The sequence below is a fragment of the Capsicum annuum genome, chromosome 1 (genome assembly GCF_002878395.1).
Source record: "Capsicum annuum cultivar UCD-10X-F1 chromosome 1, UCD10Xv1.1, whole genome shotgun sequence".
Taxonomy (NCBI): Eukaryota; Viridiplantae; Streptophyta; class Magnoliopsida; order Solanales; family Solanaceae; genus Capsicum; species Capsicum annuum.
Window position 1 is genome coordinate 223,369,112 of NC_061111.1, and position 72,089 is coordinate 223,441,200.

Consider the following 72,089-nt stretch of genomic DNA (forward strand, 5'->3'; position numbering starts at 1 on the left):
GAAGGTTGCGACTTTAGAAACTTCTGCTCGTACTTTGTAAACGCAAAATTAAAAAATTAAAGTGCACATTATGAAATTAAATATATTGAATATTTGAGAATTGATAATTAAAATTTGAGAGAGAATGAGATTTGAGTAAGAGAAAAATTATGTGAAAAATGATTTGAAGGTGTAGGGTATTTATAGAATTTTTTTTGGGATTAAAAATAATTTTTAAAGTAATTTTTTTTTTAAAAGAAATGGGCCCAAACTAACCGTTTGGACCCAAAAACAGCTATATAGCCGTTAGACCAACAACTAGTTTGGTCCAAAACCCAAAATTTCTTTTTTTTAAAAAAATAGATTTGGGCCGGGTCGGTTAACCGGGGGGTCTGGACCGGGCTTGGTCCCGGCCGGGTTAATCGGGACCAAATTAAAAAAATAACTGGCCCGGGACCCGGAACCCTAAAGTCCTAGGGCTTATCGGGCCGGGTCATATCGGGCTGGGTCCTTTAAGTGACCCGGCCCACTTGACAGACTTATAGTGGATATAATTTTTTGCTTTATTTTTTATAGTCATTTTCTACTATGACTAGGAATACACTGAGTTTGTTGTTGTATTTTCTACAATATAAATAACATATTTTCTCATTTTTTGAGGACACTTTTCTAATTCCCTTGTATTTTCTTAGACACAAAAGAAAAGAAGAGTCTTTATCCTCCTTTTTACTCTCTCACATATACTTTCTCGAATACTAAAGAAAAAGTCTTGAACGACAAAAGATATCCTCTCCTCTTAAAAAATATTAACTTCTTCTGCTTTGAATATGGTGGTTCACTCGTTTTTATTTCTCGCTCTAACTTTCTATTTTTACTTCGCTTTAAAAAGGTATGTTCTTTCTTGAATTCTTTAGTTGTTGAACGTTACAACTCTAACCTCATTTACTTATGACAATGATAAATATATATGCTTGATGTGGTATGTATAATTCATCATTGTCTATGTTGGCTTGGTTCAAATATTGTAATGTTTGTTATATGCTTTTTGTATAAATAAATTTATTGGTCGCGAAAATGTTTATAAGGCTAATATGGGAAAAGTGTTTCTTTGGTTTGGATTCTGCTAATCCGTTCTTTTTTGTGCTTTGGCTATGTTAACATGTTCTTAATGGAAAGTTAGTCGATTCGGGGGTTTGAAGAGTTGCCTTGGATAGTGAAAATCTCATTACCAAATTCATGTGCTCATATGTTGATGTCTATCTCTTTTTATTGTTTCGATCTCTAATAATTCATTGTACAAACATTTGATATACATAGTGAAAGTTATGGGTACCGTTTATAGGGGTTGAAAAATTACTTGCTATGTGCCTTATTTTTTATTCTTTGCTCTCAACTTTTACTTCTTTTGGCTTATGCAACAACTTTTAAAAAAATGCATTATGCATTTTTTAATTCATTTTTTGGTTTAAAATCATTGTTCAATTTCTTTTCTTCAACTTGAATTGGACAATGTCTTTTAAGCTTATTAATTACTACATAATACTATCTACTAACCTATAGTTAGCGGAAAAATAAAAGAAATTATGAGGTTTCACTCTCATGTTTTTTAAATTAAGCCAACGTGACCTCGAGAGTATCACTTACCAAAGTTTTTTGAAAAATGGAGATTGTGTGTATCTATACGTAAATATTCTTACGTTTTTATATTTTAAAATTCAAAATTTTCAATTGTCTTTAAAATTATAATATTACTATTTTATAACTTACGACTGACCTTATATTTAAAAATTTTGCTAAGGTCAAATGAGCGTGATTATCAATATCACGATATCATTCATATAAAGAAACAAACATTTTTTAAAGAAATAAAAATTCTCCTCATTTTATTCAAATCTTGAAAATTATTACTCTATTAAAATAATTTATTTACGGTGTTATTTTTTTAATTTTTTTGGGTAGTTCAATTTAATTTAAGTTATTAATTAGCCGATTTTTCTATATATTCATCTCAATTTTTTCTTCTCGCTTATTTATTATCCTTCGCATCAATTTTCATGTTCTTACTTTAATTAACATGTTTACATGTTTAAATACTCTCATCTAGTTTCATATTAATTTAGTTAAATGTGATTTTCATAAATTTTATTTATCTATTAAAAATAACTTTTATTACTTAGTTATTTAAATAGTGATTAAGTACAATCAAGTCTCTTTTTCACTTACTTTAAACAATAGTATTTAAATGTGCATGTTAACCTTTTTTTTATGATCTAGATAATAATAATTAAAAATAATTAAGTTACATGTCTTGTTTATCTCTATTTTCATCATTTAATTATTATTAAGTTCATAAAAAATTAGCAACTTTTGTTGATCACGTAGAATTCCCACATAAAATATAAATTTGGCTGAGAACCACATTTGTGGACCTCAAAAGATGCCTAACATCTTCGTTTCGAGGTAATTTGATCCTTTACCTAAATTTCTGATGACGTAGATTAATTAATTGGTTCATAATTAACCTAGAATGGTTCCCTAATGCACCTTAATTCGTTAGGTGGCAGCTCTTCTCTCTTAAATAATTTCAAAAAGAGTTGTCATGTCGAATTTCACTTTTCGCGAGAAAAATAGGATGTGACAATATGACGATTTTGCTGGGGATACTTAGGTTCTAACCACTACGATTTTTGTTTTATGTGGGATTCTACGATTTTCTCTATTTTATTTTATTTTGATGTTTGTTTCACCTTAATTACCCTATTCATTTTTTCCTTTATTATTTGTTTTCAACATCATAATTTATTTGCTACTTGTTGGTCCTCTCCCTTTCCCTTTATGTGTTTCATATATATCCCTTCATGTCTATCCCCTTCCCTCTTCTCCCTTTTGTTTGGCTATGTATTTTAATATTTATTTACTTTTCATACTTATAAATATATTATTGTATTTTTTTGCTATGTGGTATGCATTATTTGTTACTACTTTCTATAACTGTCATGCCGCTCATATTTTCTTCCACTTGAAAACCTCCTTTTATTTTTTTAAGAATGATTGTATGGTTGCACAAATGTTCATTCCTAAAACACCCTTGGAGAAATGCCTCATGAATTGATCGATCAGTGGTGTTCCAACAATCATGAGCTTTTCCACTCTCAAATTGTCCGCTTGAGGGAACTGTGTCACGTAACCACTCTTATTTCTAGAGCCTAACCATTTATCCCTTTACTAAAGAATAAGCATCCCAAAGCCTAGGATGTTGTGCTAGAAAACATGACCCTAAGTTCTAAGGAATTTCATAATCCCAAAAAAAGAATGCCTCACTACTTAGGTGCATTTTGAGAGATAAATATGCTTGAATGTTGTCATTTGCTCTTTGGGAGTGGGATAAGCCAGCACTTTGTTTTGCAGGTTCAATGACACTCCAACTTTATGAATTTGACAAACAAGGTAAATAATGTCCTTGCATGAGAAATGTGGAAGTAACATTGGTATTATCATATCTCCTGACCAGCCATCATCACCTCGACAAAGCTCTAGAGGCCTATAAGGAAGAGAGGCAAGAAGAAGATGTTTTTAGAATTTAATTTAGTATTCTTTATGATTTTCTTGTATTTTTCTTTCTTTCAATTTATAAGACAATTTAGTTCAATGAAATTTTAATTTTTGGCATTTATTATTTATGAGCAAATAACATTATTTTATGGCATACTTATCTCCCAAACAAATATGTGCCTACCTCTGGCTCAAAAGAGGCTCCCAAAATAGGAACGTCAAACTACGTGCTTATTGTGTGCTCTTTTGTTAACTTGTTTGTGTTAGTAATGTACTAAATTTTAATTTTTCTTGTTTTTTTCTTTTTTTTGTTGTTATTAGTTTCCCTGTTCCAAAAGGTTAATTTGTGCACTCTAGCCTACCACACTCAATCGAAAAGGGCTCGTCCTTTCCTCCCCCTCTACCTGCAAGTCCAAAAAGGTAAAGAAGTAATGAGAGATTGTCACAATTTTATGGACAAAGACAACACTAGATCAGAAAGAGAGAGTATTGCTGGACAGAATGAGATGATGCTAAAAATGGAACAGAAAATTTTAGAGGAACAAGGAGAGTTGGCATAGGTGCGCAACTTAGCCAAACTTTCTCTTAATTTGAATACTCCCAACCTGCAGGTCGATAGTTATACCATCCCAAAATTCCAAACTCCTCCTAATCATCTAGTGCCTCTCTCTCAACCTTACATTCCTTTAAACATCCAAAATCTACCAAACCCCATCCAAAATACCCAAAACATCCCAAATCCTATATATATGCCTGCCCAACATACCTAAGATCTTAAAAACTCCACTTATCTATCTCCACAAAAGTCTTCAAATCCAAACGTGTACCATCATCATGCGTCTGGTAGCCATAATTTGAACCCCATACATGTTGAAACCCTCCCAACTACCTACACTCGTGTCATAACTTGAACTAGGACCTAGTCGTGATGGATATCTGAAGACTATCATGAGCCGGAGATCACCCCCTTAGCCTAACATCTAGAGCACAATAAAGATAAACAGCGAAAGCTAACTAAATTGTAATAAGAAGGATAGATAGTCAAAAGTAACTAAGAGTCAAAAATCTAAATATCCAACCCACACTTGTCCACATAAGCCTCTAAATACCAAAGTACCAAACTAAGTCAGGACATGCTTCCGGCCATGACAAAAGAAAGCTAACAGTTTCCAAAATGTGAAAAGAAACCTAATGAAATGGTAAATCTTTTCGGATGATGGAGGCTCACCCCATCACAACAACTCAACCGATATCCTCACCATCTAACATTGCACAAGAGTAACAAAAGAACCTTAAGACCTTATATCATGAAATGATGAAACGTCCAGGGATGATCAATGGGATAAACACTGAGATGTAACTCAGAAAAGGTGATAAAATAATGCCATGTCCAAAATTAGTCAAAATCACATGCACAGATTTATATATACATATATAGGATGTCGGGATAGGGAAAAGGTTCATGAACATAAGATATTAAAAATATTATCCTAAATTATGTAGCTCTACCTATCCTAACGGCACCCACGTGCTATATGGATTCAGCTTTCCCTACTGAAAAGGCCCCAACATGTGTTAGCTGCACGAATCGAGGAAATCTAAAGAAGAGACAGAGACACCAAGGCTCTAGAAATCCCCAAAATATAATATGTAAACTAAGTACACGGTCATATAGATGAGCTACACAACCCTCTTTATGCCCAAATTAAAACATTTGCACATAATCTCAACCGTTAACCTAGGAGTCATTTACCACTTGGTATCGTCATACTAATTATGCTTTCAAGCTAATATAATCATGCCAAACCAATACACTTAATCAATTGACTCCTAAGTTCCATTTTTAAATTAAACCCATGGCCACCAAGGCTTTTCAAATCCATTTTTATCCGTTTATCCATTAATGTAAAGCAATAATTTCAAAAATGGGTTAAACAATGCAATATCTATATTTAAAACCAAAGCTATGAAAAGTGGGTTGAGGTTAATACCATTTTCCAAACCAAAATCCATAAATTTGGGGAACGTTCCAATTACCATAAAAGTGCACCCATTCCATCCCCAAAACCATTTATCAATGCAAAAATGACATATTCAAAGCATGGGAAAATATTTTCAATAGTAAACAACCAAAAGCCCTCAACCCATTTTCAAACCCACAACTAAATCACATGAGCAATGAATAAAACATATGCCATACTACAAAATTCAAGTTAGGGATGAGAGACATGTCTGAAACACCAAAGAGTTTGTAGAGAAATCACGAATTAGAGCCTAGGTGTTTAATCCCTTGAAAACCCTAACTTTCTCTTGTTTTGGGGAGTTTAAGAGGAGAGAGTAATATTTTTTTATTTGATGACTGATGGAAAAGAGGCTATTTGATGTGTTTTAAGTCGTGGGATAGTAGTTGGATGGGAGGAAATGACCAACATAACTTCACTTAAAATGTGCAGAAATATTGGGCCTAGTCGCTATGACACAGGTAACAACTCGTGAGGTCTGACGATGAGTCATTGCCTAGACTCCTTTTTGGGGGATCAAATTTCTGACCTCTCACTGCTATGGTCACGAGTTACTCACCATGACTCGTGATCTGTCCTAACGACTCATGATGAGGAGTCATGATCAAGGTAAAAACCCTGGGCAACCTTACTGCTGAATTAATAAGTCCCACTCAACTCGTGACGAGTGATAATGACTCATCACCTGAGTCATACCCAAGGTAGTGTTCAACTCTCCTCCAAAAATTCAGAGCCTAGGAACTAGGGGCATTACATTATCCCTCTTAGGCATTCGTCCCCAAATGAGGAGTTAGGGCACGAAAACAAGATGGAATGCAAATAGAATCCAAGGATAATCAAAATGCCACAAGAATGAGATTGAAAACTACTTAAAAAAGGCCAAAAAACGACAGCCAAAAGCGATGGCCAACGTCGTTTTTTGGGCCAAAAATTACGAAAAAAGCGACACTATCACTTGCATTGCAAAAGGCCCATTTTTTTTGAAAACGACAACGTACATTATATTTTTAGGATAGACAACGTCGCATTTTGAAAGTTTTTTTTTAGTTATTTTATAAAAAGAGATGTTGTGCATCGTTTTTTATTCTTCATGTGAAGAATAAATAATGAACAAAAAATGACGAACATCATCATTTTGTTGAAGAAAAATAAATATTTTTTTTTCAGAAAAAAAGAACATTGTTCGTCGCTTTCTGAAAATAATAATTCTTTTCTCCAGTAAAAGCGACATTGTTCATCATTTTTGTTCTTTATGATGAAGACGAAAATTGATGGATAGCGTCACATTTTTGAAAATTTATTTTTAAAAATTTCAGAAAAGCGATGGATAAAAGGGACCCTGTCCGTTGCTTTTTTTGTATTTTTTAATGCAAAAATCTGCATTATCTGCATCCCATCTACAAATAAAAATGTAATTCAATATATACAACCTCATGCAACACACATTTCTAAAATAATCCTAAATTTAAACAATCCTAAAGTTTTTTCATTAGAGTCTATTGGCGTCCTAGATTTCTTCTTAGCAGTTGACTTCGAACTCTTATCAGGATGAGGTTGATCACTGTCACCACCGGATGTCATCTGTATGCAAGTTTACATCAAAACATATAAAAATCAAGTCATTAGTTCATATTTCATGTGACTACACTTAACTATTTCCAAGTTACTGGTACACATTTCAAAACACTACACTTAACTATTTTCAACTCTCTAATTCACATTTCAAGTCATAAATTCACATTTCAAGTGACAACACTAAACCAATTTCATGTCATGAATTCACATTTTCAAGTGATTACACTTTACTAATTTCAAAACCCAAGTTAACCTTTCAAGTAACTAAACTAAACCATTTTCAAGTCACTAATTCAATTCTCAAGTGACTACACTTGATAAATTTTGAAGTCACTAGTACACATTTTAAAACACTACACTTAACAATTTTCAAGTCATGAATTCACATTTTAAGTGACAACGCTAAACTATTTTCAAGTCATGAATTCACATTTCAAGTGACAACACTAAACCAATTTCAAGTCAGGAATTCACACTTTCAAGTGATTACACTTTACTAATTTCAAAACACAAGTTCACCTTTTAAGTAACTACACTAAACCATTTTCAAGTCACTAATTCACTTCTCAAGTGACTACACTTGATCAATTTGAAGTGACTAGTACACGTTTCAAAACACTACACTTAACCATTTTCAACTCTCTAATTCACTTCTCAAGTGACTAAACTTAAGCATTTTCAAGTCATGAATTCACATTTTCAAGTGATTACACTTTACAAATTTCAAAACACAAGTTTACCTTTCAAGAAACTACATAAACTATTTTCAAGTCACTAATTCACTTCTCAAGTGATTACACTTGATCAATTTGAAGTCACTAGTACACATTTCAAAACACTACACTTAACCATTTTCAATTCTCTAGTTCACTTTTCAAGTGACTAAACTTAGCCATTTTCAAGTCATGAATTCACATTTCAAGTGACAACACTAAACCAATTTCAAGTCATGAATTCACATTTTCAAGTGATTACACTATACTAATTTCAAAACACATGTTTACCTTTCAAGTAACTACACTAAATCATTTTCAAGTCACTAATTCACTTCTCAAGTGACTACACTTGATTAATTTGAAGTCACTAGTATACATTTCAAAACACTACACTTAACTATTTTCAACTCTCTAATTCACTTCTCAATTGACTAAACTTAACCATTTTCAAGTCATGAATTCACATTTCAAGTGACAACACTAAATCAATTTCAAGTCATGAATTCACACTTTCAAGTGATTACACTTTACTAATTTCAAAACACAAGTTTACCTTTTAAGTAACTACACTAAACCATTTTCAAGTCACTAATTCACTTCTCAAGTGACTACATTTGATCAATTTAAAGTCACTAGTACACATCACTACACTTAACTATTTTCAACTCTCTAATTCACTTCTCAATTGACTAAACTTAACCATTTTTAAGTCATTAATTCACATTTCAAGTGACAACACTAAACCAATTTCAAGTCATGAATTCATACTTTCAAGCGATTATACTTTACTAATTTCAAAACACATGTTTACCTTTCAAGTAACTACACTAAACCATTTTCAAGTCACTAATTCACTTCTCAAGTGACTGCACTTGATTAATTTGAAGTCACTAGTACACATTTCAAAATACTACACTTAACCATTTTCAACTCTCTAATTCACTTCTTAATTGACTAAACTTAACTATTTTCAAGTTATGAATTCACATTTCAAATGACAACACTAAACCAATTTCAAGTCATGAATTCACATCTAAATTCTAGTAGGATTTATACAACAACATAGAGTCATCCTATAATATTAGCTACTTCCTCCTAACAACAATATATATAAAATATCTCCTAATCATTCAAAGAAAAACTTTTACAATAATAGGATAATATTAAGCCCAAGGATTCCAATAACCTTTCCTTGAGCTCATCGCAATTATACACACACAATTATCAAATAAAACATGGATTTAAGAAGGGGAAAAAATAGGCAATTGCCTTGCCTTTGCTTTTTTTTTTTTTAAAAAAATATCCTCTTAACTTTTACCTCTTAAAGATCTTGATTCATTAACACAAAAATAATTCACAAGGAAAATACACGAGGGAGTACTCAACAACTGTTCACATTCCCCAATATTCACAGTACCAACAAACAATTTGGTCAACACAAAATGGAAATATGAAAATATTCAACCATAATATGCATAAGAAAATTGAAAAAAAGTAGTACTTCTAAAAATTAAAAAAAAATGAAAGCATATTTTGAAGAATATAGAAGATACCTAGTTGAATATGTTGATGATGAAAGTTTGGAGAGAAGTGAAAATAGGAATTTCAGTGATTTTTGAGTAAGAAGTGGAAGGTTCATTGGTTGTTGAAGGCTGGAGGAGGGAGTCTATCGGTGGCAATGGTAGTGGTGTGGACGACTGTTTGGTTGTCGGCGACTGTTGTGATGGTCGGTGGCGTGGTACGGACTATGAAGGGTGTCGCTGGCGATAGCGGCCACTACAAGAAAAATGTCTATTTAAGACAATATTTAGGGATGAGTTTATAATTTAGTCTCTAATAGTATATCTATTGAGACGAGATTATATTCCGGTCCTTAATTGTGTATTTTTTTGTGAAAGTATAAAATATGCTCCTAATATTTTTTAAATTCGTCCCTATTAGTAATAGATCCTTGAGCAGAAAATTAATATTTTAATAAAAAAATTCATACGTATTTTTCTACTAAAAATAATACATAGGCGCCAAAACGCCAATTTTTTTTCCTTTTCTAAAATCTAATTAAAAGAAAAGTTATATTAGTTCTCTTGAAAATATACTAGCAGCTTAAACGTTTTCTTATTCATACAATGATTTTCTCTAATTATTTTTGCACTGTTAAAGAAATTCTCTTAATTACACGATTTGCTTTGCATATGTGCGTGCTTTCCCTTTGATTTTGCCCCATAATCTTGGGTTTTCAAGTTGTGCAGGTAAGTTTTATCTTAATTTTGGTTTGTTTGGATGCAAAATTTTACCCGTATTGATCTTTTCAATTTCGTTCTATTGCTTTCTCAATTTTTTCTATTTTTCGTTCATCCAATAATCTCTATGCTTTCTCAATTTTGTCTATTTTTATTTTATTTATATTGCTTGTTTGATTCAAATTCTTTTTTTGCTCAATTTCGTTTGTTTGATTTCACTAATCTCTATTTTCACTCAATTTCTCCTAATGACTTTTATCGGAATGTTGACCAAAATACTGATGTGGATGTAGCTGTATTTAAAACCGCTGGAAACGATATGTTTATATGTATAGTGAGGTGTTGTGCTTGGAAAAGTATAAGATGTAATTTTTCTGGGTAGCTAGCGCGGGATGTTGTTGAAGGTCTTCTCGGTGTTACTTTTGCATAGCTTATAATGATCCTTCAATCTTGGTCATGACAACAAGTTGCCATTCCAATAGTTTAGGCTTCTGGATTCTTGACACGTTTGAAAAATTTGTATCGCTGAGCATCGTGCTTGTTTGTCCAGAAGTACTACCTTTTTTTCCTTGTTTTTCTCGTATAGCTTACTGTTTGAGGCCTGCTAGTGAGAATAGAGTTCAGCAACTGCATTTTCTTTTTGTGCTTCTGCTTTCTTCTGACTCTTGAATAGTGTGCAGATTTAGCATCTTTCTACCTCTTGTATAATTTTGAGTTTGCATCTTGAACCTGTGTTAATTAAAAGGTCATTGTGATTTAATGTTCATTGTCATTCCTATATACATAATCCCCATGATCTTTAAATATAAACTCAGATGATACAAGTCACTAGTTTGTTTTATTATCTACTAGAATTTCTTGGCTGATCGGTTTCTGGTTCATCTGTTCAGATGAAGATATTTGTTTGTGAAAACTAATTAATAAAAGAATAATGAAAGTGAAACATAATTTAATATAAGTATCACGCAAGCTAGCTTACAAGTTCGTGTATCTGCTTATGCAAAAGGAACTACTCTACTTAGCAGATTGGGGGTATAAGGAACTACTATTTTTTTTCATTGTAGACTATAGGGTATTGTCATAAGAAGATGCATTGTAACAATGATTGTTTATACTTGCCGTCTAATGAGTTCAAGGAGTTTTTTTATCTGTAATTGTGTTTGAGTGAACCCAAGCTTGATCTGTGATGAAGAACTATGAAAAAAGTAATTAAAATCGGCGTAAGGTGATTCTTTTTTACCTAGCACCTCTGTCCTCCTTGCTCGATTCCAAATCTTATATACATAGATGAGTTAAGTACCATCATTGAGATCAAAGAGGTAATTATTATCCATTCCCATATCCTGCTCCCATGGGAAACTGGTGTATCTGTTCATAAGAAAGTCAAAATTATTAGTTGTTTTGTACTCATAAAAATTAGGCTTCAGCTCTGTTCTGTTAAGGAATTTGTAGAGGTATTTGCTTTTTCTGTTAATATAATGTTAAAGATTTTGAAATGAGAACAACTAGATGCATGCAGGTTAGTTTTGTCTTTTGCTAGATTGTATATCTTGAAAAAAAAGGAATGACAAATCTGCATGAACCACTTAATTAAGTACTAAAATGGGAATCCTATTAGTTAACGTTTATGAACCAGTTAACTGTATAATTAAGGCACTGACACACTTATCATATCACAAGTAAGCAATCATGTTTTACCTAGTTTTTTGTTTGATATCCATATAAAAATGTCATTCCCAGATTTTTTGTGAACGTCTCATATCAAGTAACTCCCCCTACCAAACAAGGTACTTGCTGCCATTTCTGTTTATATTGATGTTAGTATAAGCCATACATAATTTTTCCTTCAAGCACTTCTTTACACACTCCTCGAGATACAACATTCCCCAGTAAGTTGAATTATCAGGCAATTTCTGTTCAGTATTCTTCACAAACACTTCTTTATCAGTATAATTAAGTGGTGTGATTCTTCTACATCCTTTGGTAAAATCCTTCTTATTTCACTGATCTCATGAAGTAGCTGTGAAACCATCAGTACACCAATAGTATCTATCTTCACTAATAGAAACTCTATCAGTACCACAAGTCCTATAATGGTCACATATATCTTTATGTAGTATCTTCACTACAACACAGTGATTGGTAGCTTTATTTCATTTCAGGAACTCTATCTTTCCCTCTAGATTTAGTGTGAGTTTCAAACTCAAGTTATTCTTGGCTTTGAATATGAAATAAAATGCATCAGCATTGGAATTAAATATTGGTCTCAAGTAGTCATTTTCGTTGAGGGAATCATCGCCATTGAACTTTTTTTTATCCTAAGGATCCCATCTTGAAACTTTTTGTTGTTTTTTCTCAAGAACTAGTTGGGGTGACTGACCTGAGTCACCTGAGTATAACCTGAACAAATAATCACCTAGAGTTGGATCAACACTTCCCCTCCAGACCTCATGGATCGGTCAATACCAGTTATCTGGTCCCAACCAAGCTTCATTCCTTGTAATAATGTGTCGACAGGGTAAGATAACCTTTACCACAGGTACTCACCAGCCAACAGATTTCTAGAATCTCCAAGCACAAGATTACCTAAATCCAAGAGCTTCAGAACTGGTATGGAACAATCTGGTTTGGATTATAAATTGATAAGGTTGTTCCTATAAAATTTTGGAGAAAAATTCATCCTTTTTGTTAAACTTAAGAATTGCACCAAGTCCAGCTGGATTCCTTCTATTGCGAACCATTCTATACTGGGTCCTTCATTCTTGTACCGCAATAATAGGTACTGGTTCCCATATAGTTCATTTGGACCAAAAAATCCTAATTGAAATCTTTGGTTCGACGAAACAAAAGTCTCGTCGTACTAGAGGACTTGATTTGGAAACACGGTATCATTAGCAGCAACGACACCAACATATGCAATTATAGATATAAATAGTAGCCAATAAAGTATAACGACCATTTCTTTCTTGCCCAAATAGGTGATTATTAAGGCAATCAATGTTTCAATTTAAGCCCAACTTTTTGCTTAGGCTTAAGTTACAGAGCTTAGTGAACACTAAAGAAGAAATTGGCAAAACTTGAAACTACATAACTTAATGAATACTAAAGAAGAAATTGATAGTTTAGTTTCATTTGAGGCAACTATACTAATGTACAAAGAATTAATGCACTATTCTAGACTTATTTTAAAGGTATTGGAGGGGTAGAAATAGAATGAAACAGCATGATTATCAATGGTAGAAAGAGTAGCTGTTGTATCCATTGGCATGCTCTATTACTTCTCAGCCTTGGGATATTTTAATTTGGATTGGGCTTTAATGGTAGAAAGAGTAGCTGTGGTGTTATTTGAAGAAAATATGGTAGATTCTCACCCTATAAATGGAATAGTACATGATAACATACCTATTCCTTTGGTAAGCATGGTTGTAGCATCATTGGCTTTTGCTTAGTTGAATGTTCTCATCTCCCGAAAGTATGCTGTAATGTCATCCTTTTATTGATAAAATTGGTAGTGCAAGGTGGTGATTTCTAATTTATCTTCTTTTGATTCTCTTATGTGTATCCTCAAGTGGTTTAATCATTCCTAAGTGTGTCAACTAAAAAAGACAACACAGCTTCACTTCTTGTGTGGGTGTCATTTGTTTCTACAACTTGTTAATAAAAGGAAACTTTTTTTGTAAAGACGTGCGTTATTGTTTTTATAGGTTATTAGTTGTTAGCTAATTCTTCTACTGAGGTCCTTAATGATAACTTTATCAGGTAGGTTACTAGTGATGCTGATAAGCATCCTTGCACATAATTTTTTATCATTTAATTTTTCTCAATCTAATATTTTATGTATTTTACAAGGTTATGGAACCTAGTAAGCAAGGGATGTAACTTATTAATGACCAGGATAGTGAAATCTACAAAAATAGGGTGAATTTTTTTTTTGAATTATGCTTTTTGAAAAACAGGAGAAGAACGTAAAATACGATGTCCATGTAACAAATGTTGCAATACTACTTTAGGAACTCGTACAAAAATTGAGACACTTTTACAAGTACATGAAATACTTCAGAATTATACTTTCTGGTTTCACCATGGAGAACGCTTGGGTGAACCGTTAACTGAATCCGAATCTAAAGATGAATATGATGATGAAGTGGAAAAATATGAGAGTGGAGATAAAGTAGAAGAATTATTGAGATATTTGTATCCTAATATTGATGGTGGACCTATGCACACTAATTGTGTTGAGGGGGAGCCAAATGTTATAGCACAACAATTTTAAAAACTATTGAACGATTTTGAGCGGCCACTGTATCAAAATTCAAAAATGTCAAAGCTTTCCACTTTGATTAAATTGCTTCTCATCAAAAGTATGGGCCATTGGAGTAATGCATCATTTACAATATTATTGAAAATGTTGTAAGAAGAGTTGTTTCCTGATGGTGCCGATTTGCCAAACTCACATTATGAGGCAAAGAAAATAATTCGCAAACTCAGACTTTCTTACAATAAGATAGATGCTTGCACTAATGATTGCATATTATACTGGAAGGAAGATAGCTCACTCAATTCTTGGAAAGTTTATGGTATGTCTAGATGGAAAATAGATACCCATAGTGGAGAAATAAGGAACAAAAAAGGTAAAAAGATAGCAACAAAGAGTTTACGCTAGTTTTCCTCAAAGCCTAAACTTCAAAGGTTGTTTATGTATTCAAAGACATCTACTCTAATGACATGACATAAGGATAAAAGAGTTGATGATGGGATAATGAGGCACCCAACCGATTCAATGGCATGGAATTTACTTGATGAACATTATCCTTCACTTGCTGCCGAGCCCCTTAATGTTAGACTTGGACTTTCTATTGATGGATTTCAGCCATTTCAAAATTCAAAAACCTCACATAGCATTTGGCCTGTGGTTCTTATTCCTTATAATTTACCATCTTAGTTGTGTATGAAACAAGATAACTTTATTTTGTCAATGCTTATTCCTGGTCCAAATGGTCCATAAGATGCAATTGATATATATCTTCAGCCTTTGATTGAGGAATTGAATGAGTTATGGAAAATAGGTGTTGATACCTATGATGCATTAACTAAACAAAATTTTATGTTGCATGCATCTTTGTTATAGATCATCAATGACTTTCCAGCATATAAAAATTTATCTAGATGGAGTACCAAAGGAAAATTGGTATGTCAAAGATACTTCCTCAATTCGATTGGCTAACAATAAGTAGTAGTGTTTTATGGGTCATCGGTGTTACATTCCTCTTAGTCACAAATGGAGATATGAGAAGAAGCGCTTTCATGATACAGAAGAGAAAAATCTACCACCAAAAAATCATTCTAGTACAGAGATACTTAATCAAGTACAATATCTTAAAGGTCAATAATTATCAAGAGATCCAAAGAAAAGGAAGAGCATATCACATAAAGTTCAAACAGATAGCTGGAACAAGAAAAGTATCTTTTTTAAACTTCCATAATGGGAGTATCTCTTATTGCGACATAATTTGGATATTATGCATATTGAAAAAATATATGTGAGGATTGTATGGGGACATTTATGAATGTCAAATGAAAGACCAAGGATACAATTAACACTCGATTAGACTTGCAAGAGATGAACATTAGGCCTGAATTTTACCTCATCCAAAAGGGGGAGAAAGTTGAAATTCTAACTGCATGCTACACATTGCCTCCTGAAGATAAGCACAAATTTTGTCTTTTCTTAAAGAATCTGAAAGTGCCTAATGGTTTTTCATCTAATATATCTCAATGTGTGAACTTAAAAGATAACAAGATATCTGGGTTGAAAAGTCATGATTGTCATATTCTTCTACAACATCTACTCCCTCTTGCACTTCGTGGTATGTTGTCCAAAGAAGTGTATGAGCCACTTATTGAGTTATCTTATTTTCTTAGTGTGCTTGTATCCAAGGAGTTGAGAATAGATGATTTGGAACATATTGAAGTGCAAATTCCCATAACACTTTGCAAGTTAGAAAAGGTCTTTCCTCCTTCATTTTTTGATGTCATGGTGCACTTGCCTATTCATTTAGCTACTAAAGCTAAGATTACCGAGCCTATTCATTATAGGTGGATGTATCCTGTGGAACGATGGTTGTATTTTTTAAAATCTCTCATTGGTAATAAGGCATGCCCTGAAGGTTCTATTGCAGAGGGCTACATTGCGAATGAGTGTATGACCTTGTGTTCAAAGTACTTCCATAGAATTGACACAAAATTCAACCGACCGGAAAGAAATTATGATGGGGGTTTAAAAGAATCTGATGGAGGTTTATCTGTATTTTATCAACCTGGAAAAACTTTGAGAGCTAAAGATCTATGTGTGATTGATACCGATGAATTGGAACAAGCACATATCTACATATTAAAGAATTGTGATGAATTCTTACCGTATATAAAGTATGGGAAGAACTCATTTAGTCTCATTTTTCTTATTTCCTTCATGGTAATTTCCTTTTGATATGAGATTTATGATTCACTTTAATTTTGTAGAGAATTTGCGCAAACTCATAAGGATACTATCAGACACTTGTCTGATGCAAAATGGAACCAACAATTTATTAAATGGTTAAAAGATAGGGTAAGTAATATATAACCATCAAATTTAAAATTTTAGTATTGTATTACTCATTCTAAAGTATTCAGTGCAATCTTATTCATAGGTCGCACAATTGCATAAAAGAGATGATCGTCGGATCATGGAAGATTTGCTCTCATTTTCACGCGGTCCTACCAAATATTCGACACATTGCAATAGTTATATTGTTAATGGATATAGATTTCATGTAGAAGATTATGATAAAAAGTTAAGAACTCAGAATTGTGGTGTTGTTGTAGTTGGGGATAATGGTACTCCTGGTGATAACGTTGATTACTATGGAGTTTTAACAGAGGTTATTGAGTTGCAATTTGTATCAAATAAAAGAGTGATCTTATTTTGATGCAAGTGGTTTGATGTGTATGATGAAATAAATGGAGTCAAAAAAGATGAGTACGACTTCGTGAGTGTTAATCCAGGTAGATTTTTGAAAACAAATGAGTCATTTGTTTTAGCGAACCAAGCATCTCAAGTTTTTTATATCAATGATAATTCCAACAAAAGTTGGCAAGTAGTGAGGAAGACTCAACCTCGTGATTTGTATGAGACATTGGAAAAAGTGGATGATAGTATTGAAATGGATAATGATGATGTAGAGTTAGAAAGTACGGCACAAAAAAAGAAAAAGAACTAATGAGGTAATGTTTTGGTTATCTAAAATAATAATTATAGTGTTAGACATTCTTATGACATGCATGATGATTTCCTGTATTACTATATCGTCCCACATTTTTTTCATATTCTTTTTTTCAGTTTTATTTCTTTTACAAGTTCAAGATGAAACAATTAAAGGTTGAAAATGTGGTCGGATCTACTGAAAAGAGTACTATGTATACATTTATTATGACTGGTGTTATAGGAAAAGGACGAGGGAGAGGGCTTAGATATTTGGCTGATAAAGATAATATGTCAACTAAGAGTCTATTTCCTCAATCTAGTAATGTTGTCAAGCAATACCTCCAATATGTTGAAACAGGTACGATATTTTATATACTGATTGAAATCAGGTTGCTATTGATATTCTAGGTTGTGAACTAAAGTTGTCTTCAACGATCACACATGTGGCAAATTTATGAGCCATATATTTATATGATTTAATTTGTTTGTCTAGGTTCTATAGGGATGGGTCGAGGACAAGGGCTTAAATACTCCATCATGTCTTTTAGTCAAGGAATGGAAACCATTGGTAAGAAATACACTCAAGAATTTGAAACATGTAAGTACTTGTTCAAATATGTTGTGTTTTTCCAAACTATGTATTTAGTGAACTTTAATGACATGTTTTTTGCTTTCAGGTTCTATGGGAAAGGGACTAGAGCAAAAACCTATATCTTTGAGCTCCTCTTTAGGGTTTTTATGAAAAAAAAGATGGAATTTTTAAAAAATAGAATTTTTAAAAAATAGCACCCTCTGTGCTAACCAACATGTGCGAACTCCATTTAAAATAACAAGTTCAAGTTCTACCATGCCTTCTAGTCAAGAAATGCGAAGAATTGATAAATATTCCTTGATTCTTGAGAAAGAGGATATGCAAGCCAATATTTCATTGCCTCCGTCTGTTGATCAAGTCACGCAACATTCTCAAAATGTTGAAAAAGGTATATTTTGAATTCTTTTGTTTTTAATTTGTTGAACTAAATTTGATAGTTGTAATCAGTTAGCAAAAACATCTAGTGCATCCTCAAGGGATTGTATAGTTTTATCCGCTATCTTTAGTTTGTTGGTACGGAAAGAGAATTTCTCTTTGATTTTCTGTAGCTCAGACTCAGCAACATCGTTACCAAGCAAAGCTTCTTTTTTCTCATTCTTCAGTACTGCTCTAGTTGATCCCTTTGATCCTTCATGGAAACAAGATTAGCCTCCAGTTGAGGGATACGGTCCATCTCAATTGAGAGCTTATCATCTGCAAGCCACTTAACTTTCTGAACTGTATCTGTTGACTAAAATTGCTCACTTCCAATGTCCTTGGATAATATTTCTTCACATTTTAAAGTATCATCTTCTTTTGAATGAGAGCTTCCTGCAGTGAAGCAGCTAAATTTTACTTCTCCCCAGTAGATCCTTGGTTTGTTCTGCAGATTCAAGACTGTTAGACTTTTCTTGCAACTCAATTTAGTTCCTCTCCAGTTCACTAGCTTTATCAGACAGTGACTGGTTCAAAGAATCACACTGCTGAACTAACACATTTCCTTTTGTCACAGCCAAGCTAAGCTTCTCTTTTGTATTAACATACCTTTTTCTCTCCTATTTAATTTCAGCATTCAGCTTTGTAATTTCAGAATTTGCATTCTTAACCATTAATTTATGTTTATTAAGTTCCTAAAAAAAATTTCCATTTTCATCACTTAAATAGTTCAAATGTTGGTTTAGATTCTCCTATCTTGTTCTAAATTCAGCCAAGTGCTCCATTGATCAATCCTTCCAGTTGACTATCCTGTGAATTATTGGTCTCTTCTACATACTGCAAAGTTTCAAGACCTTCTATGATGTTAGGGCAATCAAAAACATGTCCTTCCTTCCCAAATTCTCTATCATTCTTGTATCTCTTGTATCATTCTCTATGTACACTGCTGCAACAACTTAAACCCTGCCACTTAGATCAGTAACATCCACCTGCAAAGACTTTGTCCAAGACAAGCTCTAAGGATATTTACTTATAAGACTAACTGTGAGCTTTCAAGTTACTAAAAAATAATTTGAACTAATATGAAAATGATCAGGAAATAGTAAAGGTTTTAACTATAGAAGACCAACCAAGACTTTTCTTGAGATGCAAATTCTAGGATAGCAAATATGACCTTAAATCCTATTCTGCCAATACTTTACCTCAATATTTAGACACTAATTAATTAGTGTACAGTAAGGATGTCACTTATCTACAAGAGACATCTATTTATCTATACTAACTGGGATCTCATGCTTATATAATGTACATTTTACCCTCCCCATACCCCACTTTGTGGGAATACACTAGGTATATTATTGTTGTTGTAATTTATGTATTTCATGAATTTTTATGATATGATTTTTGGTTCCAGGTGTTATAGGAAAGGGACTAGATTATAATACCCTTGCCTTTTTTATAGCTTGAAATGATCTCAAGGATGTTCGAAATTGCTTTGAAATACGAATTCATTTTTTTTCACATGTGGTATTTTTAAGATTTTTACTTTCCATCACGTGGAAAATTTAATAAGCATTCCATCGATATAAAATTCTCCTAAATCCGATAACCGGGTAAGAAGTTGTGACTATTTTAAGTTCGCACCGTAAAAACAGCGCCATATTGGTCAGTGGCGCGCCGCGCCAAAAGCTAAAATTTCAATTGTCCTTTTTTAATGTCTCAGCTTGATTTTCTCGACGTCGCACCAAATTTCCAGGTTATAAAAGAAGGGGCAACGCGATGGCTCCACGTTGCGCCATCCCTCAATTTCCCAATTATCAAAATCCAGTAACACGGTGCGATAGCGCCATGTCGCGCCAAGGGTCCAATTCGGGAAATTTTTACTAAAATTAATTGACGTGTCCAGGGTTAAAAGGGTAAACTTTTCACCCCTATTTAAGCCCTTTTACACGTGATTCAGCCACTTTTCACCCAAAATATACTAGTTTCTCTCAAGTTTCTCTCAAGAACAAGCTAGGGTTTTCATAGAAGATCCAATTTCAAGAAAGTTTCACTGTCAATCTTCACAAAATCATGAACTAACGTATGCGTTGTGTTCATTAATGGATTCCTTCCATCCATGAAGCTTAAGAACCTTGTTTTATCTATAAATAATGGTATTTAAGTTGTGGATTATTTGTAATCATGTTGTTTACATTGATTGATTTCAAAGTTAGAACCTCTGTGTGTTTATCATGATATTATGTTACCATGCAAGATAAAATCCATGAATTTAGTTGCGTATGATGTGTAAATTGATGAATTCACCTATGACCTAAGTTGTGCATGCAAGGTGGTTGATAAAATGCTTGGAATAGTAGAAATCATGCTTTATAGCTCAAGATATAAGCTAAATGTGACATGCTTGTCATCCTCCTATGTTTAAATGGTTTCTATGCTATCATTGTGAAATATGTATGTTGTTGGAATGGCCATGATATTAGAATATGAGATTATGATATGATTATCAACATTCTCATCCATGTTAGATATATGATAACCCTGTACTTTGTGAAATTCATAAATTATTAAATTATGTATTGTTGATGTGGGTCTTGTACCCTATAAAGTCATGCTTCATCAGTTTCCTTCTATCAAGTCCTGGGGGTACTTGTACCTGAAACATTAGCTGTGTGCCTAAAGCCATGTCATGTTTTCACGATACTCTCAGTCAAGCTATGATCCTTAGACTTCAGACAGTCTTATGACTCAGGAAATCTCTATGATCTCATGAACTCAGGCAGTTGTCAGATATCAGTAGTATTTCTTCAGTCAATGGAATTTAATAACTTAGTCCATGTTTAGTTTAGTAAATCATATTCAGTGTCTATTCAGATGGGAGTAGAAATTAGCACCGAGTGAACTCAAGGATGGGAACTCACCTGTTATATGAGGGTGTGATTCTTAGAAGCAATCCTTTCATTCCAGAACTATGTAGCCAGCATAGTTTGAGACATCATAGCCTTTATATAAGGGTAGATGAGGTGGCTTAACCTACTATATGAGGGTTCCCACCGTTCTCATTAGAGTTACCTGTTATATTAGGGTTACTCACAGTTTGTCCTTACCAGTGGTGCAGTATTGACACCCTTCCAATCAGAGCACATATTGGACCCCAGCTCGGCTATTGTGGCACATTTGGGGCACATCGGTTAGATGACTACTTCCCACAGTTTTAGTATCAGTCTCAGTATAAGAACTCAAATAGTTCTTCAGATTTCAGGACTGTCAGATACAGTTAACTTTGTTTAGTACGGAACTTAGATAGTTCCATTAAATTTAGAACTGTCAGATGCAATCAACCCAGGACTGTCAGATACAGTCACTCATGTTATCAGTCATATCAGTTATCAGTATGCCATGTTATCAGTATTTAGATTCAGTAATCATGTATTCACGGTATCAGTGTCAGTTATTATGTCTCATGCATGTATTCTCATGCTCATGATAGTTAGGCATTTATTAGTATTGTTCATGTATATGAACCCCATCCATTTAGCCTACCTCACATGCATGCCAGTACATTTAATCGTACTGATGCATTCGCGCTATGGTGTCTTATACCATAGGTTCAGAGACACGAGCTCCAGATCAGTAGTAGATCCAGTTCCAGCCATCAGAGTTAGAAGTGAGTCCTCATCCTTTGAGGACATGGTGATTTCTCTATTATCTCATTAATTAGTTTATTAGTTGGGGTTAGTTAGAGATATGTCCCATCAACTCCTTACTCATTTAGATAGTCATGTTTAGAGGCTTTCCAGACTATCATATTTCAGACTTTAGTATTTTCTGTTTTATTTTGGGTATGGTATTACCCCACACAGATATTATATTATTCAGATTATGTTTAGTTTTAAACCTTACGGCCTTTCAGTTCATGTTTCTGCATTATTCAGTATTTTATGTAGTATACAGGTACAGATATCAGTCATGGGTTAGCTTGTGGTCCTTCAGAGTCATGAGCATCGTCTAGCATTCGGGGTACCAGATTTACGGCATTACAAACTTAGTATCAAAGCTAGGTTCCATAGGTCCTAGGAAGTCTAAAAGCCGCATCTAGTAGAGTCTTGTACATGGGTGTGTTGCACGTCATATTTATGTGCAGGAGGCAATAAGATATTTTAGGGCGGTTTCCCTTTTTTTAGTCTTCATATCATGCTAGTGAGCATAATTTCAAGTCAACCTCTCAGTCTAATCCACTTCTTTTTCTTATTTCAGAACATGCCTCCAAGAGAAGAACCCAACCTATCCAAGAAGATCCCTTGGACGAATATGTTTCTCATGCGGAGTTCAGCACCGCATTTACTACTCTTGCTCAGTTAGTCACTGCTCAGAATAAATGAACAACTGTCATTCTGACTAACCCAGTGGCTAATTCCGCTATAGCCAAGATTTGGGACTTCACCCGAATGAATACTCCAACCTTTCTCAGGTTTAAGATAGATGAGGACCCTCAGGAATTCCTAAATCAAATGCAGAAGGTGATAGACATCATGGGGCTGATTACTGTTGAGAGTGCTGAGCTAGCTGCATATCTATTATAGGATGTTGCTCACACTTGGTTCAAGCAGTGAAAGTCATAAGGGGTAGATGATGAGGGTAAATTGAGTAGAAGGAGTTTGTATCTGCTTTCCTCGATAGATTCTTTCCCCTAGAGCTTAGGAAAGCTAAGGTGTTAGAATGCATCAACCTCAGGAAGGGAAATATGATAGTGAAAGAGTATTCTTTTAAGTTTACTCAATTAGCCATATATGCCCCTCATGTGGTTGGAGATAGCAACGAAATAATGAGTAAGTTCATTTTAGGGGTGAATGATAGCGTGGTTAATGAGTGCAGATCTGCCATGATGAATAGTGACATGACTTTAGCCAGGCTTATGACTCATGTTCAGATTTAGGAGCAAAAGATTAAGATGAGGGAGAAACAGAATAAGAGGGCGAAGATAGGTAGTTTCAACTTGACTCAGCCTAAGTCAGAAGGAGGAAACTGTTCTCAGTTTCGTCCTAAGTAATCAGTTTTAGCTCCTTCTATAGCCATTTCTCCAGTTCCTAAGTTCAGAGAGGGTAAAAAAGATAGAGTACCAGGCTCTAAGTCCCAGGGTAGTTTTAACAGTGCCCGCACCTACCCTCTTTGCCAGATTTATGGCAAATACCATCAGGGTATTTGTAGAGTTGGCAGTGGTTTTTATTTTGAATCTGGTAAGCCAGGACACAGATTTAGATACTGTCTCTGCTACGTCCTCAAGGTTAATAGAATCGCTCTTCAGCTCAGTCCGGTCACCCAAATCAGCAAGGTGCCACATCTGGTGCTACTAGTGGGAATGACCAAATTGTCGCTATGCTCTTCATTCCTAATAGGATCAGAAAAATTCTCCTAATGTGGTTACTGGTATGTTACAGATCTTTCATATACATGTTTATGCTTTGCTAGATCCAAGAGCTTCTTTGTCTTTTGTTACTCCTTAAATAGAAGTTAATTTTGGAGTCAGTCTCGAAATTCTAGTAGATCCATTTTCAGTCTCTACCCCAGTGGGTAAAACCATCATAGCCCATCGGGTATACAGGAACTGTCCGGTTATGATATTTTAGAAAGTCACTTCAGCAAACTTAGTTGAATTAGAGATGACTGACTTCAATGTCATTCTCGGCATGGATTGGCTTCATTCCTGCTATTATGTCACAGTTAACTACAGAAATAGAATAGTCCAGTTTTGGTTCCTAAATGAACTCATCCTAGAGTGGAAGGGTAGTGTATCCACTTTCAAAGATCAGCTTGTTTCCTACCTTCGGGCAAGGAAATTAATATCTAAGGGATGTGTCTATCATCTTGTTCATGTTAAGGATTCCCATTTCGAGACTCCCAGTCTTGAATTAGTCATAGTAGTAAATGAATATTCATATGTCTTTCCTGAAGATCTTCCAGGAATTCCTCCTGAAAAAAAATAGGCTTCGGTATTGATCTTTTTCAGATACTCAGCCTATCTCTATTCTGCCATACAGAATAGCACCAGCAAAACTCAAAAAACTAAAAGAACAGTTAAAGGATCTCTTAGATAAGGGATTAATCAGAACCAACATTTCCCCGTGGGACATACCAGTCTTATTCATGCGCAAGAAAGACAGTTCTCTCAGAATGTGCATTGATTACCGTCAAATCAATAAGGTCATGGTCAAAAGCAAGTATACTTTTCCCAGAATCAATGACTTGTTTGACCAACTTCAGGATGCCAATTATTTCTCTAAGATAGATCTCAAATCCAGCTATCATCAGCTCAGAGTTAGGGAATGTGAAATTTTGAAAATAGCTTTCCGAACTCTGTATGGTCACTTTGAATTTCTAGTCATGTCATTTGGTCTTACCAATTCCCTAGCCGCTTTTATGGACTTGATGAACTGTGTGTTTAAGCTATACTTGGACATGTTCATCATAGTCTTCATAGATGATATTCTGGTCTATTCCCGTAGTGAGCGTGATTATGCAGACCATCTTAGGATAGTACTTCAAACTCTCAGAGATCATCAGCTATTCACCAAATTTAGTAAGTGAGAGTTTTGGCTAAGGTCAGTAGAATTCCTTGGTCACATCATTTCCGGTGATGGCATTAGAGTAGATCCTCAAAAGACTGAAGCAGTAAGAAACAGGACTCACCTTGTCTCTCCATTAGATATTAGGAGTTTCTTGGGTTTGGATGGCTATTATAGATGGTTTGTTGAGGTATTTTCTTCTATTGCATCTCCTATGTCTAGATTGACTCAGAAAAAAGTCAAGTTTCAGTGGTTAGATCCTTACGAGAAGAGTTTTCAGGAGTTGAAGACTTGATTCACCTCAGCTCCAGTTCTAGTGTTACTAGATGGTTTAGATGAGTTCGTAGTGTATTACGATGCATCCAGAATGGGCTTAGGTTATGTACTTATGCAGCATGGTAAGGTCATAGCCTACACCTCCAGATAGAAAAAGAATTATCCTACTCATGATCTTGAGTTAGCAGTCGTAGTCTTTGCCTTAAAGATTTGGAGGTCTTATCTCTACGGAGTTCATGTAGATGTCTTCATAGATCATAAGATCCTTCAGTATGTCTTTTCTCAAAAAGATCTCAATCTTCATTAGAGAAGGTGGTTAGATCTCTTAAAAAATTATGACATGAGTGTCTTTTATCATCTGAGCAAGGCCAACATAGTGGTTGACGCCCTCAATAGACTATCTATGGGTATTGTTTCTCATGTTGAGGATATTAAGAAGATATTAGCTCAGGAAGTTCATCAGCTTATCAGACTAGAAGTTCGCTTGGTCGACTGTTCAGAGGGTGGTGTATGCGCTTAGATTAACTCAGAATCATCTCTAGTTTCTAAGGTAAAAGAAAAGCAAGATAGAGATCCCAGTCTTGTCAAGTTGAAAGAGTCAGTCCAGAATCAGAAAGTAGAGGTTTTCTCCCAAGAAGGAGATAGTTTTATTCGTTATCAGGGTCGTCTCTGTGTTCCAGGTGTAGATGAATTAAGGCAGAAAATTCTTATAGAAGAGCATGGTGCGCACTACTCTATTCATCCAGAGACCACTAAGATGTACTGCAACTTGCGGGAGATCTATTGGTGGAGTGGGATGAAGAGAGATATTGCAGAGTTTGTGGCTAAGTGCTCTACATATCAGCAGGTTAAGATAAAGTATCAGAAGCCTAGTGGTCCTATGGAGGAGTTTATTATTCCTACTTAGAAGTGGGAAGAAGTGAACATAGACTTCGTGATGGGTTTTCCTTGAACTCATAATTAGTATGATTCAGTCTAGGTTATTGTAGACAAAATGACCAAATTAGCTCATTTTCTTCCAGTTCATACCTATTATTCAGTCAAGGATTATGCCAAACTCCACATCAAGGAGTTGGTTAGATTGCACGGTGTTTCATTATCCATTATCTCAGACAGAGGTACCCAGTTCATCTCTCACTTCTGGAAAGTGTTCCAAAAAGGTCTTGGTACCCAAGATCCTCTTAGTACAACCTTTCATCCTCAGATAGATGGTCAAGCAGAAAGGACTATTCAAACTTTAGAAGATATGCTAAGGGCGTGTGCAACCTTTGATTGAGTTTGCATACAATAATAGCTATCATTCCAGTATTCAGATGGCTTCATTCAAAGATGTCTATGGTAGGAGATGTAGATCTCCAATTGGTTGATTCGAAGTTAGTGAGGCCTCAGTCATAGGGCCTAACTTGGTATTTGACGCCTTAGAAAAAGTCAAGTTGATTAGAGAGAGACTCTGGGTTGCTCACAGCCGATAGAAGTCTTATGCAGATGTTTGTAGAAGGGATCTCGAGTTTGAGATTAATGATTATGTATACCTCAAGATCTCTCCCAAGAAAGGAGTGAAGAGATTCGAAAAGAAGGGAAAGGTCCCTTCAAGATTCTCAGTCGCTTCGGCAAGGTAGCTTATCAGCTTGAATTGCCTTCAAATCTAGCCTTAGTTTATCCAGTCTTCCATGTCTCCTTGCTCAAGAAGTGTATAGGTGACCCAACAGTTGTAGTCCCTATTCAGAGCATCGACGTTTAGAATAGCCTCTCTTATGAAGAGATTCCAGTCGAAATCCTAGACTATCAGACTCATAGATTGAGGAACAAAAAAGTCCCTCTAGTTAAATTTCCTTGGTGAAATTAGTCTTTCGAGGGAGATACTTGGGAAGTATAAGCAGATATACGTACCAAGTAGCCTCACCTCCTCTCCACCAACTCAGATCAAGCTTAAGGTAATAGTTCTCCTTAATCTTACTCAATTTCATATTCAGTGTTCATCACAAACTTGGTATCAAGTACCATTGCATATTCAGTCATGTATTCATGTATCAGTTCAGTTATATAACCATGCATCAGATATGCAGTCTCATTATAAGAACCTTGGTTCCTCAGAACGCTCAGTTATGCATTCATGAATCAGTTATGCATACATCAGATATGCATGTTCAGTATTGTATTATATGTTCAGTCTTTCAGTGATGTCAGTTATGAGATCATGTTCCAGTTATTCATTTTCAGTATGTACAAAAGTTTATGTTCTTCCCCTTACCCCCAGTCTCATTCGAAGACGAATGTTCTCAAGTGGAGATATTGTAATACTCGTGTCTTTTCCCTAGCTTGAAATCATCTCAAGGATGTTTGAACTTGCTTTGAAATACAAATCAATTTTTTTGTACATGTGGTATTTTAAGATTCTTACTTTCCAACACCTGGAAAATTTAATAAGCATTCCATCGGTATAAAATTCACCTAAATCTGATAATCGGGTAATAAGTTATGACTATTTTAAGTTTCCATCGTAAAACAGCACCACATTAGTCAGTGGCGCACTGTGCCACAAGCTAAAATAGCAATGGTCCTTTTTCAGTGTCTCAGCGCGATTTCCTCTGCGTCGCACCAAAGTTCCAGTTCACAAAAAAAGGGGCAATGCGATGGCTCTGCGTCGCGCCATCCCTTAATTTCCCAATTGTCAAAATCCAGTGACACGGTGCGATTACGCCATGTCATACCAAGGGTCCAATTTGGGAAATTTTTATTGAAATTAAATGATGCGTCCAGGGTTAAAAGGGTCAAATTCCCACTCCTATTTAAGCCCTTTTACACGTGATTCCACCATTTTCACCCAAAATATACTAGTTTCTCTCAAGAACAAGCTAGGGTTTTAATAGAAGATCCAATTTCAAGAAAGTTTCACCGTCAATCTTCACAAAATCATGAACTAAGGTATGCTTTGTGTTCATTGATGGATTCCTTCCATCCATGAAGCTCAAGAACTTTGTTTTATCTATAAATCATGGTATTTATGTTCTGGGTTATTTGTAATCTTGTTGTTGACATTGATTTATTTCAAAGTTGGAATCTTTGTGTGTTTATCATGATATTATGTTACCACGTAAGATAAAATCCATGAATTTAGTTGCTTATGGTGTGTAATTTGATGAATTCACTTATGCCCTAAGTTTTGCATGCAAGGTGGTTGATAAAATGCTTAAAAGAGTAGAAATCATGCTTTATAGCTCAAGACATAAGCTAAATATGACATACTTGTCATCCTCCTATGTTAAATGATTTCCATGCTATCCTTGTTAAATGTGTATGTTGTCGGAATGGCCATGATATTAGAATATGAGCTTATGATATGATTAGCAACATTCTCGTCCATGTTAGATAGTATGATAACCCTATACTTCGTGAAATCTATAACTTATTAAATTATGTATTGTTGATGTGGGTCTTGTACTCGATAAAGTCATGCTTTGTCAGTTTTCGTTTATCGAGTCTTGGGGGTACTTGTACCCAAAACATTAGTTGTGTGCCTAGAGCCATGTCATATTTTCACGATACTCTCAGTCAAGCTAATATCCTTAGACTTCAGACAGTCTTATGACTCAGAAAATTCCATCAGTCAACGGAATTCAATAACTCAGTCCATGTTCAGTTTAGTAAATCATGTTTAGTGTCTATTTAGATGGGAGTAGAAATTAGCACCAAGTGAACCCAAGAATGAGAACTCACCTATTATATGAGGGTGATTCTTAGAAGCAATCCTTGCATTCCAGAACTATATAGCCAGCATAGGTTGAGACATCATAGCCTGCTATATGAGGGTAGATGAGGTGGCTTAACCTGCTATTTGAGGGTTCCCACTATTCTCATTAGAGCTACCTGTTATATTAGAGTCACTCACAGTTTGTCCTTACCAGTGGCGCGGTATTTACACCCTTCCAATCAGGGCACAAATTGGACCCCAACTCAGCTATTATGGCATATTTGGGGCATGTCGGTTAGATGACTACTTCCCATAGTTTCAGTCTCAGTCTCAGAAAAAGAACTCAGATAGTTCTTCAAATTTTAGGACTATCAGATACAGTCAACTCAGTTTAGTATGAAACTCAGATAATTCTATCAGATTCAGGATTGTCAGATACAGTCAACCCAGGGCTGTCCGATACAGTCACTCATGTTATTAGTTATATCAGTTATCAGTATTCCATGTTATCAGTATTCAGATTCAGTAGTCATGTATTCATGGTATCAGTGTCAGTTATTATGTCTCATGCATGTATTCTTACGTTGATGATAGTTAGTCAGTTATTAGTATTGTTCATGGATATGAACCCCATGCATTTAGCCTACTTCACATGCATAATAGTACATTTAGTCGTATTGATGCATTTGAGCTATGGTGTATTATACCATAGGTTTCAGAGACACGAGCTCCAGATTAGCAGTAAATTCTAGTTTCAGCCGTTACAGTTAGAAGTGAGTCCTCATCCTTCGAAGACATGATGATTTCTCTATTATCTCATTAATTAGTTTATTAGTTGGGGTTAGTTGGGGACATTTCCCATCAACTCCTTACTTATTCAGACAGTCATGTTTAGAGGCTTTCCAGACTATCATGTTTCAGACTTCAGTATTTTTAATTTTGTTTTGGATATTCTATTACCCCACACAGATGTTATATTATTCAAATTATGTTCAGTTTTGAACCTTACGGCCTTTCAGTTTATGTTTCCACATTATTCAGTATTTTATATAGTATACATGTACATATATCAGTCATGGGTTAGCTTGTGGTCCTTCGGGGTCATGAGCACCGTGTAGCATTTTGGGTACTAGATTCGGGGTGTTACATCCTTTTTAGGGGTTTCTGGAAATAAGTGGAATCTTTCAGCAAGAGCATCCTGAATGCTAACCAACATGTGCGAACTCCATCTAAAGTCACAAGTTCAATTTCTACCATGCATTCTAGTCAAGTAATGCAAAGAATGGATAAAGATCCCTTGGTTCTTGAGAAATAGAATACGCAAGCTAATATTTCATTGCCTTCATCTATTGATCAAGTCATGGAACACTCTCAAAATATTGAAAAAAGGTATATTTTGAATTCATATATTATTAATTTGTTAAACTAAATTTGATTATTATAGTATTTACCAAATTGTACAACTGTAGGTTCATCTAATCGTGAAAAGGTGAAAAGAGTTCGAGGTTGCAATAAGTGCAAAGAAGCTGCTTCACTTGAAATCAGAGAAAACTGAAATTAACCTTTTACAATAATTGAACAGTTCAAAAAAAATGACAAACTATTTTTGAGGCATTTGGGAAAAATTATTCATGATTCCAGTATCTGTCCGCTGGGAGTATCGTCAAGGAGTGATTTAGCCAAGAAAAATTGAATCACATGTGGGCAACTGTTGAGGTAAATAACATAGCTACATCTGATTTAGATTCTTTTTTTACTATAAAAGCTCTACTTTTTTTATTAAATCTGAGCTCATAATAGTGTTCATTCTGGTCCTTTCTTGGTAAAAATGTTAGATAGTATTTGCAATGCATTAACTTATCACATATTTTGATTATTGTAGGATAAATTTGACGGTGTTGAACTGAGTGATTATCGTGAACATATTTTGAGATGGATGAATGAGTTATGGAACAAATGGAGAGGATACTTATATAGAGCATATGTGAATAATAAGTCACTTCAACAAGCTCTGAAGAACAAGCCAAATGGAATAGACAAGAAAGAATGGGAGTGGTTGGTAAAAGAACATCTTTCTTCTGAAGCTTTTCAGGTATGCAAATACTTTCTTATCTGAAATCTAGCAAGGCAACAAGAAAATTTAGGCAACACCCTGGTTTCGAGATGGATTTTCTTGTGGAGATTTATGCAAATCCCTTTTGTTTTATAACTTTTATTTGAATTATTAAAAGTTAGCTTATTATTTTACAAATATAGGAGAAAAGCAAAAGGAATACAGTGAATCGAGCTAAGTTGACGCAAGATTATTCGAGATATTATTTTTGAAAAGGTATTATCATAAAGTTATTTTCCTATAAAAAAATTTATGAAATGTTTTTTGACATGTTGGTCTTTGATGTAAAAGGGGAGGGGGGAGATGGCAATCCACCAGATTTGGGGACTATTTACTATAAGAGTCAAAAGAAAGATAACAAGCATAACAAGCTCATTGAACCTGAAGTAATTCAAAAATATGTGCGTTTGGTAAATTTAATATGTATATTAATTACTTAAAACTATATGGAATAATGATAGAAAAGATTTCTTTCTATATTTTGCAGGCTCGAATAGAAGAAATAGTGAATACAGAGCCATATTTATCTAGCATAGAGATTGTTAAAAAGTTTTTTGGACCTCAAAATTATAGCCATGTAATTTCCTTTAGGGGTGGAGTAAAGGCGAAAGACTTAAAATGTGGCACTTCCTCCAAGGCTGAATTATTGTCCACACTACGTTCTACTCAAGAGGAAAACAAATACTTGAATGAGGAAAAAAAGTCATTGAATGATCGCCTGTCTACCTTAGAAGATGAGATGAAAGAAATTAGAAAAATGAAAGAATTCTTTGCTACTCAACAACAAGAAGTCAGGGCTACAACATCGCCAATTTCAAATGAATGACCATTGCCTTATGATCTCCAAGTTAGTAACCATATACCTTCTCACTCCCCTCTGTATATTTATTGTATTGATTTGAGAATTTTGAAATGCATGAACTGTAGCAAGTGGTTGGTGTCTGAATGAGAAACCAACGCTTGATTATATTGATTGCTGATATAATCAATCTTGTCTCGATACACTTGCAACCTTTTTTCTCTTATCTAGATACAATATACCTCCCAATGATTTCCCAAACATAAAAGAGAAAGTTGACTGCTGATACCTTATATTGATTATGTACATGCTTTAAAAGGTAATAATATATACAAGATTTCAGATAAATTCATCACTAGCATCAACTTCTTCACAAAATAATTACTGTAACAAAGTCATTACTGTTAGTGCCACAAGCAATAGGCAATAGCTTTTAGGGTGATGATATTACAGGGTTCTCTCTTCAGCCTATATGTACTACCTATTCTATCAGATATCTGCACCATCTCTGAGATACAATGTTTATGATCGATCGGGCTAGCATGTTGTTGGGTCTCTCTACTTTAAGCTACCTTTATAACCAGTGACACAACCATATGTATCCAAGGTATTTCTCCTGACAGCCTTCATTGAAAAATTACCATGTAGATAAGTAAAAAAATTCCATCATATATATATCTTATTTACTAAATCCCCTTATTTTTTTATGTCTACTTTATCATATTTTGACACCCCTTGATACAAAATCCTAGTTCTGCCATTGCTTACTACCTGAGCTCTTAGCTGAGTAACATATAGGAATTAGTTAAGGTGCGCGTAGCTTGGCCCAAACACCGCGGTTGTCAAAATAAAAAAAGATTTCTGATTGAATTGATCTATGTACTTTTGCAATGACATACTCTTTTTTTGAGTCTCTTTCGGGTTTTGTGGTTTTTTTTATTTACGGATATGTGACTGTTTACTTGTAATTTATCAAAAAGGTAGTTACCAAGTTTAGGTGTTGCATTTATTTGTCTGTCTTCTATTCTTATTCTCCACATTAGGGAAGTGGGCAATTTGAGTTTCACATGTTCATAGGGTTCTTCACTTTTTTCTATTGAATTCATCAAGTTATAAGGATTTATATAGCCAACCTCAACTTGTTTGGGATTAAGTAGTACTCATATTTAATGTTGTTATTTATCTTAAGTTACTTACTTTTTATTTTTATCCCTCTTATTTCTTTTTCTGCTTTTTTTCTTTTCTTTCTCGTGTTCTCTGATGACAAATTAACTCAAATATACAGTTCATGCTATTTATGATTTGCTAGTATTTGGGATACTGTTTGACTTGAATTATGAAATTATACCAGTAATTTATTTTCCACTTTCCAACTTCGGCTGGCATAACATTGTTTTGTTCCATTAATTTAGTTTCCAGTTCCCACTGGAATAACTTTTATCATTGAACTAGTGATACTTTTAGTAATTGCTTTTAAAGCTAATGCAATAGCTTATGCTTTAATGGCGTCAAATTGAGTATCGATCACATTGTTTAGTTTGAGAATTAGGTGACTTGTAAATCCATAGAATGTCAGTTTCAGTGAAACAATATGCTGCTGGTTTCCTGTTCGACATGTTTTTCTTGCTGGTTTCCTGTTCGACATGTTTTTCTTTTTGTTTGAAACTTCTCTTGCAAATTTCAATTGATTATTTTTCTTGCCTAATAGATCCAGTGTATTTCTTGATTTTGTATGGACTAGTTGCATAACCCCTTTTTTCTCTTTTGGTGTGTTGCTTTGTTCATTTTGTCAAATCAGAAGTTGGAGGAGCTTCTATTGGTACTTTGCCTATTAGAATTCTCTATTCATCTTGGTTTCTGATGTATATACTTGAAACTATGCTCTTGTTGGCTGAAAGATTGAATCTTTTGGCATAGTTTTTGCTCAGAGCACCCACATATATAGTGAATAGAACGTACTGTTATTAGTAGATATACTAGCTAGATGATGTAAACCTTATGTTTTGATTTTGTATCGACTTCACAAATTATTTTTCTCCTAAAGTGATGTACTAATTTTCTGCTTTACTATTGCAGGAGTTTCTTGATTTAGGTGAAGCAGTAGGCACTGAAAGTGGAGGACTTTAATTTTTTTTGGCCGTATGATAGAAGTTGGTGATTTGAACTAAAAGTCAAGGACTTAAACAGTAGAAATAGGAGTTACTTGATTATATTTTTGCCATGTATTCAAATTTTATGGAAAATTTGATATCATACTTAGCTTGATCGGGATGGTAACTATGTTTTTTGTGAAATAAATATTGAAATTAATATCATGGGATGTTAACTTAGTTTTTTGGTCTCTAATTATATCATGTTTTTGTATCGAGATTCTCGATAGCGATTTGATATAAATTGGTGAAATTTATTATTTTATGATATATATATTAGCCTCATTTGTAGTCAATTAGAGACTAGAAATATCGCTCGTCTTTAAAGATTGATCTAGGACTAGAATATTTCTCATCTTTAAAAGTTGATCTACAACCAGGATTTCGCTCGTCCTTAAATGTTCATCTAGGAAAAGAATTTTGCTCGTCCCTAAAAGATAATTTAGGACCAGGTAGTTAGTCTATTTGAGACGAGATATATCATCGCTAAAAGATAATTATGACCAAGTGGTTAGTCTATTTGGGACGAGATAAAACATCACTAAAATATAGTTATAACCAGGTAGTTAGTCTATTTGGGACGAGATATATTGTCGCTAAAAGATGAATAGGACCAGGTAGTTAGTTTATTTGAGACGAGATATATTGTCACAAAAGGATAATTAGGACAAGGTAGTTAGTCTATTTAGGACGAGATATATCGTCACAAAAGGATAATTAGGACCGGATTTTTGGCCGTATCAAAAGTTTTATAAGGACCGGCTTTATTGCGTCATCGCTATTGAGCTTTAGCGACGGAACTTGTTAGGAGGGGACGCGACCAATTTTTTCCCATCCCAAAAGACCAATTGGGACGAGATTTAAACTTTTTGGGACCAGATTTCCCTTCCTTATAGGCTATTTTTCTTGTAGTGGCCGGCTATGAAAGTAGTCAGAGTTGAGAGAAAGAAAGAGAGGAGATGCAACTGAAATTATTGAGAGTGAGTTCAGGTTTTTGGTATTTGGGTGTTCTTTATATGAAAAATGAGATTTAATCTCAACCGTCAATCTCAGGAGATCGACGACTTTGATTAAAATTGAAAAGGGAATTGAAAATTGATTTAAAAAATAAACCAAATTGAATTCAAAAATAGGTTAAAATTGACATCAATTAGATATAAGATTGGTTAGAATTTAAACAAAATTGAAACGATAATTGAATGGACTTAAACTGCAGTTAAATATAACAATAAATTCATAATAATAATAAATAAATAAATATTATGAAAATTGTTATTCTTACATATAAATTACGTATGTCACATAGAAAATATTATATAAAAATAAGAAAATGCTTTATTTCACCCTTGAACTATACCCAAAAGGACTAAGACACACCTCAACTTAAAGGGGGGCTATTACCCCTTGAACAAATTAAAAGTGTAATTTTGACACCCTTAATGCCTATGTGGCACATACGTGACACAACACACTGAAAGGTCCATGTAGGCACACGTGTGTGCCAAGTATGTACCACGTAGGCGTTAAGGGTATCAAAATTACACTTTTAATTTGCTTGGGGGGGTAATAGGATCCCCGTTAAGTTGAGGTGTGTCTCAGCCGTTTTGGGTATAGTTCAAGGATGAAATAGGGTATTTTCTCTATAAAAATTATTGATAATAAATTTGACATAAATTGGGAATAAATGTAATAATAATAATAATAATAATAATAACAGTAATAATAATAATAAAAAAAATCAATCAATCAAGGTGGCATCTTTTTATTGTTTTCTCTGTAAGATTTTGAGAAAATGAATACAATAACTAACCGGATTTAGTCCTACAAGTTGGAGTCTGTGGAATGTACAGTGTACGTAGATCTTACTGCTAAGGTAGATAGGTTGTTTTCAATAGATCCCCGGTTCAAGAAAAATAGTCTAAAGTAGTCCAATTTTAAGAAACAAAATACTGAAAATTGATTTAATATTGACTGTTGATCAAATATGATGAACGATTGAGATTAAAATTGAGGAGATGAGTCAATTGGGATTAGAAATTGGGTTAAAAAAAGATTGAATTGGGGATTTTGATTGAGTCCAATTAACCTCAATTGAGACAAATTGATTATAAATGGCTAGAATTTAAATAACGTACGAAAATTGAATTGAATTAGGTTGATATTTAATAAGTATAGTAACTATATAAAATTAAAACTAAAAATAAATAAAATTATTATTTTCAAATTAATTATAAATAAATTATGTAAATAAAATTAATAATTTTAATCGCATAATAATGTCAATGCATTTCGTATTCTACAAATAATTTTTTGTTAATTAATTTTTGAATACGATATTAAATATATATATTTCGTAATACAACGTATTAATCTTATGAATTATCTATTAATTAACTTCATTATTATAACTTTCATAGTGTATTATTACCTTGATCATATGATGTTAACGTATTATTAAAAATATTTGGATAGATAGATTCAGTCAACTAGCTTTTGACTACTATCTACATAACTACACAAGAGATACATATACATACATACGCACATATATATATATATATATACATATATATACACACATATATATATATATATTATATATATCTATACATATATATATATATATATATTTGATTGACTATATGTACTATATACATCACATATACGAGTATATTACCTCGTAATACAACATATTTCATATACACTCTGATGAATTATCATTTAATTTAGCTTATATTATTATATTATAACTTCAACTGTATATTATTACCTTGATCAATATATCGTATGATATCAATGTATATAATATATAATTGAATACATTTAATTTTTTAAATTATAAAAATAATTTATTTAGTAGCAAATTAAAAATATCAAATATCGACGGACAGTGTCGCTTTCACAATGTTAATTTTTATTTATTTTTAACAAAAGCGACACTGTCCATCGCTTTTTGTAAAAAATATAGAAAAAATAAAAATAATTAAATGTTGTGACGGATTGCGTGGTTTTTCTAGAAATAATAATTTCTTTTTAAAAAAATACTGACGTTGTCTGTTGATTTTATTAAAAATAAATAAAAATAAAAATTAAATTTAAAAATATACGGACAACATCATTTTTATCATAAATTTAATTTTTATTTATTTTTAGCAAAAGCAACATTGTCCGTCGATTTTTGTAAAAAATACAAGAAAAATAAAAATAATTAAAAATTGCGATAAATAGCTTCACTTTTCTAGAATTAATATTTTAAAAATAAAAAATTATAGCAACGCTGTCCGTTGATTTTAATAAAAATAAAAATTAAATTTTAAAATTACCGGACAACGTCACTTTTTAAAAGGTAATTATTATTATTTTTAAATAAATAGCGACACTATCCATCATATTTATTAAAAAAATTTTAAATTATTTATTAATTAGTTGGCACAATAATCCGCGGAAAAAGTGATGGATATTATGATGTTGACCATCAATTTAAATAAAAAATAAATAGAAATAAAAATTAAATTAAAAAAGTGATGAATAGTGTCGCTTTTCTCGTCGCTATTTAAAAGCGAGACAGTTCGTCGCTTTTTTATGCATCACTTTTTGGCCTTTTTTTAGTAGTGTAATTACAAGAGACTTAGCCATTTTAAGACCCCCAAGATTTTGAACATTTTAATTTTTTCCTTGCCGAGTTTGAAACATAGATTTATGAGTTGAAGTATGTTTAAGGATATTAAAAGGGTCATCCGAGAGAGTTTCAGAATTTTTGGAAGGGGTTCAGGGTGTTTTTGGACCACGGAGGCATAATACCTCCGCAATTTGGGCATGTCACAGAGGCTGGACCTCTGTAAGACACATCGTGTCATGGAGGTTAGCCTCCACGATACACGTTGTGTCACAAAGGCTAGTCTCCACGATAGCCTCCGTGCCATGAAGGCTGTGTTTTCCTGCAAAATTATTAATGCCCAAGGGGGGATTTTGGTCTTCTCCTCCTCTCCCTAATTATCCAAATCACGAATTAAAGTCCAAGAGGGGTATTATTTGCCCATTCCTCATCAATTAACAACGTGAAATTATCCCTCTTCCCTAGAACACAAAATTTCAAGCTTCTTCTCAAGAATTCAACCATTCAAGGTCCCAATTCCAAGTTCTCTTCAAGAATTCAAGCAACTCAAGTATGTGGGGTATTTATCAATGGGTTCCTTCCATCTATTGAGTCCCAAGAATCCTTTGTATTTTATGTATAAACCCTTTTCCCCTTTTTTATGAAATTTAAATGTTAAGTACGAATTTACTCAATCTTCTCTTTATAGTTTTGAATTCAAGCCATGCCAATATGTTTACCCATGTGAATGATGTTATTACATGCTTTAAATTTCAATCACCCATATCATGCTCAGTTGAAACCATATTAATTTACTAATTTATGAATTAAACTATGTAAGCATGTTGTCCTCGTAAGTTTAACATATTCCCATACTCAAAATCATGGATTTCATCAGTTAGGGGTATATTTTATGTTTTGGGTCTATAAATCATGAATTTCCTTACAGTGTTGTTAAATGATGTCATTATATTTAAAGTAATATTCAGTGTTGCAGGGTTATGAATACCCGATACCTATCTGTTTTTACATGTTTCTTTTTTCGAGCAATAAGTTAGTCAGTTCATAGTTTTATTATATACTCAGTTGGTCATGATTATGTCGAGTATTATCAGTTGTGATGTCCAGTTGACTTTAATTAGTACTAGTGTTAGTTCAGTTGGGAGTAGGATTTAGCATCGAGTGAACCCAGGGATGGGGGATCACTTGCCAGTCGAGGGTGTGACCTTTAGTAGCAGTCCCTGAGTTCCAGAACTACATAGCCAGCGTAGGTTTTGAGAGGTATTCCTTCCAGTTGAGGGTTGACACTTTCTTAAGGGCACCTGCCATTAAAAGGTGACACCCTAGTCTTTCGGGACACCAGCTTAGTAGATCCACAAAGCCAATGTAGGTACCCATGGTAAGGTAATGACACCCTTCAAACTAGGGTTATAGGTTGGACCCCAATTAGCTCAGATTGGGGCATGCCGGTTACATAATAGTTCCCACAGTTTCAGTTCAATATCTAGATTATATCAGCTCAAGTTTGCATGACCAAGTATTCAGTTCATCAGTTATTCAGTCAGTCAGTTTTACGGATTATTTCAGTTTATGTTTTACTTGGTCTTGCATTGGTTTTACATGTTCATGAATTCATGTTCAGTATCCATATGCATTTCAATTAGTCCCTATCTCATGTACCAATACATTCAAAGTACTGACCGCCTACACTCTTTTGTGCTATATTGATTTCACAATATAGGTTTGGATGCTCAGTTCCCCGATCGCCTTTAGTCAGCTCAATACTACTCAGCAGCAGTTGTGGTGAGTCCTCATCCATCGAGGGTAAGTATTTCTAGTTATTTTCATTATTTTCTTTAGTTCAGTTAGTCGAATTTAGTTTAAGGCTTGTCCTATCAACTCCTCATGTCTTAGAGGTTTTCAGATATTTAGATATTCAGACAGTTAGACTTGATTTTCAGTTGTATTAGTAGTTCAGACAAGTTAGGTATTGTTTCAGTATTCCACCTTAATAGTATTTTTATCAGTTTAGCTTCTGCATATGATGCTTGCATTATTATTTTATTTAGTGCTCACAGCAAGTACCAGATCATGGATTAGCTTGGGGTCACTTGTTGCCTTAAGCACCGTGTTATAACTAGGGAGTAGCCTCAGATCGTGACACCTTTATATCTTCCTAAGCTTCTCAAGTAGCTTCTTCCACCTTTTGATTCCTCTAAAGTATCTTTACCAAAGCTATATCCTTACACTACCAAAAAATAGTATTTAACAAGGGATTTATAGAAACAAGTCACCTTCTGTCGCTAATTAACGATGGGTTAGCAACAAAATAAAATTTTCATCGCTAAATAAATAAAAATAATATCAGTTGTTGAATTAATGATGGATTAGCGATAGAAAGTAAAATTTGTTGCTATATTTTGGTGCAAAATATTGGCGCCTTTATTTTGGTGATAAAATTAGCGACATAAAAGGGAGGGAATTTTTTTACATGGTGGAGATGGATATAGCAACGAAACTTTTGTCACTAGAATTATTTTACCTTTTTAAAAAATATGTTAGAAATTATTGTAATGGAAAGTGGCGTTTGGAGGTATTTATTCTTTAATTATTAAGAAATAATTAGCAAGGGATATAATTTCCGTTGCTGAATCCGTCACCCCACCAATTAAATATTAGGGCAACTCTTTTATTTCTTTTTTTCCAAAATATTGTCTAATCCACCTCTTTTCAAAATCGACCCTTTCCTTTTTCGCTCAATTGAGAAAAGGGAATCTCTCAATCACTTGCAATCTCTCAGTTACTTGGTTTTCGATTCTAAATTGGAGATACGATTTTAAATCTCCTAATGTGAGTTGGTGAGTTGTTTGGTCTCTTTCACTATCTTAATGTTAACTTAAAAATAACTTGTAAATGATAATGTTAGAGTTGTTTGGCCTCTTTTATTACTATTAAAAAGTTTGATTATTGTATTAAAAAGTCTGATTATTGATTTTTTAATCAGAATGGGAATCGAATTTTGGGTCCAATTCCCATATCTGAACAACAGAGGTAACTAGAAGAAGGCTAAGGAAGAAGGACATGGTGATTATTATGGTGTTAATCATTGTTTGGTTAGGCGTACAATTTAATTTTTTTCTCAAAATTTCTGTTTGTGGGTTTTTTGTATTTTCTATTGTGTGTTCTTTCATCTCAAATTTCTTTAACATAATTTCTCTTTGTGGGTTTAATTTTTACTTTCTGTGTAGACTGATTAGGTAAGGTTCCAATTTGATCTTTTGCATGTTCAAAAAAGTAGAAAACATCAAGTCATTTGGGTCTTTTTTGTTTATTGTTTATGGTATGGTGATCTAATTTTGCGTTAAAGTTATAAACTTTATTTGTTTTTGTTGCCAACAAGGTTGTAACTTATTTTCTTATTTTTTTAATATTCAGATTTTGGGTTGTTTGCTGAAATTTGATGATTTTGGTATATTTACAAATTACACGCTTAGCATTTTGTAGCTAATGGAGTTTTAGCTTATTTGTTTGTTTCTTATTTTTTCCCTATTGATTTTATGTTTAAGATGAGCCTGTTATGTTCAGGTTTTGGGTTAGTTGTTGCAATTAGGTGATTTTTGTGCATCTATTATTTTCTTGGTTAATGATTGGAATCAAACCACTGAGAGTGTATTGGCAACAATCTCTCCACCTTGTAGGGGTAAGGTCTGTGTAATAGGAAAAAGGAAAAACAAAAAAGGACAGTGTTTAGTTAGAGAGATAGAGAAACGGTTACTGCCTACCGGAGTTGTTCATTTCCAACTGCAAATCCAAAATGCAATACCACTAGTGTATTATCATCATAACTCACTACACTCTTACTATCCCTAATCGATGCTCCCAGGTATCTATCTTCTTCCCTTGGTATCTCTATTATTTTAATAAAACCTATTATTAAAATGAATGGTTTATATCTTATGTTAATCCAAACTTAAGGGTCTATTTAGCTCTCATACAGAAATGTCTATCTAGTGTTTAGAAAAACGGTAAGCACAAAGGATCTACAAGTTAGTTTTGATGGTTATTATTAACAGCCAATACAGTCTTAAAATAGACAAACAACTATATGCATCATCTCATATTATAGCCATTAATTTGTTAGTTGTGGAAAAAAAATATGCCCATTTGTAACTATAGTGTTAGGGTACTCTGTTGTTTGCCCATGCTCTGCCAAAATTTCTTGATGTATGAAACCTCCGATAGTGACAATAATAAGATCCTTTTTCCTTTTTTTTATTGCAAAAGTTGTAAGAGAAATTGGTATTTCCACCATTTGTGGGACGACACTGGATTTGTTGTTGTTTTAATTGTTGAAATTAAATAGAGAAGTTTTTTTGCTAATTTATTTATTTGATTTTCATTCAATTTTTAAATTTGTTGATGTTTCATATATGGACATAATTGAGGTATCTTGGCTTTTTCTTTATGATACCATGATTTTGGTATTTTTGCTAGCCTGCTACAATATTGTGAAATGTGGATCCAGGGTTTCTTTCTCTTGGTGTCAATATAGGAATAGGAGCTTGTCTGAATGAATGCCTTTTTCCCTTGTCGAATCAGCGAAGTTATTAGCCACTGTGAATTATTTGATGGATAGTGACTAATTCCATTGTTGGAGTAGCTGACCATGTCTCACTGTTAGACTATTAAGTGTTTATGAGTTCATTTTGGACTGTTTATGCACCATTGCTACTGTTTTGGGGTGTTTTGTGTCTAATTTTGCATATCGTTTGTGTCACAGGAATTCGACTTCAAAGTTGGGTAGAGTTATGTATTGTGGCTTTGTTTTGATAAACTTATTTTTTAAAAAATTGTCCTCGTTAGAGATGACATTATAAGATGTTCTAATTAAGTTGTTGAAAGCTTTTGCCTCATGCCTTATGCTTGTAAATGCATCTATTGCTACTACTATCCCAACTGTAATACATTATAATTTTTTTAAAATTTTTTATGACTGCAAATGCAGGAATAGTTGCAGGAGAAAAAGTTGCTTAGTAAGTTTGACAAAGTGTTCCAGAAGCTTTTCTTGACAAATTTGACTTTGAAACTCTCAGTAAGTTTTCTTCTCAGTGTTAAGTTATGATAGTATTCTTTATTTGCAACTTTCAATTAGTTTTTCAATTATGATTTCGAGCTAAAGTTGTTGAAATTTTGTTTGGGGAAGAAAAAATGCATGTATGTGATAATTTTTGTAAGATAATACTTGAATTAATTAACTTATAGTAGCACTACTAATCTTGGTTATAGTAATATACACTAGTGTCTATTTCTTGCAAAAAGTATAAAGTGAATTGAAAGTTATGTTTGATGAGTTGTTTGATGGACTTTTCTTGTTGAAATTTATGAGTTGCTGCTCTAAAGTTCTTGTTATTGAAAATTTAAGACAGGAACTTAAGGTGATTAAATTTAGAAGTTTCAGCTTTGTTTTTAATTAAATTTTTGCTAATCCTTATTAAGAAGGGCAATGAATGATATGTTATGTATGTAATTTTTTGTTTATTTAGCAAAAAGTGACTAATATATTCTCTTTTCTTGTAAAATAGAAAGATATAAAGATATTTAATTTTTTCTTCTCTTTAGTGATAATCCTGGATGTATGAATTGTTAAAAAGTAAAACTCTAATTGTGTTGTTTATGTCAACATTAATAGGAATATGAATAATCTAGAGTGTCGATGGATGTATGATAGGTTGGATGGCTGAGAGGCTATACACTCTATATTCGTTATTGGTGTGAATAGCTTTATCCTATTTGGATATTCTCAACAAAATTGCATGAGTGGTAACAACATTAGAAGTCCATGTAGAAAATATCACAACATTAAATAAAAGGATGTTGAAACTGTTAGATATTACCTTCTTCATGATGGATTTGATAAGGACTATTTTTTTTGGAAATATCAAGGGAAAAAGATGTGATCGATGAAATTTCTTCTGATAATGTTTTGAACAATGGTGCTCAACTTGATTTTTGATATGATAATCCATATCGACAAATGATTTTGGATGTTGCTAGTCCCAACTTTGACCATGGTTCGAGTTAGCAACCTTACAACAATATTGAACCCGAGTCATCTCATCCGTATGAACCTTCAATTGAGAAGGAACATGATACTTTAAAGGAGGAGGAGCCTAATTTAGAGGCTCAAAAATTTTATGATTTATTGCGAGCTGCTGATGCAAAATTGTATTCCGGTTCTTCCCTCTCTCAACTTGCAATAGTATCTCGAATGTTAAATATTAAAAGAGAGAATACTATATCACAGATGTTTATAGACACGTGATTTTGGTCCTCTCTGAGTTTTAACCTATTTTTCGGCATTAAATATTTATCTTTTGTGCAATATTTATTTTAGCTCTTATTTTATTTTTGGTAGGTTTCATTAAAAAAATGTGTAGAAAAGAGTTAAAAATAGAGTTACATTTTAGAATATGTTTTATTTTTATTTATTTTTTGTAAATAATAAGAATTTTTTTTCAAAAAAAATATATTTTTCTTTTAATCTTGATTTTAACAAATAAGCTAGTAATTTTATTATTTTCTTAATTATATTTTATTTTTGACCTAGTTATAAATTTTTCTTATATTTTCTTAAGTATTAGAGTTAATTAATAATAGTTTTTCATTATTGTTTATTTTATTTTGTAAAATAAAATTTAGAATGTTATGAAATATAAATAAAGAACAACAAGAATAAATAGAGAGAGAAGAGGGGGACTTCTTTATTTCTCTTGTGGGATGAGAGATAATCTTGATTGAGAATGCAATGAATAAAACCCCTCTATTTATATGGGAAAATACTTCTAGTTTCTGACTAAAATACAGATACTTCAAATCCTGATAGATATCAACTAGATCTTATTAAATCTTGATAGACATTCACTATAATGTAAATACATTTATAACACTCCCCCTTGAATGTCTAGATAGATAATGTGTCTCGTTAAAACCTTACTAGTAGGAAAAAATCTAGTGAAGGAAAAAGAGTACACATCTCTAACAATATGCATATAGGCTGCCTCATTAAAAACTTTACAAGGAAAACCCAGTTAGACAAAACCTCGTAAGGGAAAAAGAGTACAATGTATATCAACTCCCCATAATGAGAATATCCTTGAGCCTTTGCATCTCAATCTTGTGCAACATCTTCTTGAAAGTTGCAATTGGAGAAGATTTGGTGAATAAATCAGCCATATTGTCACTTGAACGAATCTATTGCACATTAATATCATTATTATTTTGTAGCTCATGTACGAAGAAAAGCTTTGGCAAAATGTGATTCGTTCTATCTCCTTTTATGACTCCTTCCTTAAGATGTGCTATTCATGTTGCATTATCTCTGTATAAAATTATGGGTAGATTGTCATAGTTCACACCACATTTTTCTCAAATGAGATGTATCATGGACCTCAACCATACACATTCTTGGCTTGCTTCATGAATAGCTATTATCTCAGAATGATTCGATGAAATGGCTATGATAGACTACTTTGTATAACTCCAAGATATGACAGTACCACATATATAAACATATAGCCTGTTTGAGACTGAGCTTTATATGAGTCAGATAAGTACCCACATCAGCATGCCAATAAGATCGGGACTGGAATCTTTAGAATAAAACAAAATCACGTGTTTTATTCAACTCTGATGTCTCCTAGTAGGATCATAAATATATCTTGCTAACAAATTGACCAAAAAGGCTATATCGGGCCTTGTAGTATTTGTAAGATACATGAGTGCACCACTTGCACTAAGATATGGTACTTCATAACTAATCTAATTCGGTATATTTCTTATTTCAGCAAATAATCAATTGCTTTGAAAACTCTCCAAGAGTTTCAATAATTTTCAAGCTATAAGCTTATATAATATAAGGATTATCAATAAGTTTCCCAGAAAATTTTATATTTTGAATCCTTAAAGAAGTTTTCATATATATTTTGTCAAGTGACAATATTCAACATTTCATGTGTGACATCTTCAAGTGTCTGGACTGCAAATCAAATAAATTTTACGCTTACCAAGATGCATCCTTTTATGTCACTTGATAAATATTTTCACGTTAGCATGCTTAAATTAACGTAGAATTCAAATCCTCATAATATTTCACAATATTGTGCCAATATTGTATCAAAGATATCGTCAACGATTTCTTATTTTGTATCGGTTCACAATGCGACATAACATTTTAAGATCTCATCACTTCTTTATTTTTAGGTGCCTGAACCTCTCATAAGGTTTCATGAAGTGTTATGTTGTAGGCTCTTCAAGAGCACATTACCTTCTTATTATGATTATTTGCTCCTTATTCGTTTCAAGAATTATTTCATTTAGAATAGATTGGTCTATCATGCTTTACTTATGCGTAGACTTTGTCCTTTTAGGACACAAAATAAGATCACTTGCAGCTTAATATGAGATACTTTCGACATTTGAATTGAATTATATTTTGAATGAGGATGTATGATAATTCCTAACATATCTCATAGTTGCTTGTAATCTCTCCCTTGTGTTGGGAAAACTAACATACATCCTCCATCTTCTTTGAGGAATTCATCTTTGTGCATCATGGTATATTCATTAATCATATACCGCACATCAAAACTATTAGATGGCAACGTATGATTTTTGACTCAGAATCAACTTTGAGAGAGAAGAAATAGTCATAATTTATTGGTCTAATGCATACAAGTGCTATTGTATGAAACATATCATATTTTCGACCAACACATGAAGCTTTGTTCTCATTAGTAATGGTTTAGCTATTTATCGAAGACATTCAATGCCTGACCATCATCATCAAGATGAATTGTCTTGATTACACTGTCTGAAGTTATGCTCTTGACTTAATTTTATTGAAATAAGCAACTGTATGAATGTCAAACGGCAAGTTGACAATGAATGTACATGTGATCATCTTATGTCAATACATCTTAATAGATCATATGACTGGTGAACAGGCCCATATTCACCTTTTATACTTTTCAGATTTAAGGAATTTCATTCCAACATTAGTTGGTCCAACCAACTTATCACGAGAACAAGCGACATAAACAATTCCCAAAGAATCTTCTAGTTCTTTAATACATGTCTAATATTCAATATGCACATCTTCGAGATGTCACAATCGTTCATATCAATTTATGAACTTTTATTCTAGTAAATCCTAAGTTTACCATGACATGTACAATGAATAAAACCCCTCTATTTATAGGGAAAAATACTCTTAGTTTCTGACTAAAAGACAGATACTTCAAATCCTGATAGATATCAACTAGATCTTATTAGATCTTGATAGACATTCACTATAATGTAAATACATTTATAATATAGAAAATATAACTAATAAAAGAAAAAGAAAAATTATCATAAAAACTACCCAACCCCATGTTTCTGCAACCCCCCACTTTCCTCAACTGCCCCCATTATTCCACAACTGCACACATGCATTCATATACTCCCTCCGTTTAAAAAAGAATGATCTACTTTTCTTTTTAGTCTATTTAAAAAAGAATGATCTCTTTTCCTTTTTGACAATACTTTAATTTCAACTTTCCACATAATATGTTTAGGACCTCAAGATTAAAGGACATTTTGGTACATTTGACACAACTTTAATTTAAGGTCACTAGATTCAAAAGTCTTCTTTATTTTCTTAAACTTTGTGTCAAGTCAAAATAGTTCATTGATTTTAAAACATAGGGAGTATTATATAAACACACACTACTTCTATTCCCTCACCAAGAATATCTGCGCACTCCACACCTAAATATACACACACATGACATAATGAAAAAAAAAGTAAGAAGAAAACAAGGAAAACAAGAACATTTTGTGAGAAAACACATAGAGGACACACGGACACCAACTAGAAGAAAAAGAAAAGCTTGGAGAAAACAAGAAAGGAAAAGATTAGAGGGAAAAGAAAGGAAAATAGTGAGGATTAGGAGTTTGGGTTCAGTTTCGAGTTTTTGATGAAGGTATTCTTATTTTATATTTAGTTTGGTCTATTATACAGGTTCTTATTCAACTCCTGAATTATTATTTTTATAAGTTTCATGGTGAATCAAAATTATTATTTTTATAAGTTTCATGGTGAATCAAAGCATGAATGAAGTTATCTGAATGTTTCCTTATATTATTTAGAATGTGTAGTTTATTATTTATATGAAGGTTTGCTCTACATCTTTACTTGTAATTATTTTTTTATTTCTGACCAAAAAATAAATAAATTATTTTTTGTATGGGATCAACATTAATTAAATTTGTTTGGAACATTAGAAGAAATATTTTCAAAAATTAAATGTGTTAAGAATGTAAATGTGAATAATCTTGATGTTACATTCTGCATTGTTTAACATGCAAATTAGAGTCTAGCTGAGTTCTAAACCCTAAAACATAAGTTAGGATAAAAATGGAGTTTCGGTTGTTGTTGTTGTTTGTATCTTGAGATTCATTAAGTTTGAATTATTATTATTTTTTTATTAAAAACAAAGAAGAGATAAAAATTGAAAAGGTACTAGCACTGAATATTTGATTTATTTTTACTTTTAATCTTTTTGGTTTTAAGGAATCATATGTTTATTCCTATTATTATGTAGTAAAAATAGGAAAGAGCTTTACTGTTATTAGAGATCAATTCTAGTTAGACATAATTATTTGATGTATAAATATTATTTAAATAATTAAAAATAAAAATGGAATTAAGATATGAGGTCCAACATTTTTTATCTTAGAAAAATAAATAAATAGGCTAATCCAAAATGCGGATGGTCAAAATCTAGTTGTCATGATTTTGTTTGTTTTTTTAAAAAACTATAAAAGTCCATTAAGTCAGTATCCAAAAGAAATCCCTATCAGATTCGATTTTGCAATATTTTTTGTTGTGTGCCGTATTCATGTATTCCAAGATTCTTTATTTTTCTTCTCTTTTTTTTTATTTAGCTTTCTTTACGTGATGTTTTTTTTCCCTTTAAGCATTAAATCTCCATTTATAATATTTAGTTAAAATATTCTACGTGTATGTGGAGATTGAAGTAAGTGTTTACGTTAGTATGCTATCTAACGTTTTGGGACAAGATCAATCTTATAACCTAAAAATCAATGAATCATGTGAAATGAGTGAAAAAGTTTGCGGATTTATATAAGACCCATCATAATAATTAAAAAAACAAAAAGAGGAAAAACTTATTTGTAAGAGAGCAAAGCAAGTTGCGAATTAATTCAAGAATCGTTGCAAAAAATAAAAGAGAGAAGAGAATAAGAATAGATAAGAAAAATTGCCTCGAGTTTAAAGAGACAAACGAATACCCTTGATGCTAGATAAGTTTTAGGCGTGTTTAATATATTTGTCTCGATTAAGAATGTTGCGTACATATTTTTCTAAGATGTTTAAAAATAACTCGAGGATGTGTTGTTGCACCTTGGCAAAGATCGTCCCTAAAAGATTAATTTTCACCAACTTAATACAAGAGGTATAGATAGAAAGTAGACATTAACAATGACCGAATTAGGGCTTCAAACATAATTTATCAAAATAAGTTTAGTATAAGTTGATAAAAACAACTATGCTAGAACCACGGGACTCGATGGATGCCTCACACCTTTTCCTTGATCAACATAATTCCTTACCTGATTTTTTATTTTTGAAGTCCAATAAAGAGTAATTTTTTTTATTAGGGATTCAATAAGGTGACTTGGAACACCATAACTTAATTCCAAGTGACAACTCTGTAAATGATAAAAATAATCCTTATTCAAAACCGTCATTTTAATTGAAAAAATCCTTCTATCCTTTGGGCGAAAAAGGGGTGTGACATCTCTAGCGACTCTGCTGGGGAATAATCAGAATTCGAGCTTTCGATATTGGCGTTTACTTTCTTTAATTATTTAGATATTGTGTTTGATAGCCTAATGTTCTACTTGTCGCTCATTTATCGCTTTGATATTGTTGAATTATATCATAAACTGTCTTCTCTTGCACACCCCCTCCGAGTCTCCGAAACATAGGATAGAAAGAATGTAAAGTATGCATCCTACTTTCTTCTTGAGATAGCCAGAGTGCTAAGGCAACTGGTGAAGGATTATTAGTCACATATGTTAGGCGGGTTTGGACCAGCAAAAAAGTCAAAATAGCACTTTTACCGAACAAGTTGTCCCTTCCCGACTCGAGAGACTGATCGAGTAAGTCAGTCTAGACACCTATTCCAATTAGGTCAAACTTAATAGAACTAAAACTCAGATGTGATTATCCCTATTAGGCTCTGCTTTATTTGAATCATATGCATTTGACTTAGCGGGAATCGGCACAGGGGTCAAGTTCATTTAGGACAAGTGTCCCTTTTATAATAACCAATATGTGCATCCTATGTGCTTTTTGATATTTATTTGGAAGACCCATTTGAATGTTGAACGGCTTTAGGAAACTTGGTGAAACCCAAGAGAGTATTTTGTCCACTAAATTTAATGACCATTTTCTAAAAAAAATGAATTTTTTGTAGTTTTTGTGATCTTCTCGAGCTATGCACACCTGATTCTCATCTTAGAGAGATACGTAGGCAGTCCTCCATGGGTTCGATGACCTTTAAAAAGAAAAATGATTGTCTCTCCTTCTAAACAAAAAAGAAGAGAATTTTGATCCTCTAAATTTAAAATCAGTTGATTCCGTAGAAATCTGCATCAACAAAAAAGATGAAGATGATTGATGTCTTCCTCCAACGATAAGAGCATGAGTACTTTAATCTCTTGCTTTCTACAGTAGGTAAAACCTTGGTTGAAATAATCAAATGGTTGAAAATGGAATTAAATCTTGAAAAGTTGCAAGTCAAGTAGCCCTTAAGGCTATAACTCAGACAATTCTGAATAGTCAGGGATACTTTGGGGTCAAGAAGAAAAACCAAAGTTGTAGCCATGATTATGGAGACTACATTAAGGTTGATGTGCAAATCAGTGGCTAAGATGTCAATCTCGACAATTCGAAAGTCACTCTGCTCCCCATGAGGAGGGAGTTTTTGGTAGTCTGTTTTGTTTTTCTTTCTATTTTCTGAATTATTTTAGGATTTTAGTTCGAAGTCTGTCTTGTCTTGTTTCTTTGTCATTTATGTTCAAACTCTTTCATTTATTTATTTTTTTCCTTTTCAATAATATGTAGTGTCCCTTTACCTTTTATTCTTAATATACATTATTCATTTATTTTCCTTACACAATATGTTTTATTAAGGTTTTAGTGATATAATATGCATGCTGAATTTTTAGTTAGATCTTAAAACTCATTCTAATCCAAAAACTATAGAACCAAGAAGTTAGAATTGAAAAAAAAAGGGTATAAGAAAATAACTAAAGTGTTGAGATGTTTAAGGTCCTAGTTACAACCTCATTTGAATATACTGAGGCAATCACTTTGCGAATAAAAATGACTTAGTCTTCAATGAGAAGGTCCATCTCAAGTTTTTGAATCAAGATCAATCAGAGGATATATAGTTTCCATTGTCAGGAGAAGAGAAAGAAAGCTGGCTCAAAAAAAGGCATGAGTCATCTATTGTGAGGAAAGTACAACACGAGTGGACCTGTGTATTTTACGAGCATGAAGAAAGTGACACACGTGCATGTGCTTAGTCACGGTCAATGTTGAAAAAAATGCGTATGATCTTATGTTCCACTCTCAAATTGCATGTAATTTACTAGCGTTTTTAAGAATTGGTATGATGAAGGCATTTTATTCTGCTATCCAAATGTTGTGTCATCCTTTGTTATCTCCTTTGAGCTTTAGTTTTATTTCCTTTCATGTCCCTTCTTTTTGAATCAAAATAAAGACTACAAGTTCAAAGAAAAAAGAAAGAAAAAGAAAAGTGTCAAGAAAGAGAAATAGAGTCAGAAAAAAATTTCAAAAATAGAAAAATAAAAAAAATGAAAAAATAGAGTAAAAAAAATCAAGCAAGCAAGCAAAAGAATGATATGTCTGAACTACATTTGACCTGATACGACAAGATACGTAGGCAACCCTATTCTGGGGTTCGGTCCAACCAAATAAAAAATCAAGTTACCCAGTATGAAATAAAACTGGGGAAAAAACTATGTTATTTATGAGTCGATTCCAAAAGTTATAAGTCCTGCCCTATGTTATGTATATTCTGAGCCTCATGCCGCCTTTTATTTTTAACTCTATCCAAATGCCAAGTTACAATCAAAGAAAGACCTTCAGATCAATCTTTGAGAATGTAAAGGCTAAGCATGTTATGAGTATATGATGTTTCATAGTTTGGGTACTACTTTCCTTCATCAGCAAAAAATTATAAGAAAAATAAAAATAAGAGGGTCTTATAGGTGAAAACTTTTATGGGCACCATAAGACGATAGCGAGTTGTGAGAAAAATAAAAATGAGAGAGTTTTATTGGTGAAAACCCTCATGGTCACCATAAGACGACAGTGAGTTGAGATAAAATAAAAATGAGAGAGGCTTGCTGGGGAAAACCCATTAAGGCACCACTAGCCGAAGAAGGTCTGCAATCTAGAGGCAAAAAGCTCAAGAACAACTTGGTTTAAAATTAAATAAGTTGAAAAAGTCAATAAATGATTGGAATGAAAAGAGCGGGTTGTTTAATTTAAAATGCATGTCATAATCACTAGAACTAGCTACTACACTCAGATGAGTTTTTCTTTCTGTCGTTTTCGAAAAGGGGATATCTATTATCTTTTTCTTTTCTTTCTATATTTTTATTTTTTATTTTTGTATCTTTGTTGTCAAATGAAAAGTCATTATCATTTTTTTTCTTATATTTGAGTCAAATTTATGTCAATACAAGTGAGAAAGAACTTCAAAACTTGCTACCAAGTCCTTCAATTACACAAAGCAAGACAAAAACCGACACACAAAGATAACATGTTTCAAAATAAAGTAAGGTACTCAAGAATGCTTGTCATCCGACAGTTTTTTTTGACTTATGAGAGTATAAAATCATGTATTAGAAGTTAAACCCAAAGACATCTTGCTAGGAAAATACGATTTGAGTCAAATACTTTCAGTAGCCAGAATTTGGGGTCAAAAGTATGTCAAGTCAGCGATACCTATCAACAATTTAAAATGGAGCTGCGCATGACAAATGTAAGAGCGGTCGCCTCAGTAGCCAAATGCCACAAACCAACCACCATGTTTTAAACAAACAAGTTTTCTTTTTATGAAACAAAAACGCATGTTACCTTTAAATCAAGGGCTTCAAAGCCTAAATATCAAAAGGTGTGATTTCCCACTTTTGTAAATGCAAGAGGCAGTATTGCTAAGAAAGTTCGGTAAACACAATCATGATAAAAATTCATCATTCTAAACCCCTAGGAGACACAGTTCCTTGTATGGGTATTTCCAGTGTTGTTTGTTAGGTGATACACTTCCTAACTTGAACCTTTACTCTTAGAAGACGTACCTTCTAGTTGAGTCATTTTACTTAGCCCCTAGGATGCATGCTTCCTTTTTGGGGTAATTTATCATTTGTTAGGTGACATACTTCCTAACTTGAAACTTTACTCCTAGAATTTACACTTTCTATTCGAGTTCTTCCATTTGACTACTATGAGACGCATTTTCTTGTTTGGATATTTTAGTTTTCATTTGTTAGGTGACACATTTCCTAACTTGAACCTTTACTCCTAGAGATGTACTTTATAGTCGAGTCATTCCATTTAACCTCTAGGAGACACATTTCCTTGTTTGGGTAATTTAATTTTTATTTGTTAGGTGACACACTTCCTAATATGAACCTTTACTCCTAGAAAATACACTTTCTAGTTAGAGTCCTCCACGTTAACTCTTAGGAGACACACTTCTTAATTTTGGTATCAGTTTTATTCTTAAGAGACGCATTTCTTTATCAAGACTATGATTCATCCTCTTTATTGTGTTTTTCAAAAGTTATGATCCGTTAACACTCTTATTTTTTTCTAGTTCAAACTGTGTCAAAAAATTTTATTCATATTATTTGAGACTTTACTTTGCTGCTTAGGACCCTCCTGGATAATGAGACTTCACTTTATGCTCAGGACCATTCTGGATAATGAAATTTTATTTTCTGCTTAGAATCCTCTTGGATAGTGGAATTTTATTTTCTGCTTATGACTCTCCTGGATAATGGGATTTTACTTTCTGATCAGGACCGTCCTGGATAATGAGATTTTACTTTCTACTCAGGACCCTTCTAGATAATAGGATTTTACTTTTTGCGTAAGACTCTTCTGGATAGTGGAATTTTATTTTTTGCTCAGGACTCTCCTAGATAATGGAATTTTACTTTCTGCTCAAGGCCCTCCTAGATAATGGGATTTTACTTTATGCTCAGGACCCTCCTGGATAATGGGATTTTATTTTCTTCTCAAGAACCTCCTGGATAATGAGATTTTATTTTCTGCTCAGGACCCTTCTGGATAATGAGATTTTACTTTCTGCTCAGAACCTTCCTGGATAATGGGATTTTAAGGGTGAGATTTTATTTTTTTCTCAGGACCCTCCAAGAAAATGGGACTTTAATTTTCATTCAGGACCTTCCTGGATAATGGAACTTTACTTTTCATCTCAAGAATCTTTTGTATAATGGGACTTTACTTTTATAGTTCACTTTTTACTTTGAGTTCAGGAACATGTTTAGAGAATCAAAATTATTTTTAATTTTGAAGCTCAGGAGCCCGCCTGAGAACAGGGTGAGGAAATTACAAGTCAAGAGCCCGCCTGAAGAATAGGGTGAAGAAAGTACAAATTAGGAGCCCGCCTGGAGAATAGGATGATGAAATAGCAAGTTAGGAGCTCGTCTGAAAACTTGAGTGAAGATTATCCGTTGCAAGTTCAGGAGTGATGATTTTTAAGTTCAAGTCAGATGAAAGTCTGAAGAATAAGTCAATTTTCAAGTTCTTATCCAGTACCAAGAGTCAATACGGAGGAACATTTCATATTCCAAGTTCAACTAAAAGTAATGATTATCTCACCATTTGAGAAGTAATGAAGATTCAAGTCAAGATTTCAGAAAAGCCGCATAGATAGGATCTTTCACTTGTATCTTCATTTTTTATTTTTTTTATTCATTTGGATGTAAAAATAAAAGTCGGAATCAAAGACTCGACAAAACCTCACTCGATCACTAACTCGTCGTCCCACTATTTCACCTCTCTGAACTACACATGACCTGATGCCCTTATAACTCAGGATATGTAGGCAGTTCAAAATCAGGACTCGGTCACATTTTTTTTCTATATACACACATATATATATGTATATATATATATATATATATATATATATATGTATACATATATATACATATATATACATATATATGTATACATATATATATATACACATATATATGTATGTATATATATATATATTACACCCTTTTGAATAACCGGAGGCTCAAAACTCATCTCGTTGTCTACTTCTTCATATGAAAACTCTCCTGAGATTTCAAACAAAGAGGGGCAAAATGTAGACACACGATTTTGACCTTCCCCGAGTTTTAACCTATTTTTCGGCATTAAATATTTATATTTGTTCAATATTAATTTTAGCTCTTATTTCATTTTTGATAGGTTTCATTAAAAAAAATGTGTAGAAAAGAGTTAAAAATAGTGATATATTCTAGAATATGTTTTATTTTTATTTAGCTTTTGTAAATAATAAGAATTTTTCAAAAAAAAATATATTTTTCTTTTAATCTAGATTTTAAGAAATAATCTAGTAATTTTATTATTTTCTTAATTATATTTTATTTTTAAGCTAGTTATAAATTTTTCTTATATTTTCTTATGTATTAAAATTAATTAGTAATAGTTTTTCATTATTATTTATTTTATTTTGTAAGAAAAATTAAAAAAATATAATTAAAAAATAAAGGAGAAACATTATCCTAAAAACTACCCAACCCCACGTTTCATGCAATCCCCCACTTTCCTTAACTTCCCCCCATTATTCTAGAACTGCACACATGCACCCACCTACTCTATAAACACATACTACTCTTATTCCCTCACCAAGAACATCTGCACATTCCACCCCTAGATATACACACACATAACACAACGAAAAAAAATGTAAGAAGAAAACAAGGAAAAAAAGAAGAGCATTTTGTGAGAAAACACAAAGAGAACACATGGACACCAACTAGAAGAAAAAGAAAAACTTGGAAAAAAAAGAAGGAAAAGATTAGAGGGAAAAGAGTTAGGGTTAGGACTTTGGGTTCCGTTTCGAGTTTTCGATGAAGATATTCTTATTTTATATTCAGTTTGGTCTTTCCTACAGGTCCTTATCCAACTCCTGAATTATTATTTTTATAAGTTTCATGGTGAATCAAAGCATGAATGAAGTTATCTCAATGTTTTCTTATATTATTTAGTATTTGTAGTTTATTATTTATATGAAGTTTTGCTCTACATCTTTATTTGTAATTATTTTCTCTATTGGATCAGCGTTAATTAAATTTATATGGAACATTAGATGAGATATTTTCAAAAGTTAAATGCGTTAAGAATGTAAAAGTGAATAATCTTGATGTTACTTGCTGCATTTGGTTAACATCCATATTAGAGTCTAGTTGTGTTCTAAACCATAAATCGTATGTTAGGATAAAAATGGAGTTTTGGATGTTGTTGTTTGTATCTTGAGAGTCATTAAGCTTGAATTATGATTATTTTTTTTACTAAAAACATAGAAGACATAAAAATTGAAAAGGTACTAGTACTGGATATTTGATTCTTTTTTTTTTTTTTTTAGTTTTAATGAATCATATGTTCATTCCTATTATGTAGTAAAAATAGGAAAGAGCTTTACTGTTATTAGTGATCAATTCTAGTTAACCTTAATTATTTGAGGAATGGAATTATGATCTGAGCTCCAACATTTTTTATCTTAGAAAAATAAATAAATGGGCTAATCCAAAATGCAGATGGTCAAAATCTACTTGTCATTATTTTATTTATTCATTTATTTAAAAAGAATCAACAAAAGTCCATTAAGTCAGTATCCAAAAGAAATCCCTATCAGATTCAATTTTGCAATATTTTTTGTTGTGTTCCGTATTCATGTATTCCAAGATTCTTTATTTTTCTTTTCTTTTTTAATTTAGCTTTCTTTACGTGATGTTTTTTTTTTCTTTAAGCATTAAATCTCCGTTTATAATATTTAGTTAAGATATTCTGCGTGTATGTGGAGATTGAAGTGTTTACTTTAGTATGTTATTAACGTTAATCTTATAACCTGAAAAATCAATGAATCATGTGAAATGAGTGAAAAGGGTTGCGAATTTATCAAAGACACATCACAATAATAAAAAAAGAGGAAAAATCTATTTGTAAGAGAGCAAGACGGGTTGCGAGTTAATTCAAGAATCGTTGCAAAAAATAAAAGAGAAAAGAGAATAAAAACGGATAAGAAAATTGCCTCGAGTTTAAGACAACAAATGTCCTTAATGCTAGACAAGCTTTAGGCCATTTAATATATTTTTCTAGATTAAGAATGTGGCGTACGCATTTTTTTGACACGTTCAAAAATAATTCAAGGATGCAATGTTGCACCTCAACAAAGATCATCCCTAAAAGATTAATTTTCACCAACTTAATACAAGAGGTATAGACAAAAAGTAGACATTAACAATGAGCGAATTAAGTCCTTCAAACATAATTTATAAAAATAATTTAAGTTAAGTATAAGTTGATAAAAGAGACCGTGCTAGAACCACGGGACTTAAGCGGTGCCTCACCTTCCCCTCGGTCAACAAAATTTCTTACCCGATCATTTGTTTTTCCAGACCAATAAAGAGTCATTTTCTTTGATTAGGGATTTAATAAGGTGACTTAGAACTCCATAACTCAATTTCAAGTGGCTACTCTGAAAATGATAAAAATAATCCCTACTCAAAACCGTTAGTTTAATTGAAAAAATTCCTCGACCCTTGGGGAAAAAAAGGGTATAAAAGGTTTAACCAAATGATATAATTGTTTAAGGATGCTTTACCTAAAGATAACCTGCTGATTGATAATTATTATCAGACTAAGAAGCTAGTGCGTAGCTTGTGTTTACCGGTTGAAATGATTGACTGTTGTGAATTGAGATGTATGTTGTATTGAGATGACGATGAACATCTTACCTCTTGTAAATTTTTTGACAAAGAGAGGTATAAGCGTCGTGTTGGCTCTCGTAAGAGGAAATTGATCCCTTACTAGAGAATGTATTATTTTCCTTTGATTTCTAGATTGAATAGATTATATGCATCCCATAATACAACTGCTGACATGAGATGACATCATGAATATATAAAAGAGGATGCGGTAATGCGTCATCCTTCAGGCTCTGAAGCTTGGAAGAACTTCAATGAAACTTATCCTTTTCTTTGTCGATGAACTAAGAAATGTAAGGTTGGGGTTATGTACTGATGGTTTCCAACCATTCAGTCAGTCTAAGAGGAAATATTCTTCATTGCCAGTAATTATCACTCCATATAATTTACCTTCAGGGATGTGCATAAAAGAGACTTATATGTTCTTACTGTCATTGTTCAAGGACCAAACAATTTCAAATATAAAATTGATGTTTATTTGTATCATCTAATAAAGGAATTGACCTTGTTATGGGAGACAAGTGTAGAAGCATTTAATATCTCAAAAAATCAAAACTTTTAATTAAGGGCAGCTTTGATGTGGACAATCAGTGACTTTCCAGCAAATTCTATATTATCAGGATGGAGTACTACAGGTAAGTTTGTTTGTCCTTATTAAATGGAGGAAACATAATCCTTTAGATTACAACATGGTCGAAAAACATCATGGTTTGACTGTCACAGAAATATTTCTTGACCAACATCATCCATTTAGGAGAGATCGTAAAAACTTCCTTAAAGGTCAGACTATTAAAAGATCACCACTACCCTACAGAATTAGAGAAGAAATATTAAATCAAATTTGTGATTTGGGAATGAGAAAAATAACATAGTTAGATGCAGAAGAAGTTAATAAGAGAATATGTAGGTCTTGTGGATGGAAAAAGCGAATCACCTTTTGGGATTTTCCTTATTAGAGTTCTAACATGATTTTACATAACCTTGATATCATGTATATTAAGATTTTTTTTGATAATGTATGTAACACAGTCCTTAATATTGATTAGAAAACCAAAGACAATCCACAAACTCGTTGGTAAATTACTGTGATCGACCTTAGTTGGCAAAGGATGCTACTGGAAAATATCCCAAAGCTATATATACAATAGACAAAGAAGAAAACATTATCTTGTTCAATTGGGTGAAAGGCTTAAAATTTCCATATGCATATATTTCAAATTTGGGTTGATGTCTAGACATAACTACAAAATGGTTATTTGGCATGAAAAATCATGATTGACATGTGTTCATGCAATGATTGATGCCTATTACTTTTCATGAACTACTTCTAAGTAATGTATGACAAAACTTGTAGAATTGAGCTTATTCTTTAAAGATCTTATATCGACTACTCTTCAAGTGGATGACATGGACAGATTACAGGGAGATATTTCATAAATCTTGTGCAAGTTTGAATGTATATTTCATACAGGGTTCTTTGAATACAGATTTATTTGACTCAATGAAACATCTGCCTGTGCATCTTCTATATAAAGAAAAGATTGTTGAAACGGTACAACACTAATAGATGTATACTTTTGAAAGGTAAATGCAAAACTTTATGTTGAACTTGTGACAAGTATGTTATATGGAACTTTTCAAATATAATGGTTTATCCATTTATATATTTAGGTATCTTGAAACTCTTAAAAGAATGATTGAGAATAAAGCAAGTATTGAGGGTTCCATATGTGAAGCATACTTGAACTGTTTTCATTTTATTTTGAATCACATGTCATAAAGCGCAATAATAATATAGATCATAATAATGATGGTGGTATTATGGAAGATATTGAAGAAAATATATCAACATTTATCCATCTAGGTCGATTATGGGGAGAATAAAAAAAGAGGAATTTAACTTTTGAAGAAATCAAGGCTGCCCAAACTTATATTTTACTAAATTGTGAAGAGATTGACCCACTTGTGAGATAACAAAAGTTAGTTGTATCAAATTAATTTTATAAGAATATTCATATATCATGAATTGAAATTGAACTTATGTTCTTTCAATGTATTATGTTCGCGCAACGTTTACAAGAAGAATTTTCAAATCTCTCTCAGGATCAAACAAATGAGAGCCTTGAAGCAAATTTCTCTATATAGTTCAAAGAATATGTAAGGCTTCACAAACTAATATCTTCTACAAAATTATGCACTTAAATTGACTTATGAAATTGAACTAAATTTTATAATCTTCTAAATAGGTCCAACTCAATCATATTGAGAATGAATTCCTCCGTAGTCTTGCTTGTTGACCATTGATAGGCGCTACATGTCATTCAGTGTATTTTGTTAATGGATACAAATTTCATATAGATTTTCATGGTAGTGCCAGATCAATAATGAATAGTGGAGTTTGTGTTTCAGATCTAAATTTTGATGATTTCTATAGGTGGATAAAAGAAATTATAGAAGTGGAATACCGTGAAGCACCTTTAAAGGGAACTGTACTATTCAAATGTGAATTGTTTGACCCAATTATGGATGTTGGTGTTAAAAAGAATAATCAGTATAAATTGGTTGATATTAACCATTATCAGTGATGTAAAAAATGTCAACCTTTTATTCTGACAATGTAAGCAACTCAAGTGTGTTATGTGTCTTATCCTAGCAAGAAAAAGGATAAGGATGATTGGGCAGCTATATTGAAGGTCAAACTCAAAATGTTATTGAATTACTCGATGAGGAAATTGAGACCACTACAGAACTGAATATTCCATTTCAAGTTGAAGAAGTTGAAGTCTATGAGAAAGTTATGAATATTGCCACAGATGAAAGTATACACTAACATGATCCAAATGGTGGCTTAATTAAAATCGATGAATCCATTGATTTATGATTTATTGTAAGAGCATCATGATATCCAAGAGGAATCTATAGAAGAAGAGTATGAAACTGAGAAAACTGAGGATGAGGAAGAGGAATATTTTGAAGAAGATACAAATAGTGATTAATGCTTAGTAAAAAACATGCTACTGTATCTTAATTTTATTTTGTAAGCAGTAATTTTGTCAAACTAGTATCATTTTCTTTTTCTTTTTTCACTATTTACTCCAAACTTGTTGCTACTCCTTCTTTGTATCTAATTAAAGTAGAAAAAGCTTCTCCTTTAGCCATTGTTTAAGGTTTGACCCTTTTAATCTATATCTTCTTTTTCCTAATTTTTATTTTCTATACAAGATTATGATCATCTACTAATTTTCTAGTTGGATCTTTCATCTATTTTTTCCGCTTCTATTAAGTTTTGACTGAATAATCATCTATATATTCTATGTATTAGTTTAGAGTCTAGTTGTTTGGATTGCTTCTATTATATCCTTGTTGTCAATTTTTGACTCTTCATTTCTCATCCATGCTTTTAGGCTACAAGTTTGCTTTCCTTACAAGTTTTCTGTAAAGACTTAAAAATTGATGTTCAAAAGTAGATTATCTACCATCTCTGATTCCCCTTCCCCCCTTCTATGTTGTTGTAAGTATTTTGCAGGATTCCAATGTTATATTTGCACAAAATTACATATTTACTATAGGATTCTGATGTTACATATGCACAAAATTAGTATTTTGTAGGATTCCAATGTTAGATAGGATTCAATGTACATATTTACTATAGATACAGATTTGACTGGTTCTAAAAAGAGAAAGATGAGCTTTTATTTTTTGGATCAGATATGTGCTTTTACAATTTTTCTTACCTTATCTATATATTTACTGCTTCTCCTAGGATTATTCAATTTTTATCTTATTTTCACTTAACTAATAGAGTTTTTTTAATAGATATGCCTAAAGGTAGAGGTCGAGAAAACACAGGGCATGTAGGCAAGTCTGCAGTTAGGAGTAATCCTGCTATTAATTCAAACATACCTACTATTCTCATTCCTACTACTATTAGTCTTCAAACGGGTGGCATAGGTGGTTAAGATGATACAAATCAAGTTCAACCATTGATTCCTCATAGTACACCAACGGTTCAAACTTTTGGTAATGCTAGTAACCCTACACCACCTGAATCATTTCCCACTTCTCCAAATCAGATCAACCCAACAGTTGAAGGTATATCTACTCAAAGAAACCAAATAGGTGAGTGTCTTAACCAATCAACTTCCTCCTAAAAATGAATGAATGCAATAAGCTGTAAAGAACAAATAGCAGTATCCCTGGTTGCTTTCCATGGTCTTCGTCCCCACAAATGAATAAATGAAATTGACTTGCAGTCATTTTTCTTTCTCTCTCTCTCTCTCTCTCTCTCTCTCTCTCTTTACATATATATATATATATATATGTATATATATATGTTTTAGTTTTTTATGGTTGTTGATTTGTAGGTGATTCTTGATTTGAGAGGAGTTCTTGTGCACATAATTACAATGTTCTATCTTATTGTGAGTATTCTATAGGACTCTAGTGTTACATGTGCACAGAATTACATATTTACTGTAGGATTCCAATGTTACAAGTGCACATAATTAGTATTTTGTAGGATTCCAATGTTACATAGGATTAAATGTACATATTTACTGCAGATACAGATTTGACTGGTTATAAAAAGAGAAAGATGAGCTTTTCTTTTTTGGATCAGATATGTGCTTTTAGATTTTCTGATACCATATAATATATTTGTCTGGGTCTTCTAGGATTATTCATTTTATATCTTATTTCCACTTAGCTAATACAGTTTTTTATTTATAGATATGACTTGAGGTAAAGGTGAAGGTCGAGGAAGCACATGGTGTGTAGGCAAGTCTGTAGTTAGGAGTATTCCTGCTATAACTTTAAGCATGACTACTATTCTCACTCCTACTACTTTTAGTCCTCAACAGGTGGTATAGGTGGTCAAGATGATACAAATCAAGTTCAACCGTTGATTCCTCGTAGTATACCAATGGTTCAAGCTTCTTATCATCGTAGCAACCCTACAACACCTAAATCATCTCCCACTTCTCCAAATCAGAGAAACTCAGGTACGTATACTCAAAGAAACCAAATAAGTAAGGGTATATCTGCTTACAACATAATTGGAAAGGTAATTCCAATAGGATCCATGCTCGGACCCTTGTTACTTTGACTTCTGCAGGGTTAGTCCATGTTTTTTCTATTATTATTGTATATTATTTTTGATTTATTATAGATCTCCAAATAATGTCTTCACATTGATACAGATTGCAACCTTCTAAAACATGCTCCAATAGCATAGATGAATCTTTCAAAAGTGAACTTGATCACAATGGAATCAATTAGAAAGGTGTCTTAAGTGATATAAAAGATGGCTATTTTGGGAAATTTAAGGTATACATCTTCCTCATAATTGAGTTTTTAAAGCGTATTCACTTTTATAAATAGAATATTAGGTTGTTACTTTTGAAATTTATTTTAGAAAAACTTCTATTGGTATTCTTCCATTAGTGATACTACAGTAAAGAAATAGTGGATGACTAAGGCAGCAACTGTGTATAAAAATTTCATTTCTAAAATCAAAGAGAAAGGGATTAGGCAAGATTTTATACATGAAGATTTATGGAAAAGCTAGAAGCGGCTCTGGGCAGATCCGAAGTGTGTTGAAAAGTCAAAATCAAATGCAAAAAATTATCGTAGTGGCAAAGAAGTCGCTGTTGGAACTCACACAGGTGGATTTATCTCAATAGGAGAGTACCAAAAGAGACCTGTAAGTATTTATTTCAAGTACTACCCCCTAATTTTATTTAATAGGAATCTGTTAGCTTACTTCATAGGACCTATTAGCTCTACAGCGGTAGGAAATATGGTCAACATTACAATTAAAGCAAGTATTATATTGATATTAAGTTTAAAGTAGATTTATCCTTGTATGGTGGGTGCTTCTTTTCTCATGTATTTCATGTTAATATGCCAGGTCCAAGACCCCATAGGAAAGAATGACTGAAAGAAGGATCATAAAGCAGAGAACAATGTCTTTCATTTAATTTTTTATGTAGTTTGTTGCTATTAGATGTTAGTTTCTCTTTAGGACAGCCACTAGTGGCACCACATAGCATCTAATTTTGTTCATTTTTAGCTGTAAAGTTTTCTGCTAGATGTATTTCCTTAGTACTTTTATGCAGATGTGAATGTTATTAACTTTTGATATCAAAATGCTTATGTCCCAACTCTTTCCAATAAGGAGTGGACTGACCTTTTGGCTACTGATATTGTGACATTGTGGCTGTTGATATTCTAATTAAAATGTGTATATCAGCATCAAAACTGACATTGTGGCTGCTGATATTGTGACAACTTTGAGAAAAATTTCCCTTCCATTATTTTTTTAATGAAAACAGTATGCAAGTGTTGGATGAAAATTTCCCAACTGTTCTTATTAAAATAGTATGTATGTATTTCCCACATTATGCTGCCCATATGCATTTCCCACATTGTCCCTTGTATGTAACTGTGTTGATTCCCTCTCCTTCTATTAGCTACTGATGTTGTTATATTGAAAGTGTAAAGTAGTGAGTTATACTTTAATAAGTGAAATGAATGATTTAGCAGTTTCTTTGTTGTACAATGCTCAACACTTTTTTATAGGCTACTGAAATGGGTCGAGATCCAGTACCAAATGAGTTACATTTTTATGTGCATACACATGGTCATAATGAAAAATCTTTCATTGATGAACGTTCCCAAAATTTTCATGTAAGACTAAATCCTAATGTAGTTTACGTAATTCTTGTTTTTTTAGTTTAAAGTAGTTTTTGGTATGTACTTAAAGTAGTTTACTTAGTTTTTATTAGTCTACTTTATGTGGATAATGAAAAGTCCTGAGAACACTGCACTTAAGTTTAATCAAAAGATAGAGCAATCTTTTTTAATTTCAGAAGGCTACAGATATCATACGTGAGCAGTAATATGGTTTTAGACTTTTTTTTACCTTTTTTCCCTCTTCTCATTATAGTTATTTTAAGTACAATATGTTATAATTTCACTTTCTATTACAGGAAAGATATGAAGAAATATTACGAGAAAAAATATTATCACAATATGATATTGATCAATCTGAAGTATATTACCAGCTGCTGGAGGAGAAAAAAAGCAAAGAATATTTGGTCTTGGATCTGAAGCAAAAGGCTACTACGGGGCAGGTCTTTGTGTCTCTTCAGGAAAGGCTTCATCATCAGCTTCTCATGAATTAGAACCAACTGCAAATTTGGATGAGTTTTTTAAGCGATTCATTCTCTCTCTTAGAAATCAGTTTATTCCTATTTTCATTGAGGAGGTACAGAAACTGATTTCTTCACCATCAATTATGACACCTCCTCCTGCTGACGAGGTTGGTCCTTAGATTCAGATGATGATTGCAATCCTTAATCAGTGTATTGGTTTTTGATGGTCTATTTCATTGAAAAGTATAAAATTATGCAACAACATATGTATACAACATATATATACTTGATGGATGTGGGTTCTTTTAAGAATAGTTGGTAGATGCTTGGTATTGTGGATATTTTGGACATAATTATGTGTTTAGATTTTGCTATCTATATATTTTGAGACTTCCATAAGTATTGTATTTTATATGAATGCTGGTTATTTTAAGAATTTTATAATATGCTTTTAACATGATTCAGTAGGGTGTTTTTAAAATAAAAAAATAAAAAGATTTTGTAAGAAAACTAATGACAACAAATTTAGCGACAAATTTTGATCGCTGCCAATGAAAAAATTTTTGCAACGGATTGAGAAAAATTATTTTTTGTCACCAAAACTAGTGCCTAAATAACAAAATTTATTGCGATAGATTGAGGAAAGTTTTTTTTGTCGCCAAAACTGAGGCCTAAATAACAAAATTCATTACAATGGACTAACAACGAAGAATTTGGTCACAAAATTATCAAAATGACAAAATACATTATGAAATTAGTAGAAAAATTTATAAATATAACAACGAAAATATTCGTCGCTACAAAAGGCAACGAATTTCATTCGTCGCCATGACATTGCAAAATTGGCAACGGATTTCATTTTTTCCCATTGCTAAGATGTTAACAAAGAGCAAAATATCAACACCAACTATTCTGTCGCTAATCCGTTGCTAAACATATATAGTGATGGATATATGTTGATTAGCAGCGGATTTTTGCTGTTGCTAAACGTTGTTTTTTTGTAGTGAATTAGTTCTTAACCTACGAACCTGCCTATCCAAAATCTCTACCGGGCCTTCCCCATAAGATAATGATTAAAGTGACAATATCCTCTATAGGAAAATCAAAGAAGGATCGCCCACATACTTTTTTAGCATTGACATATGGAAAACATGATGAATAGAACCCAAACTCATAGGTAGTTTCAATTCATAAGCAACACTTCCAATTCTCCTCACAATCTGATATGAACCAATGTACTTGGGATTGAGTTTCTCTTTCCTACCAAACCTCATGAATCCTTTCAATGGAGAAACTTTCAAGAACACCCAATCACTAATTTCAAACTCCAACTCCCACTGCCTCACATCTGCATAAGACTTTTGGCAACCCTGAGAAGTCTTAAGTGTATCTCAAATTACCATCATCTTCTCCATGGCATGATGAACCAGGTTAGGACTAAACAACCTAGTCTTACCAACCTCAAACCACCTAATAGGAAACCTACACCTCTTACTATATAGAGCCTCTAAAGGAGCCATCTGAATACTTGAGTGGTAACTATTATTGTACGCAAACTCAATAAGAAGTAAATGATCAACCCAACTACCTCCAAAATATATCACACAGACTCTTAGCATATCCTCTAAAGTCTGAATAGTCCATTCCGCCTGTCCATCCATCTGAGGGTGGATAGTAGTGCTAAGTTTCACCTTAGAACCCAAACCTTTCTAAAACAAATGCCAAAAGTGAGAAGAAAATTATGTACCTCAATCTAAAATGATGAACACAGGCGCTCCATGAAACTTGAAAATCTCCTGAATAAATAAATTAGCATAATCCTCTCCAGAGTAGTTAGTCCTCACAAGCAAGAAGTGAGCAGACTTAGTCAACCTATCCACAGTGACCCAAATCGAATCATACTAGTTCCGAGACCGTAGCAGACCCGTAATGAAATCCATATTGATCATCTCCTACTTTCACTTAGGGAACTCTATCTCTTAAGAAATGTCACCAGGCATTAAGTGTTCAACCTAGACTTGCTGACAAACTATACACTTAGCCACAAAATTTGTCATATTCCACTTTATATTGTTCCACCAATAGATCTCCTTCAAATCATGATACATCTTAGTCGAACCCGGATGAACTGTATATTTGGAATGAGCCTCAGTCAAAATCCTTTCCCCTAGCCCACTAACATCAGGAACACACAACCTACCTTGATACCTCAAGATGCCATCTCCCCCAATATCAAATGCCATAACCTTTTGCTAACCCACATCATTCTTAATCTACATAAGTATGGGATTCACTACTAGAAATTAGATCTATGGTGACAATTGTAAAACCGTTGCAATAGACCAAAAACCCATTTCCATAGACCTATCACAATGGTTTTACAAGCATCCCATATGTGGCGTTGCGATAGGTCTATGGACACATTTTTTGTGACGGTTGTCTAAACCGTCGCCATAGGTCAAGCTATGTTGACGGTTTTTAACAATCGTTGCCATAGATAGACCTATTGCGACAATTATTTTTTGACTTATTGAGACGCCTATTTTCATATAGTGTAACAGTTACAAACCATCTCAATAGATGCTATTAGAACGGTTACTAACCATTGCAATAGCATCTATTGCGACACTTTTGTTATTATATTGCAACGCTTTTTGACTACCTATTACAAATATTTCATTACTTATTGGAACTCCTATCTCCATCTATTACAATGGTTAAGAATCGTTGCAATAACATCTATTGCAATGGTTACGAACCATTGCAATAACATCTATTGCGATACTTTTGTTATTCTGTTGCAATGCTTTTTGACTACCTATTGCAATGGTTTATTGATCTATTACAACAATGATTTCCGCATATTATTAAACTGAAACGATTTATATAAATAGTCACTCGTATTAATGTAAATTTTTATTTACATACATAATAAATTATAACACAATATATACACATCACAAAACAAAATCATTCATTAATAATCTCATAATTCAAAATATTCAACAACTTTACATCTTTTTGCATTATAATTTCAAAAGTAAAATACTGGATTGATAACTTTCAAAACTAAAATACTGGATTGACAGTTATCAGCACCTAAGATAATGGGCAACTAGCCTCGCCAAGAAAGTCCTGCTCCTCCAGTTTTTGCGGAACATACCACTATATCTCCATTTGGAAGGGCACAACACTAGAAAATATTTCTTGCCACTCCACCAGATGTTCTAGCATCAAAGTTTCCCTTATCAGTGGAGGCACTCAAGGATAGCTTCTTTTTAAGTGTCTTCACTTTTTCAGAGCCATCTGCTCCAATCGTACCAGATAAGTCCTCCATAGCTTTTCTTTTCGACCATAGAAGTTCATCTGACTTTGCAATTTGAGCGAAAAAGTTAGAACTGTTAAACCTTTGTACTAGTGGTTCAGTTTGTCTTTCGTAATCTTCCAATCTCAACAAATTTTCACCAGTAGAAACCTCCTTTTCAGGATCAATATTTGCATTACCGTTCTCACTCATACTACTATCATCCACTGCTCCTCCAAGGGAAACAGACCCGGAATTTGTCCCTGAGTTACCATTTTGTTTCTGGTTGCTTTGTCCAATACTATTTTTATTCACGATGGCCGTAACTTTAAAAGGTGTAAGAATTTCCATTTCCTGCTTACGGGCTGAGAGGCATGCAAGTATATGAATCTGTTCACCTATAATTGATGAAAATTCAAAAAGATATAACTGAGGAAACCTGAAAAGAGGTGAAACTTGGAAGATGATAGAAAAAGAGGGGGGGAGAAGGACATAAGAAAAAAAGGAGATTAATAATAGTAGCTACCAGGTATAATAAAGAAGTGGTCCAGTAAGCATATAGAAGATATATTTAGTACCTCACTCCAGTTATCAGGAAGCTTATCTGGAAAGGCATGTCAAGACTTGGAAATTAGTTCATTGAGGTATAAATTTGGAATTACTGGACAGACATTCTGAACATCAAGCACTATCTTTGAAGCAAAAAAGTAGCTGAGATAGAAAAATCAAGCACACAACTTATATTTCGTCCAAGACATAACAAAGTATTCCATAAATATATTACCGTTCAGAAGATGAAGAGAATAACGATATTATGTCAAAAAAAATATAAACAGATTCAGGCCTCTTTGATTTCCTTCTGCACACCAAGTTTGAAAAGTATCAGTGCTTACAGAAAAAGTAGAGATGGAATAGAAGACAACAAAAGTAGGCTTCATGATGCAAATTCAGTAGGCAAATTTCCTTCTGCAAGAGATTATCACCACGGTTTAAACTCGTGACCTCTAGCTACATAACAGTAACTTAATTAGTAACACCAAGAGGCCCCTTCTATCTTAAACAATTCTGAATATAAGTGTAAAACACAAAATATTAATGACCAAAATTGGCTCAAATTTTTTACTTCCCAGTGCTATCTCAAAATCTCTTCTACAATTACAATAATATGAAAGCATATACTCCAACCCCCAGCAGTCCAACACAAAAATAATAACAATAACAAGAAAATGAAGAGGTGTACATGGAATCTACAGGTGTACAAACTCTCCTTACCATAACTATACATATCTATCTCCAAATTTGTAGCTAGTCTCACCATATACATAATTACAACGTCAAATTGAAGAAATATGTACCAAAACATTAAACATCATCAAAAAAATATTGCAGAAAGATTAGAACCAAAAAATAATAATATGATGTTACTCTAGAATCATCAATATCAAAACTAACAGTAAATACATAGTAAGAGGCAATCGGCAAAACTATATATACCAGCAATCATTTTTTTTTCAAGCTCTTTGACTTGTATTTTTGATTTCTAACTCATTTTCAAATCATAAAGGAGCATACGCTAAAAGAAAACCCCAAAATAGAAACTCATAAAATTAGGTCAAAATTATCAATTAGAAGAATATACTAACCTTAAAATCAATAAATTAAAAAAGAAAATTATAAATTAGCTCGCAAATTGAAAGATGAAATCAAATTGATGGTGTGTGGACGGACCTACTGGTGGTATGTATTTGGAGCTACTGGTGGCGTGGCGTGAGTGGTCGTTGGAGCTGGTGGCTTATCATGTGTGGTCATCGGAGCGTACCGGTGGTGGCATGTGGTGGATCGTATGGCGGCGTGGGGTTAAGAATGGGAAATATTTGATAGTAATGGAAAACTTTCTATATATACTTATTACTTTATGTTATATATTAATTTTTGGAGAATTTAGAGAAAATTTTTTGAGGGAAAAAACACAACCGATGCAATAGCATTTTTTTGTCAATTAAGTGTTGCCATATGTGACTTAATGGCAATGGTTCATGCAATCGTTGCTATAGGTAACCCTATTTCAATGGATATCCATCAATAGCAATGGTTATAACATAAAATAGTTCAACTAAAACAATTTTTTTTGCAACACTTGGAAGCATTGCAATAGATGCTCTATAGCAATGCTTTTGGAAGCGTTACCAAAAGATTCGTTGCAATAGGGGTAATTTCTGGTAGTGATTCAAGGCCTATTTCTCCTTCACCTCAGCACCAAGAGATGATTAACCACATATTGAACAATCAATCCTCCATCCTCAGAGTCCAAAAGATGAACTCCTAAGTTAGCCAACCTATGAATATCTTTCACCAACCCTCTTTTCTCCTCATCAATGTGGGTTAAGCTCTCAATATATAACTTGCTAAGAGAATCAGCAACAATATTAGCTTTACCTGGATAGTAATGAAGGCTCATGTCGTAATCCTTAAGCAATTTGAGCCACCACCTCTACCTAAGGTTCAACTCCTTCTGAGTAAACACATACTGTAGGCTCTTTTGGTTTAAATAGATATCTACATGCACCCTATATAGATAATAACACTATATTTTAAAAGTAGAAACCACAGTTGCCAACTCTAAATCATAATAAGGATAATTTCTCTCATGAAACTTAAGCTTCCTAGAAGCATAGGCCACAACCTTACCATACTACATCAAGACACAACCCATTCCCATATGACACACATCAAAAAACACAACTAAACCATCAGTACCCTCGAGCAGGGTTAGAACTGGCAAAGAAGTCAACTTATCTTTCAACTTCTCAAAGCTACCTTCACAAGAATCGGACTACAAAACCTTAATCTTCTTCTGAGTCAACTTTTCTTCTGAGTCAACTTTGTCAATGGACCAGCAATAGAAGAGAAGCTCTTTATAAATCTCCTATAATACCTAGTCAAGCCAAAGAAATTCCTAATATCGATTGGGGTTGTGAGTCTAGGCCATTTCTTAACTTCCTCAACTTCTGTGGATCTACCTTAAGCCCCTCACTAGAAACAACATGCCCTAGAAAAGTCACAATATTCAGCCAAAACTCACACTTAGAAAATTTGGCATATAATTCTTGGTCCTTAAGAGTCTATAACACAATTCATAGGTGATTGGCATGATCCTCGCCACTCTTAGAATACACCAAAATGTCATCAATGAAGACTATGACAAACAAAACTAGAGATTGTCTAAACCCTCGATTCATAAGATCTATGAAAGCACTCGAAGACTTAGTCAACCTAAATGGCATATAAAAAACTCATAATGACCATACTGAGTCTGAAAAGCAGTCTTAGGAATATTAACCTCCCAAATTTTTAATTGACAATAGATCCAATAAAGATCGATCTTAGAGAAACACCTAACATCCTGAAGCTGGTCAAATAGGTCATCAATCCTAGGAAGAGGGTACTTGTTCTTCACCATCACCTTATTCAAATGGCGATAGTCTATACGATGAATGAAACCTTTATCAAGAGGATCTCTCAATTTCTCCTTTAACTTTTTTAATTTAACGAGAGCTATTCTATAAGAAAGAATAAAAATGGAATAGGTATCTGGTAGAAGATCGATCCCAAAATCTATCTCCCTATCGAGAGGAATTCTAGGAATATCATTGGGAAAGGGTTTAGGAAATTAATTAACCACAGGGAAATACTGCAAAGAGGGACCTTTAGAGTTAGAATCCTTAATCCAAACCAAGTGATACAGACACTCTTTGGAAATTAACCTCCGAGCTCTAAGATAGAAAATAAACCTCCCATTGGCACTAAGGAACTCCCCTTCCATTCAATCATCGATTCATTAGGGAAATGGAAACTGACCTTTCAGGTCCTACAATCTAGACGAGCATAGAACGAATGAAGACAATCTATCCCCAATATAACATCGAACTATATCTAATTCTATCAAATCCACCAATGTCTCCCTCTAAAAGATGGACACCAC

General features: G+C 33.0%; 2 protein-coding genes across 12 annotated transcripts; one reads left to right on the top strand and one right to left on the bottom strand.

Moving 5' to 3' along the window:
- The first annotated feature begins 9,934 nt into the window (after positions 1-9,934).
- On the top strand, positions 9,935-34,135 carry LOC107847467. 8 transcript variants are annotated; one of them, XR_007053438.1, is made up of 10 exons: positions 9,935-10,092; positions 16,603-17,684; positions 17,820-17,924; positions 18,004-18,306; positions 30,021-30,251; positions 30,332-30,578; positions 30,745-30,954; positions 31,119-31,191; positions 31,463-31,822; positions 33,851-34,135. XR_007053438.1 is itself a non-coding variant. In XM_016691740.2 (5 exons), the coding sequence occupies exons 2-4, from the start codon at positions 30,561-30,563 to the stop codon at positions 31,799-31,801; spliced, it is 567 nt and encodes a 188-aa protein (XP_016547226.1). In that variant the 5' UTR covers positions 28,913-30,251; positions 30,332-30,560; the 3' UTR covers positions 31,802-31,822; positions 33,851-34,135. The 8 variants fall into 8 exon arrangements, 1 of the variants encoding a protein (XP_016547226.1); XR_007053437.1 differs by lacking the exon at positions 9,935-10,092 and having other exon boundaries at positions 10,173-16,690; positions 16,773-17,684; XR_007053434.1 differs by lacking the exon at positions 9,935-10,092 and adding an exon at positions 31,267-31,376 and having other exon boundaries at positions 10,196-17,684.
- Positions 34,136-67,756: 33,621 nt separating this feature from the next.
- Positions 67,757-70,105, bottom strand: LOC107864600. Of its 4 annotated transcripts, none has more exons than XM_047409130.1 (3): positions 69,836-70,105; positions 68,686-68,818; positions 67,757-68,505 (listed from the first exon to the last, which is right to left on the bottom strand). In XM_047409130.1, the coding sequence occupies exon 3, from the start codon at positions 68,456-68,458 to the stop codon at positions 67,997-67,999; it is 462 nt and encodes a 153-aa protein (XP_047265086.1). In that variant the 5' UTR covers positions 68,459-68,505; positions 68,686-68,818; positions 69,836-70,105; the 3' UTR covers positions 67,757-67,996. The 4 variants fall into 4 exon arrangements, with proteins under 4 accessions (XP_047265086.1, XP_047265096.1, XP_047265093.1 ...); XM_047409140.1 differs by having other exon boundaries at positions 67,789-68,505; positions 68,686-68,711; XM_047409137.1 differs by having other exon boundaries at positions 67,789-68,505; positions 68,634-68,711.
- Positions 70,106-72,089: the final 1,984 nt, after the last annotated feature.

What these genes read in the sequence shown, in the direction of transcription:
- LOC107847467 (XM_016691740.2), top strand. An exon ending in TTTCTTCTGAAGCTTTTCAG is followed by an intron (nt 30,955 to 31,462) that starts GTATGCAAATAC and finishes TATATTTTGCAG; the next exon opens with GCTCGAATAGAAGAAATAGT.
- LOC107864600 (XM_047409130.1), bottom strand. Translation starts at nt 68,458, where the DNA reads ATGGAAATTCTTACACCTTTTAAAGTTACGGCCATCGTGAATAAAAAT.